The 72,089-nt window shown below is 46.2% G+C and overlaps 2 protein-coding genes across 3 annotated transcripts; both read left to right on the plus strand.

Annotated features, from left to right (window-relative positions):
* Positions 1 to 10,565: 10,565 nt before the first annotated feature.
* Positions 10,566 to 21,100, plus strand: LOC136477523 (calmodulin-binding protein 60 D-like). 2 transcript variants are annotated; one of them, XM_066475717.1, is made up of 9 exons: positions 10,566 to 10,825; positions 10,923 to 11,116; positions 17,576 to 17,651; positions 17,752 to 17,810; positions 17,944 to 18,437; positions 18,542 to 18,702; positions 18,790 to 18,993; positions 19,310 to 19,544; positions 20,339 to 21,100. In XM_066475717.1, exons 2-9 carry the CDS (start codon positions 11,001 to 11,003, stop codon positions 20,941 to 20,943), a joined length of 1,950 nt encoding a protein of 649 aa, XP_066331814.1. In that variant the 5' UTR covers positions 10,566 to 10,825; positions 10,923 to 11,000; the 3' UTR covers positions 20,944 to 21,100. The 2 variants fall into 2 exon arrangements, with proteins under 2 accessions (XP_066331814.1, XP_066331813.1); XM_066475716.1 differs by having other exon boundaries at positions 10,568 to 10,825; positions 20,336 to 21,100.
* A 40,030-nt stretch (positions 21,101 to 61,130) lies between these two features.
* On the plus strand, positions 61,131 to 61,694 carry LOC136470165 (uncharacterized). The gene has a single exon (XM_066468104.1). It carries the CDS (start codon positions 61,131 to 61,133, stop codon positions 61,692 to 61,694), a length of 564 nt encoding a protein of 187 aa, XP_066324201.1.
* The last annotated feature ends 10,395 nt before the right edge of the window (positions 61,695 to 72,089 follow it).

Raw genomic sequence — 72,089 nt, forward strand, 5'->3', positions numbered from 1 at the left:
ATGCGCCAACTCCAGCACCGCTTACATCAGCTTACGTCAGCAACGACCGGACTCATCGCCTGCGTGTTCAATCATGGTGCCACTCCTATGTCCATTCTCTAGAAAATATGATCGGACGCATAGGTCCTACCGAGGCCTATGTCCGGTCACCTCCAGTGACACCTTTTTGCCTCTATTTTTTCACCAAGTTGATCCACATCAACTCTAACTTCTCCTCTACAAATATGCCAACATGACCAAGTGTACACCACTATGTGTATGTGTGTTAGCTTTTCACAAACATTTTTCAAGGAGTTAGCCACTAAACTTGCCACACCACTTGATCCTAGCAACGATGCAACGTTAGATCACTCGAGTGGCACTAGATGACCGATATGCAAACAAGTTTGCCCCTCTTGATAGTACGGCTATCTATCCTAAACCCGGTCATAAACTTCTCTACACACCTATGACCGGTGAAATGAAATGCCCTAAGTTGTACCTTTTGCCTTGCGCATTCCATTCCATCTCCTTCAATGTCGATGCAACACATACACCAACATGATCAACAATGATATGATCCACTCCATATCATCATATGACCATATTGGTTCATTGATCTTAACTTCACTTGCTCTTCACCGTTGCTTTGGTCCATCGATGCCAAGTCATCACTCAACTTGCCCTTCACACTTGCAACCGGTCCATCGAGCCAAGTCATGTCTTGAACTTCTCCATCTTGATCACATGACTCAATGTCATGTCTCATGTGCAATGATCTCTTTCATCACATGTGTGAGCCTTGCAATAAATCCAAGCCATTTCACCCCTATGTCATATGTTGCTCACACATGATGTGCTTGTGAACTAGTCACCTATGTATCTCAGTCAAATACATATTAGTCCACCTAAGGTTGTCACTCAATTACCAAAACCAAACAAGGACCTTTCACACCTATACATGTGTAAAACTTCACTAGTGTGCTTCCAAATTAGAGGCCCATTAGGACTCTAATTTCTCATATATCAATATCATAGTTATCCCTTGTACAGATCCAATCTAAATTGTAGGTGATCCCTCTTGGATACATCATCAACATTTCTTCATGTGACTAGAAAAATGAGGAAGTCTCGGTCCATGCATCTCAAAAACTAGATGGCAATCATGCAATTTTTTATGCGTCTTCTTCCTATAGCAATTTATTTCCTCTAGTTGTTCTCTTCTCTCTAATCCAACCAAGTAGCAAGGCCCATCCTCATATCTATGTCCTCTACCAGATGACTTATCCCATGAGAACTCCTAACAATCCTATAACCTTTTGAATCTTGATCCTTAATTTCACTTCTGGTAGTTCCTCATTGGCAACTTCAATCAAGAATCAATAGAATTCTAGTGGTTTGAAGTTTATAAAGCGCACACCATATTATCAAGTTTTATGGAACCATTGGGTTGTTGCTACTAGCATAACTTCATTTGATCTCTAGACATTGTAATGATTTATGAGATTTAGGTATTGGCATTCAATTATGGTTTGGGAAACTACAACATTATGATATGTATTTCTTCTTTTGAAAATATTAACAACGATGATGCTAAAATGTTATTAAATTCTAGAACATGGCGTGGATATGCTTAAAGAGCTAAAAACTAATAAATGGTCCATAACTTTTTTATCTAACTTTTTAGCGACCATCCGTGATCATGAAATCTTCATCTAACGGCTCAGGTACTCTTTAACCTTGTATATACACTTGTAGCTCCCTCAAAACTCTAGTTTCTTATCTTCCCTTGAAATCTTCATCCAATGGTTCATCCTCTCTCTACTCATGTATATAAACCCATGACCACCTGTTTGTATTTATTAACTTGTCACTTGTTTTAATAGCCACCTATTAATTACCTACATCTCCTAACATTACTTTACTAGGTTGTGATCCCTAGTGATGGTTCCAGAAATGCTTGTTGGTGCTCCCTAGTGACGGTTCTTTATCATCTTATGTGACTAGAAAGAGTATATAGATATGAATAAAAAAGAATCTGCAAGTGCACAGATAATATACCATTGTAGCACTTCACCTGAGAGTATTCCATGTATCGTTATTTATATTTTTACCACAGGGAAGGTCTAGCATGGACAAGTATTGATAACTTATACTATTGATAGAGAAGTAAACCATAACCAATATTCTACTCATAACAGGTGTAAGTCATAGCATAAGATATATATATAATAAGTATTGATCAATGATAATGATAAATCACTCAGAGTACTCCTTTCTATGGCAATAGCATGGTTAGGCAGAATATTAGAGGAATAATTTCTAAGTCATTCTTAATTACAAATCAAAGCATACATTGATTAGTGCAATTACACCTAGTAATCATGGCTAAGATCATCTTCATATCTACACATAAGGGATATTACTAAGGGAGATTAAGAACATAGCTTGTCCCCCTTCGTAACTAGATCCTACATGCTACCTACATCGGGGAGTGGACTATAAAGGACTCAACAGGAGTGACACATCCGCGATCTACCACATGACCCAGAATATAGGGTGTATTCGTAGGTAAACAATGTATAAGCACCACGCTTACACAATGTCGACCACCCACCCACGGTACCTTAGAGTGAGCGCTATATGAACTTATGCATGAACATGATGATAATCCAACTATACTAAGCATATAATCAAAGTAGACGATGAACATTATAACAAAGAACATGAATAAGATGAATACTAATATTGTTATAACAATTGTAGCAAGCATATAAAAAATAAGCATAATAATTGTCTAGATCCAAAGTACCATTCCACCCAGTCTCCAATTATCCTTCATATATATTCCATGTGATAGTAATATAATAACAACAATAATATCTTTCCTATCTCTCACAAGTGATAGGTAATCACTCGACTTCTACCGGGTCCTATACATAGCAATCTACATGATCCTAACATACTAGTAGGACTCATAGGATAAGGATATATATATATATATATGCAAGTGGTTTTCATTTAACTCCTTAAAACTTAATGCACAAGCGTAAAATAAAGTGCAGAATAATAGGGGTTATACACTGGGGCTTGTATGGGTAAGATATAATCAAAAGTTAGCATTCTATCATAGTGACATGATCATCAAGGCATCATTTTTTCCACTAATTCAGTCGACTCTAGGATCCATCGTTGTTCCTATTATAATATACGTGGATGCAACGTAGAGACATAATTAATCAATGGTAACCGCAACTCTTAAATATACGATTACGCTCCGCAAGCTAATAAGCTAGATTTAATGACTAACGTATTGGTGTACGTATCCACATCATCAAGTAAGGCTTTGTCTCTAGAAAAATGTTTTAGTTCTAAAATCCCAAGGTGTTTCAATATTTTATTGATTAACATATATTTTTGAACTAGGGCTCATTTAGCTACCTTAGCAAACTAATTATTATGGAGCTACAAAAATTACAGTGAGCACCTAATAATGTGAGGAATTTACTGTGAAAGTTTCAAAGCCAACACTATCACCAATTTATCACAACAATTCCTACAAGTTTATATCTTATAATATTAAGCATCTTAAATTAATTAGATAACTCCTAGAAATATTATAAAACTATATGAACAAAATGTACTAACAAATAGATCCTGATTTTAGGAACATAACAAAATTGGTTTCACAATTTTCGGTTAACTACATAATTTTATATTGAATTTATAAGTTTACCTTAGAAACTAAATTAGAAAATGCTTTAGAAAACAAAAAGGGCCGGTGGCAAGCATTCGGCCCAGCAGACCCAACGGCCCAACACGGCACGGTTATCATGCGTGTTGTGGTGGCCCAGTACAGCCCAAGGTCGAGGGCGCCCACGCGTGTTGGCTATTTTGCAGAAAGGCCCCCAAGCTTTTAGAGATTAATACAACTACTATGCATACTATTCCTACCGTTAGTAATCTTGCAACTAAACCCTCAGATGTTTTCACCTTTACCACGGGGAGATCCCTGGAAACCTCATGCGTGTCGGCACGGCGGCCGATGGCATAAGGCGGTTATGCTAGGCAAACTAGGCTCGCTACGACGGAATTAAGGGGCCGACCACCATCTACAGCTAAATGCGCAAGGATGGGTGGCGGTTGGGGACTCAGAGGCGTACTATCATGGGCTACAGCAGCGAGCGGCTACCCACGGTGGTGGCGTGACTATTTTGATGACCTAAGGTTCTATCAGGGTGGTAGAGATAGCAGGTAAGCACTAGTAGCTCATCAGAATTTGTGTAGCGGTGACGGTTGTGGCAGGGGAGTGCCGAGGTGGCCTAGCCACGTGTGAGCCACCGGGGCGGCGGCGCTCTAGGATGGACACCCATGCGTTGCCACATCTCTAGGAAGCCCCTTGGCCAAATGGCATGAGCACCAGATAGAGGAGGTCAAGGCGAGCTCATGGATACAAACAATTGAACTAATTCAGACCTTACCTCAATTTCATTGGCACGGTGGCGCACCTGGCCGACGGTGAGAAAAACTAGAAATTGGCCTCTAGTAGTGCTCGGTGGCGCTAAGGTGAGGGTCAGGCTGCTAGATAACTTTCCTATATAACTACTGGAATGCCAAATTGAGGTATGGTGTCCTGAACCACACGTAATAGCTTGCGAAGCGGTGCGGCTCTGTTGGTGGCAAGGCAGACGGGGCAACGACTTCCAAGCTTGGACAACATCGACCAAAGCTATGTTAAATGAGTGGGAGCATTCGCACAGTGAGGCTCAGAGGGAGCATGCCATGGGGTGCTGAAATGGGACCGCTCGGTCTTGGCAGGGCATGGACGGCGGTAGAGGAATAGCGGTCCCGCATGGGGCCGTCTCGTAGGGCCGGTGCAACAAGACGACACGAGGGAGGGTAGTGACACCATGATACATGCATTAGTGCGATATGACTATAGAGGCAGACAGCGGCTCGGTGAGTAGGTGATTCAAGCAGAGGAATGAGTGCCATGTTGGCAAGACGAAGGCTGCAGCGACATTGGCTTGGCCCCGCGCATGGCCTATCCAGCAGTGCACACGTGGCAGAGATAGTGCCATCAGATAGGGCCAGTCAATGGCGTAGGACTACAGAGAGTGTGGATGTGATGGCGCCGGCAGCAGGGACAAGCCCACGTGTGTGATGGCGAGAAAGGCGGTAGCCGTACCACAGCGTGAGGCGGGAAGGGCGGCAGTGGGGCAGTAGCTAGATGGCCAGTAGCTGTAGGGCGATAATAGTGGGCCACTAGAGCTAGGCACAACCAACCCATGGCTAGACAAGACAACCGGGGTCGACACCACGACACGCGAAACTCGGCCGGCAACGCAACATCGAGCGGCCGCACGAGGTGACCGTGCACCCAAGCCAAGCATATGACATGCACGAATTTTAAAGCACGTCTAAAAACTATCCTAACACAGTTGAAGCTAATCTACCTTGACCATGCTAATGAGGGCACATCAGTCTACCATAAGGAGCAAAAACATGGCATTGACCTTTAGTTATATTTTCCAGAATTAATTCGCCAACATGGCATTGTCACACTGATTTCAAACTTAAATTTTTTTCCAAGTCTTGAGCTGAATTTGACTTCAAGTTCCATTTCTAAGCCATTAGAAATACTAGCTAGTCATATTATTTTTCTATAGCAAGAGTTGCATTGTCATCTATAAAGTTTGTACTTCAAACTTTATTTAAGTATCACACACATGTTCTATAGTATTTTTGCTTAATAAAAATTGATTTTCAACCCTACTTGATATACATGAGCTATTGAATCAACATTGATTTAACATTTTTATTGGTTGTTTTAGACTATAAGAAATTTATCATCACCTTCTATCACATGCATTATTACATAAACATGATGCTCATGACATGATTTAGTAGTTTGTTTAGGACGTTACAATAGGTGGGCCCATGGGGGGCCGGGTGGCCCTACATGTCATCCCCTTGCTCTCTGCTTTGGTGACGTGGCTTCTAGAGTGTTCTAGAGTCTTCCCACGTAGGTACCATGGCGGAACTTCATATTTTCCTTTGACGATTAGGTCATCCTCGATGGTTTTCTGATTAAACCCTACTGGAAATACAGATTCATCAAAACTTATGGAATTTATTAGTTTAAATCCCTAGACCTTTGTTGGTGATCTCAATTGTGCTCTTATATATGTTTTATAGATGGTTTATAATGGTTGTTAACAAACTCCCCTAAGCTTAACCTTTGCTAGTCCCTTAGCAAAGCTAAACTCAGTAAATGGATCAGGAGTTGCGTCAATGCTTTCACTCTACAAAAGTACACATGCGTTCAAACAAAATTTCTCCTCTGGATTAAAATAAACCAATTTGACTTTCAAACTTACCCATATTATCTTCAACTATGGGGTTCCTTAGCCTTCACTTGGGTCTTGAGTAATTGAAAGATAGAACAATCAAGTCAAGCACTATGTCTCAAGTTGTTCACTCAACCATTATTATGGAGTTTTTATAGGTTTTTAAAATAAAACTCAGAGCTTCTATTGTATGACACTCTTAAGTCTCTAAATATATGTGGTATTTGTGGATCCTCACCAAGGCAATAGTGATGCTATGCCTTTCTCTTCCTACAACTAAGGCTTATGTGGAGCTCATAGGAGTGGAAAAAGCATGAAAGAGCATACTTACAATACATATATTGTAAAGTCAAACCACGCATCCAAAGAGAGTTAAGTTATATAATCAAATCAAGATGTGCATATGTGTAGATGTATATGGTGGCTAACATAATTCTACTTTGCTCCTTGAAAACATCTATCTTTTGAAACTTGGAAACAACTTTGCAAGAAAACATGGGCTATCTTATTCATCTCTTCTTTCTTCTTTTTTAGGCAGGCATCAGAGTACCTATTATTTTTAATATCTCGGACACTGGTCCATTTTTTCAATACTCTTTCTTTTTTTTCTTTTCATGAATAACTTTTTGCATAGCCTCATGCTTCTTTTAACTGCAACAAAACTTTTGAGAGATAGCAACATGAATTTAGAGCATTTATTTGGTTGATATCCTATAGTGTATATTTTTGGTGTTCACTCCTAGTGTAAGAGTAAAACATTTTTGGGTGGATCTAGATGGAATAACATGGTTTTTACGCCTACCCCCAGTGTAGAAGTAGTGCATATGGGGGTGGTGTGTATGTGATCCTGATTTTAAGAGCACGACAAACCTCTCATAAGGGTCAACAAAGCTTGACTAAACTCATGCAAAACAAGCAGCATATATGTGGAAGTTTTCCTAATCTAAATATCCTATATGGCTCTAGTAGGAATTCAAGCTTTGTCATCCCTACATCTCCTAACATTACTTTACTAGGTTGTCATCCCTAGTGATGGTGCCAGAAATGCTTATTGGTGCTGCCTAGCATCACTACTAGAATGATACTAAGTAGTTCTTTATCATCTTATATGACTAGAAAGAGTATATAAATATGAATGAAAAAGGATCTACAAGCGCACATATAATATACCATTGTAGCACTTCACCTGAGAGTATTCTAGGTATCGTTATTTATATTTTTACCATAGGGAAGGTCTAGCATGGACAAGTATTGATAACTTATACTATTGATGGAGAAATAAACCATAACCAATATTCTACTCATAACAGGGGTAAGTCATAGGATTTCTATGGCAATAGCATGGTCAAGTAGAATATTAGAGGAATAATTCCTAAGTCATTCTTAATTACAAGTCAAATTATACATTGATTAGTGTAATTACACCTAGTAATCATGGCTAAGATCATCTTCATATCTACACATAAGGGAGATTAAGAACAGAGCTTGTCCCCCTTCATAACCAGATCCTATGTGCTACCTACATTGGGGAGTGGACTACAAAGGACTCAATGGGAGTGTCACATCCGTGATCTACCACATGACCTAGAATGTAGGGTGTATTCACAGGTAAACAATGTATAAGCACCACGCTTACACAATGTCGACCACCCACCCACGGTACCTTAGAGTGAGCGCTATACGAACTTATGCATGAACATGATGATAATCCAACTATACTAAGCATATACTCAAAGTAGACGATGAACATTATAACGAAGAACATGAATAAGATGAATACTAATATTGTCATAACAATTGTAGCAAGCATATAAAAAATGGAGATACAAAAGAGAGGGGGTACAAAGATTATACCGAACCACACTCTTGACACTATCGAGAATCCAAGCAAAGCCTGCTTGCCTCCCTGTAGACCTAGCCTAACTAGCTATGCCCTAGAATATAATGGAGCTCTAAGGATGATTAGGGTTACTGTCTTCTCAAATGACTTGATGACTAGGGTTATGTCTGGGGGAGAGGCAGGGGCTGGATTATATAGCCCTGAGGGTCCAACGTGAGCCCTTGGATCAAACCGACTTAAGCAACGGTCTAGATGCATCCTCAAAGACGATGGGAGACCGACATACGAAGCTGGCTGACAGGTGGGCCCATGGGGTGCCGAGAGGCCTGATAGTGGGGCTGGGCGGCCCCACATGTCATCCCCTTGCTCTAGGTTTTGGTGACGTGGCTTCTGGAGTGTTCTATAGTCTTTCCACGTAAGTACCGCGTTGGAACTCCATACTTTCTTTTGATGATTATGTCCTCCTTGGCGGTTTTCTAATTAAACCCTGCTGAAAACATATATTCACCAAAACTTATGGAATTTATTAGTTTAAACTCCTAGACCTTTGTTGGTGATCTCAATTGTGCCCTTGTATATGTTTTATTGACAGTTTTATAATAGTTGTTAACTACCGTCAACACCACCCATCCTCGATTTCTCATGCCTCACCCAACCGTTGCCCCTTCTTATTCATTGCCTCATTCCTCTCAGATCTGTTGCACACCTCATAGCCTTGTTGCCCGCATCCATGGTCAAATCCCTTCGATTATCTTCGCTAGAGGTGGCAGCGATACCACTCACCCTTGTCTACTGCTTCATCTCCCTTCAAGCATATATAATTTCACAACTTACTGATGCTAGATCTGCCATCTCCAGTGGGTGCGTTTTCTCCCTGTTTTTTCTCATGTTCTTCATAGTGTTTCCTGTGATTTTCTAGGAGCAGATCTAGTGATGGGATGGGTCTGGCTCAAGCTTGCTACTACCTCTGCAACCATAGAGCCCCCTCCTTAAGCTCCTCCTATTTTTTAAGGTTGGGAGGTGGGGCTTGGGAGATTGGAAGAAAGCGTAAGCCACTCTCTCTATTTTTCTCTAGATTTGTCCCTAGTTACTGTCAATCACTTTGTGACACAATGACACCACACTCATTTGCATTCATGATCATCTTGTTTTCTAAATCTCTCCTTTGCGTGCAGCAGAGAAGATGGCGAACGCTCACGCACAAATCAGGACACACATCGTAAGCCGTAACTTTTCTAATCAATTGTAACGGAGTTACCGTATCAGTGAAGTGATGTAGTCTCTCAGTCCTATAAAGAAAAATATTAAAACATTCAAATTTTATAAAAAAGACAATGTAGCATTATATGATATTGGATTGCCGCTGTTTAGCACTATTTATCATTGTCTACTAGTACTTTTGGGAGTATCTAAGTCACTTTTATTTACTAGTTACGTACTACAAGTCCTTTTTTAGAAGGAGTGTATAGATATCAATGGGGATAATTGACTGAATTTGATACAAAGCTGTCCTACCAAATGGAGTAGGAAAACTTTTTTGCCGGGTTCAATTTGTGTCCAAGCGAGTGTTTAGTTCTAACCCTAAATTTCTAAAAAGTGCTACAGTACCTATCACATCGAATCTTGCGATACGTGTATGGAGCATTAAATGTAGATGAAAAAAAACTAATTGAACAGTTTTGTTAGAAATTACAAAACGAACGTTTTAAGCCTAATTAATCCATAATTGAACACTAATTATCAAATAAAAACAAAAGTACTACAGTAGCCTAAATTTTCAAATTCCCCGAACTAAGCACGCGCCAAGCATACTAGTGCACCTCACTTTCCACTGTGCCGCTGACGGCTTATTGGCCAGAAATACCAGGCCGGCAGGCCCCCAGGCTCCCACACCTCCCAGTCCCAGTAGTAGTGGCCACAGAGTGACAGGATCGGGATCCCAAGGCCACATAAGATCCGTACATCTTTGACTAGGTACAGTGTTGGGAGCCCCCGCCCCACCTGTTTACGTGTTTTTTCACCAACCACGAACTGAAAACCCTCCCCACTGATTGGTGGGACGCCACTCCCGAGGGCCTACCTGTCATCGATGTCGCCTTATGCTGCCCGATCCTCACCGACGAATGGGCCCCAGAGCAACATGACCGACCAGTCAGTGAGTTTTCAGTAATGAGCGGCAGTCCGCAACGCCCCAATATGGCACGAAATATCCTATCATCTGGTCCGGCCATCTTTACCCGTAGCCGCCGCCGTCGTCATGCACCCCACCAGGTCACCACCTTGTCAACCCGCACTATTCCCCCAGCGCACTGACACAGGGACCCGCTGCTTCCAGGACCCGCTTATCATTGTCCGTCACGGCCGGACCTCCGATCTCGTGTGCCCGGAGAGTCAGCGAGCGAGAACCTTGCCGGAGTGGCTTTCGGCTGGGTAGGTGAAGCACGGCAAGTAAACAAACCCATTTGAGGCCGTAAACAAAGGCGGAGGCTCGCGGGAGGGAGCACAGCAAGCACAGCACCCACGCACAACAGCGCTCGCCCTCCCACCCGCTCCACCACACTTCTCCCCAGAGGTCCAGAGCGCAGATCTCTCGCCGCAGCTCGGCCTCGCGATTCCGCCGGAGACTGTTCTCCTCCTCGCCGGCGGCGCCGATTCGGTACCGCGCCGCTCCGCTTCGCTTCGGCTTGCGTCCCTGCACTCCTGGTGCTTATTTTGGGGATTTTTTTTTTCACCTGGGTTTGTAATGGGCGCAGATCTGACAGGCGCGCAGCGGAAGGCTGGAGGAGGGCACTGGGAGCCGAGGGGGAGGCTAGGGTTAGGGTTACGGCGCGATGCAGCGCCCGGGACGACTTCAGCGGTCGGGGTCCAAGCGCGGGCTGCACCCCACTGGTGGCGGCGATGACGACGACCATGCGCCCAAGCGCCCGCGCGTCCCTGCCCTCGCTAGGTGCGCGTGTGCTAATGCTTTGATTCTGCTACCTAGAGTTTTGTCATTGGTTAATGTTTAGGTTCCATGCCTTAGGTTGTTGCCGGTTTGAGACGGGAAGAAATTTGAAACCCTTGCTTTGGTTTGATTTGATTGATTGAGATGACTGGCGGAAGTACAGTGATTACTATGCTAGTGCTGCTGCTGTTGTTAAGCTTAGTATCAGTATTTCGGTACAAATGAGTGCTGGAACAGGAAGTTTGCCTACGAGTCTTTTTGTCGATTTGATTAACTGTCGGACTGAGAGCTCCACCTGGAGTTTGGTTTGGTGAGGATAACACATATGAAAACTACCTTTTGTTCTGAGATGAGGTACGAATTGCTAGAAAAATGAAGTGCCTTAAGCAGATAATTATGAACCTAAAATGCACTCTGGTCCATGCAAAAGGGATGTTTTTTTGGTAGTTCTGAGTGTTTGCTCTTTTGGCTGTTGGGTGCTCTCCAGCTCAGTCAGAGCACCAAATCCCTTAGAGCAAAGATGGTAAAGGTGTCATGCTGTAGAAAGTGGATGATAATACAGTGCTTATTTAGAACTGAAGTTCAATATTAGCATATTTTTTGCATTTGACCATGCGGACAGTTGATAACTTCAATTTTCCTGGCTAGCATGCTGGTTGTGCCATGCTGTTTATGATACAATTCTCCCGACTCAAAAATCAATAGTTTGTTTATTGAGTTATAGATTGTCAATTCGTGCCAAAACCATGACCTAGGTTATCACTCCACTCTTATTATTATTATTATTATTATTATTATTATTATTATTATTATTGTTATTATTGTTGTTGTTATCAATACTACTTTTTTACTCTTACTAATACCTCTTTTTCCTTCTTCGTCTTTTACCCTGTTATGTGTTTCTTTCTTTGTTTATTTTGGTGCCTGGTGTTTGTTGGAGGTACAGAGTGTTTTTACTCAGCTAGGATAACACACCCAGGCGACTGCTCTTTCATATATAGGAGATAAGTAGCACATTGATTACATTGATGGCTCATTTAGAGCATTAACTAAACAGCTAACTGCCTGGGTACTTGCACAGTCACTTGTGCTGCCCAAGGCCTTAATAGCAGAAACATAATTAAGCACAGATAACTAAGTGATAACTGGGAGCAGGACTTAACTTCTACAGTTCTCCCCCTAAGACCTGCTTCCCCCCATCCTTGATCTTCATGATCCCAATCTTGCTTCTCATGTCTTCAAACTTGGCCTTGCCTAAGGCCTTAGTCAGAATGTCTGCCAGTTGATCATTTGTGGCGACGAACTCAGTCTTGATGCTGCCTTCTTCAACACAATCTCTGATGAAGTGTTGTTTGATTCTTATATGCTTGCTTCTGTCATGAAAGACAGGGTTCTTTGCAAGTGCTATTGCTGATTTGTTATCCACTCGCAGCTCTACTACTTCCACTTTCTTTCCCAACAATTCAGCAAGTAACCTGGACAGCCACAGAGCTTGTGTTGCAGCAGTAGTCATGGCAACATACTCTGCTTCACAGCTAGATAAGGCAACCACTCTTTGTTTAATGGACTGCCAACTGACCAGATTGTTGCCTAGGAAGAATAGACAACCTGTAGTGCTCTTGCTTGAGTCAATATCTCCAGCCAAGTCTGAGTCACAGTAGCCAATGAATCTGGCTTCACTGGATGCCTTGGTGAAGTGCAGGCCATACTCCAGACTGCCTGCCACATACCGAAGGATACGCTTCACTGCCTGCTGATGCTCTATGGTGGGCCTTTCCAGAAATCTACTCACAAACCTGACTGCAAATGCCAAGTCAGGTCGAGTATGAACCAAATATCGCAGGCTTCCAACCAGCTGCCTGTACTGTGTTGGATCAACTTCCTTGGCTGTACTCTTCTTGCTCAATCTTAGCCTTTCCTCCATAGGAGTGGCTGCTGGGTTGCAGTCCACCATACCACCCAATTCCAGTATCCTTTTGGCATAGTGAGTCTGTCTAAGGGTGATGCCATCGGTGCTCTGCTGTACTTCAATGCCCAGATAGAAGCTTAAGAGCCCGAGGTCACTCATCTCAAATGTTGCTTTCATTTCAGCCTTGAAGCTTTCAACATCCTGCTCTTTGGCCCTTGTGATGATCAAATCATCCACATACACACCGACAAGCAACAGAGAGTTTCCAGAACCTCGCCTATAGATTGCAGCTTCATGGTTGCTTTGTCTGAAACCTTTCTTCTTCAATGTTGAATCAAGCTTTGCATTCCATGCTCTTGGTGCTTGCCGTAGGCCATACAGAGCTTTGCGCAAGCGATACACCTTGTCTTCTTGTCCAGCAACAACAAAGCCAGGCGGCTGATGCACATATACCTCCTCGTTGAGGTCTCCATTTAGAAATGCGGACTTGACGTCCATCTGATGAACAGACCAACCCTCCTGTGCCGCCAGAGCCAACAAGACTCGAACGGATTCCATGCGTGCGACAGGGGCGAAAGCATCATCATAATCCACGCCTTCTTGCTGGACAAAGCCACGAGCGACAAGTCTGGCTTTGTGTTTGATAACATTACCGTGTTCGTCCTTCTTCAATTTGAACACCCACTTCAGGGTGATTGGATGGTGACCAGCAGGAGGCTTCACAAGCTCCCAGGTCTTGTTTCTCTCTACTGATCGCAGCTCTTCTTTCATTGCTACGCACCACGCTGGATCTCTCTTGGCTTCAGTATGCGAAGTTGGTTCGCCAGAGTGCGTTAGATGCAGCTCTGCGAACAGGCGAGTTGCAAGTGGCGGTGTGGGCTGCTGGCCAATGATATTGCTGACAGTTCTGTAGCGAAGTGGTTCATCCTCGTGATAAGCATCCAGTCGATCATCATCATCCTCCAGAGGCGTGGCATGCTCAATCTGAGGACTTGGTGGCGGTGGTGACACTTCCAGTGCCGCTGGAGCAGAATTAGCTTGAGGATGAGTTGATGCGGAGCCCTCTGCTCCTTCAACTCCAATTGGGCTGTTTGGTGCGGGTGTTCTTGGTGAATCCGGGAGCAGAGGCGACGACGGCGGCGCTGGTTCGCTCACCTCCTCTGACCAGACATACTCAACTGTGAATTCACTGCTGTTCATAGCTGATGGCCCAGATTCCGGCGAGGACCAATCCCAGCCATGTTCTTCATCAAATACAACATCACGGCTGATCCTGACACGCCCGCTCACAGGCTCAAACACCCTATATGCCTTAGCTCCTTCTGCATAACCAATAAACACGCCGGCCTCGCCGCGGTCATCAAGTTTGCGCAGCTGACTGAGCTTCCTTGTGTATGCCACACACCCAAACACTTTCATGTGTCCCAGAGTTGGTGAACGTCCATGCCAGGCCTCATATGGGGTGATCCCCTTCAACGCACGTGTCGGTGATCGGTTCAGTATGTGGACTGCTGTCATCACAGCCTCCCCCCAAAACCGAGCTGGCAGGCCCCTCTGCTTAAGCAGTGCCCTTGCCATGGCCACTACTGACTGATTGCGCCGTTCAACTACCCCATTCTGCTGAGGTGAGTGGGGAGCACTGAAGTGCCTCTTAATGCCTTGTTCTGCGCAGTAGGTAGCGAAATCAGCAACTGTGAATTCTCCTCCATTATCGGTGCGAAGCACCCTGATTTTCTGACCACTCTCCGCCTCTGCGCTCAGTTTGATGCGCTTGATGGCTTCTGCTGCTGCATCCTTGCTTGGTATGAGCGCTGCCCACATGAAACGGCTAGCGTCATCGACGAGCAGCAGGAAATATCGATTCCCTCCAGGTGTTGCAGGTGTCACTGGTCCGCAAAGATCGCCGTGCACCAGCTCAAGGGGCTGTTTGGCACGGTACTGTGTTGCAGCTGGGAACGGGCGCCTTCTCATTTTGGTGGTGACACAGGTGTCACACACCTGCTCCACATGGTCAATAACCGGGACACCGCGCGCCATCTCCTCCTTCCCAAGTCTGCGGAGTGCATCAAAATTCAAATGCCCCATCCTCTCATGCCACTGCCACGCTACATCTCCTCTGCATGCTGCAAGACAAAGTGGCTGGGCTGCATGAAGTTGGAGTGTGTACAATCTGTTAGCCCCTCTTTTCACCTTGGCAATCAAACGGCCAGTGTGTTCCCAGATACGTAACACGTCGTGATATATCTCCACCTTGGAGCCAGTCTCGTCAAGCTGACCCAGACTGATAATGGAATTCTTCAGGGCTGGTATATAGTACACACCCTGCAGCACCCTATGCTCACCAGTTCTTCCTTCGAAAGCAATCGAACCGATGCCTTTGATGTCAACCTTGGACGCATCTCCAAATCGGACCGTGCCTCGCACGTCCGTGTTCAAGTCAGAAAAGAGCTCACGCCGTCCAGTCATATGGTGTGTAGCTCCTGAATCAAGGTACCACACATCTGCCTTTTCTTCATCGCCATTGGCACCAAGGAAGGCGCGGGCTTTTGGTTCTTCCAGATTCACCTCTTGAGCAGCATAGGTGTATGCCGGCGCGCACTTATCAAGATCAACGAGCCCATGCGCCAGAAACAGAGCCCCATCATCCTCGCATTCTGCATACTGCACACGGCCATTGTGGCCGCCGTCACCGCCGCCTGTGCCCCCTCGGCCACCAGCGTGCTGGCCTTGATTGCCACCGCGGCCGCCGCCACGACGGCCTCTGCCCCGTCCGCCGCCGCGGTCACCGCCACCATCACGGTCACCATCTCTGTCTCGGCGTGGATGAGGGCAGTCCCTTGCCCAGTGGCCCTCCTGGCCACAATTGTGGCAGGTATCGCCACAGCGTCCACCATCGCGGCCGCCGCCACGGCCCTTTCCTCGCCAGCCGCCGCGACCGCGGCCACCACCGCCGCCTTGGCCGCCGCCGCGCTGATTCTTTGAACTAGAGCCAGCAGAATCATCCCCGCCGCCCTTCTTCTCCTTCTTCCAGCGTGCGCGCCATTGCTCCTCAGTATACATGAGCTTGCCGCCGACGGTGATTGGCTCGGTAGGCGCTTGCTCTTCACGGTCATCAACAGCCTTGAGCCTCCCAGTGGCTTCCTCAAGCGTGAGCATGTCAAAGTCCAGAAACTGCTCAATAGCAACCACAATCTGCGCATACTTCGACGGTACTGTACGCAGATACTTCTCCACCACACGCCTCTCATCGATGTCCTGATCACCATGAAGGACAAGCTGTCGATGCAGAGTTGAGAGGCGGAAGGCAAAATCTTCGACGCTCTCTCCTGGCTTGACACTGATGTTCTCCCAGTCGCGGCGGATGCGTTGCAGCGTCGCGCGGCGGACCCTGTCCACGCCGATGCGCGCAGCAGCTATGGCGTCCCACGCCTCCTTCGCCGTCCGCTTGTCGATGAGCGGAATCCCCATCTCCTTGGGAACCGCTGCGACAATCGCCTCCATAGCCCGCCGGTCGTCGCGGAACGAGACCCGCTCTCCTTCAACTACGTCCCACAGATCGCGGGCCTGCATTCGCAGTTTCATCTCTTGGCTCCATTCGTGGTAGTTCGTCTTGGACAGCATCGGCCAGTTCGTGCCGCTGCCCGAGTCCCTGTATACGACCCTGTCGTACACAGGCGACTCCCGACGCCCGCCACCGCGGCCACGCCTGCGGACTGGCGGAGATGGAGACCTCCGGCGCGGGCTCTTGACCTCCTCCTCCTTCTTCATACTCCAGCTCCTCTTCTTCCTTCTCTGCTGCAATCTCCTCCCTCAGCACCCGCGCGGTCCTTGCCGCCTCCTCTGCAGCCGCCGCCGCCTGCCGCGCCGCCTGGACCGCCTGCGCAGCTGCCTCCTCTGCAGCTTTCAAGCGCGCGGCCCGGCCAGAGGAGTCCTCCGCATCGCTGACGCCCTTGGCAGCCTTCCTTCGGCGCTCAGAAGATGTCGAGGCCATGGATGAGAAAGCAGGGAAGGGGGCTCGAGTAGAAGATGAGAGAGAGGTGTCTAACCTGGGCTCTGATACCAATTGTTGGAGGTACAGAGTGTTTTTACTCAGCTAGGATAACACACCCAGGCGACTGCTCTTTCATATATAGGAGATAAGTAGCACATTGATTACATTGATGGCTCATTTAGAGCATTAACTAAACAGCTAACTGCCTGGGTACTTGCACAGTCACTTGTGCTGCCCAAGGCCTTAATAGCAGAAACATAATTAAGCACAGATAACTAAGTGATAACTGGGAGCAGGACTTAACTTCTACAGTGTTGGGTTTCATCTCTAGCATGCCCCAATTTTCTTGGGAATAAAGAGGTCCTAGTGCTGGAGCTCTGCCAAGCAGGCCTATATTAGTGTGGGAACTGAATCGGGTTCCACAGTTAGGGTTAGCCGGTTAGCTAATATATTAGTACATAAAAGTAATTTTGGTAGAGTGTACTGATAAGTTACAGTTTTTGATCTACCACCCTTCAAACTACAAATATGATTGTTGCTTAGCTAACAAAACATTTTTCAGTGTCATTGTGGAAGCTCTCAAGATGGACAGTTTGCAGAAGCTCTGTTCGTCGCTCGAGCCCATTCTCCGAAGAGTTGTGAGTCAAATTTCTGTTGGTCTTATTTTTAGTTTATATGTAAAAATTCTGTATACATATCCTTACTGACATATTTGATCCATTCTATTTCTGGTCCTAGGTAAGTGAAGAAGTAGAGCGTGCTTTAGCCAAACTGGGTCCTGCTAGAATTCAAGGAAGGTAAAAAAAAATCAACTTACTCTTCATGGTGATGCTTGGGAGATATTCTGTCTTGGAAATTGTTTATTATTGCTATTGTGATATCACCACATTAAAGGCTCTTGGGATATGAAACTAATATCAATGAAAACAGATCCTCCCCCAAAAGAATTGAAGGCCCCGACGGAAGAAATCTTCAACTCCAGTTCAGAAGTCAGTTGGCACTTCCAATCTTCACTGGTGGAAAAGTTGAAGGTGAGCAGGGAGCAGCTATACATGTCGTGCTGTTGGATGCAAACACTGGATGTGTTGTTACTTCAGGACCTGAGTCGTTTGCAAAACTGGATATCCTTGTGCTTGAGGGCGACTTTAATAAAGAGGAAGATGAGGATTGGACAGAAGAAGAGTTTGAAAGTAATATTGTCAAGGAGCGTGAAGGGAAGAGGCCTCTTTTGACAGGTGACCTGCAAGTGACTCTTAAAGAAGGTGTTGGAACCATAGGAGAGCTTACCTTCACTGACAACTCCAGCTGGATAAGAAGCAGGAAATTCAGACTTGGGCTGAGGATTGCTCCTGGCTTTTGTGAAGGTATTCGTGTCCAAGAAGCCAAGACAGAAGCTTTCCCTGTTAAGGACCACAGAGGAGAATGTATGTGTTACACATTGTTGATTTACTCACTAGATGATACAAAAAATAACTGTATTTTTAGAATTTTCATCAGTTGCCAAGCATGCTGATTTTGTATTTATTAGTGTACAAAAAGCACTACCCACCCGCGCTGAAGGATGATGTTTGGAGATTAGAAAAGATTGGCAAGGATGGTGCATTCCACAAGAAGTTAAATGCTAGTGGGATCTATACAGTTGAAGATTTCCTCCGGCTTCTTGTTAGGGATCAGCAGAGATTACGTAGCGTAAGTTCTATGATACCTGTTATTACTTACTATATTGTGATTTATGGTATTTCCTATATGATTTGACATCCCTTGTTCTTTTTGTAGATTCTGGGCAGTGGAATGTCAAATAAGATGTGGGACAGCCTTGTTGAGCATGCAAAGACGTGTGTCTTAAGTGGAAAGCATTATGTATACTATGCTAGAGACTCAAGAAACGTGGGTGCCATATTCAATAACATCTATGAGTTCACTGGTTTGATTGCCGATGATCAGTTCATTTCAGCTGAAAATCTCACAGACAATCAGAAGGTTAGTGCCCTTTGCGACTCGGCCAACTACAATGCCTTAAGTCAAAAACCTTTACAAATTTGTATAGTGTTGTCAGTTTTTGATATTCTGCTAATGTAACCAGTAGAGCATTTCAGTAAGCAAATAATCAACATTCTTTTTTGAAGAACAACTTTTGAAGTTGCGGTATGTTCAATATCATCACTGTGTTTGGATGAGAGGGGATTGCTTTGGAAGTTTCTAGGATCTATTAGCTAAATCCGAAGGGTTTGAACCCAAATCCTCTATCCAAGAGTGGTCTACTGACATTTGTATTTGTGCTCATCTTAAACTGCAGGTCTATGCTGATGCATTGGTAAAGAAAGCATATGAGGACTGGATGCAAGTTGTAGAATATGATGGCAAGGCACTCTTGAGCTTCAAGCAGAAAAAGAAATCTGTCACGACAAGAAGTGATGCTGCAGCTGCCTCAACAAGCAATCCTGCTTCATATGGTTCGGCCAATTCACAGAAACAATTGTCCCTTCCAGCAAAAGCTGGACAAACTTCCTCGTCGGGTACTATGAATGAAGGTGACATATCCTGATTTATCCTATTGAGTTTTGATGTCCACCTTTTTGTTTTAGCCATGCTCTAGTGGCCATGAGTTTTTAAGGAGAATTTGCATGGTACTATTGCAAAGAGCATAAATTCAAATAAAATAGTACAAGCTATTGCTGGTGGCCACCTGACACATTGGATGGGATTTTTCCAACTTGTTAGTCTTTGTGGTGGCACTATACAGTATTGCTCAGTGCCCTTTTATCATTTGTCATGACAAGCCCAATGATTTCAGTCTAAGCCCATTCGCTCATCCTTGCTGACCCAACAGTAGTGTGCAAAAATGACAACGAAATTTTCTGATGGTTTATATTCTGTGTACACAATCCAATTGATTTACTTGTCAATTTTTTGTCACTGCAGTCTGTTCTGATAGCATATGGTTATGCTTCTGCATATGCCAGGTTATACTAACAAGGATCAGTCAAGTAGGCTTGTTCAGTTGTCCTCAACACTGGAATTAGGGCATTAGTAACTCTGGCAGGAATTGCGCTAATGCTGCCTCGTACTGTTGCTGTTGCTTTATGACATTTTAAATACTTATTGTCAACAATTGTTGGTTGTGTATAGAAAATGATACTGCTTATGATTATGGATATGGATGTGCAGTTTGCATGATTCGCGAATTTAATTAATTCCATGCGTATAGAAAATGATACTGCTTATGATTATGGGATATGGATGTGCAGTTTGCATGAGTCGTGAATTTAATTAATTTACCATGCGTGTGCTGTACTGACATCACTGAATTACTTCTGTTCAGCAGATGGAACTAGAAATGCATACAATGGAAATGGAAACCAGCCAGCAAGATATGCAGCCAACACTCAGAACATTCCTGCAAACGTCACCATGCAATATGACAGGAGTGCAGTGTTGCCTGAAAGCCAGTTTAGTGGTTCATCCCTTCAGAGTCAAGCTTCAAGAGGGTCTAATATGCTAGCATTGGGCCCTCCGCAGCAACATCAAAGTTTTGAATTCCCAGCACTTGGCCAGTCCATGCAGCCAACAGGCCTGAATCCTTTTGAAGAATGGCCGCAGCAACAGGAGAACCGTGGTGGTGTTGATGACTACCTGATGGAGGAGATCAGGATGAGGAGCCATGAGATTCTGGAAAACGAAGAAATGCAACAAATGTTACGGCTTCTGAGCATGGGTGGTGCAGGAACCAACCTAACTGAAGATGGCTTCAATTTCCCTTCATACATGCCTGCACCTTCACCAAACTTGAGCTATGAGGATGACCGCACCCGCGCACCTGGGAAAGCTGTTGTCGGGTGGCTCAAGATCAAGGCTGCTATGCGGTGGGGCATCTTTGTCAGGAAGAAGGCAGCTGAGAGAAGAGCTCAGCTTATTGAGCTAGACGACTAGAAAGCAACAGCTGGAAGCATGTGCACTCGAGCTGTTCATCTACCAAAGTTTCATTGATGATGTTTGTGGATCCGGATGGGCTCAGATATGCCCCTTAGGAGGATAGTTCTGGTCCTGAGCTTAATTATGGACAAAACTCTTTTCCAGCCCCCCCCCCCCCCCCCCCCCCCCCCCCCCCACCCACCACCACCACCACCACCACCACGTTTGTATAGCTCTCTTACCATTTAAAATGCTTTGTTTGTTTAGTGTGATGCTAGCCCTGTTATGAACCTTAACCTGAAGTCTGTACATTCATTTGTTACAGAATTCAGAACAGGTAACATTGGCATTCTGCATCCTTTTCTCCGTCATTAAACAGCGGTCCACCTCAGACTAATCCAGTGGGAGGTATTTGCTGGCCTCTGCACTATGCTCCACGGATACTATTTGTTTCAAAGAACGTCTCGGTGTTTTCGCCCAGAAGGGTTTGTGGCTTGATGCGTGCAGAAATGTGGCCCTATGGTCTCTGGGACAAACTTGAGATGGAGCCAGTGCTTGATGTATATGTTTGGATGGGGCATAACTTGGAGGCGGAGTTCCACATAGGCCTTGTTTGGGTGCATTCGTAATTTTGTATCAATCTAAATCCATGTGTGTTTGGATTGGTGAGTCTATGTTTAGTTGCATTCGTAATTTCGTATCAATCTAAATCCACGTGTTGGAGTGGATTGGTGAGCATATGTTTAGCTGCATTTGTAATTTCGTATCAATCTAAATACACGTGTTGGAGTGGATTGGTGTGAGAATTAATTAATTATTCAAGTGCGTTGGAGTGGATTGGTATAAGAATTAGTTAATTTTTCATTCTAATCAACTGAAGTATATGTAAATTGAGGTGGACACACGTGCAGTGCAGCCAAACAGGATCCTAAAACAATTTAATTTGGGACAAAATAGAGGACGGTGAATGAAGTCGTGCATGAATTTACTAGTTTCCTTGTTTTGAGTGTGCTCAATTTCTTTCTTTAGTGTTACTCAAGAGGCATGAATTTATTAGTTTACTACTCACTCCGTCCCATAGAAAGAGTTGCTATGAGATTTGTGCTAGTGAAACTATCTTAAGTTTAATTAGATTTGTAAAAAATATTAGCAACATTTGAATCTCTAAAATAAGTTTATTATGAAAATATATTCAAAGATCTATCAATGATACTAATTATGTACCATAAATATTAATATTTTGCTATATATTTTTGGTCAAAGTTAAAGATAATTGACTTCTTAGAAAGCGAGAATACTCTTTTTATGGGACAGAGGAAGTACCCCCTCCGGTCCATTTTATCTGGCGCAAGTTAGAATGACACGGTCTCCTAGATTACACTTTGACCATTCATTTATTTTATATTATATTATTTATGCTTATAAACTTATAATCATTGGATAGTATATGTTGGTGCAGAAAGTGATCAACACGTAAATATTTGTAGTTTTGCCATATGTTATAATCGGATGTGGCCTAGCACTCAATGACACATGGTTTATATTGTTTCAGGCAACGTGCCCTACGTCCAGTCTGAGTCGGTCGGAGACTTTATTCCTGAGCTAAGGTGCTCAAAGTTTGCTGTGGGGTTATAAACGAGAGGGAGTAAGATGGAGGGTGCAAGAGGTCCAGTCGGACTCTGGACCGAAGAGTCGAAAGAGACGGGAGCTCCTACGTGCGCTAAGTATTTGAGCGTGTGCTCTGTTGGAATCGTTCGAATCGTAGGTTGTTCGATCCATTGATGGTTGAATCGTCAGTGAGTCGATTGAATTGTCAGAGAGTCCTCCTTATTGGGAGAGTGTGCATCCTCTTTTATAAATAAAGGGGACGGTCTTACAAGTGAGAGTTTATGTATGCTACTAAGTCTTGTTGACCACGCCGTCGGGTACAATGATGATTGTAAGCGCCCATAATACTGTTTATGTCAGACACATGTGGGAAGTTTTACCACATTCACCATGTATGGCAAATGACGACGTCCACAACACTGTTGATGCCCAGAGGCATGTGGGGGGTTTTACTATGTTCGCCTGGTATGGGAGCTGAGGGCGCCCACAACACTATAGGGCAAACGTTGGCGCCCACAACACTGCTTGGGCTCTGACATGCCTGGAAGGTGGCAGGGCACCCTTCTGACATGCCCTGTCGGTACTATGCTGCAGGTGTATAGGGTGCGGTCCTTAGTATTGCGGTTGACTTGAGCATCCTACCTTACTTGCTCCGCTCGTTTCCTGGGTCCTCACCGAGCGGGTGTACCCGATCGGTTGGTCCTAGTCGGCTCCGACTGCGCCAGTCGAAGAAGAGCTGTAAGCAAAGGTTCGGTGCATCTCCGGTCGGAGACGCGGGTTGGAGTCGGAAGCGGCGTTGGCCAAGCCTTCCGGTCGGAGAGGCGGGCCGGAGTCGGAAGCGGCATTGGCCAGGCCTTCCGGTCACAGAGGTGGGCCGTAGTTGGAAGCGAGCGTCGTTCCTCCTTGGCCAGGCCTTTCGGTCGGAGAGACAGGCCGGACTCAGAAGCAAGCGTTGTCCTTTCCTTGTCCAGGCCTTCTAGTAGGAGAATGGATTGCCCTTCTGGCCTGTTGTTAGGTTTTTGGGTCGGCCTAGGAGTTGCGCGTCGTTCACAACGTCGTCTGCTGGGCCGAGCTTTTGGTGGGAAGCAGGTCCATGAGGGACCCTGGGTTTATAAACCTGACAGGAGCCCCCGAGCCCCCGAGCCCTCGGACGATTCGAGTAGAATCGTCTAGGGGATTTTCTTGGTTTTGACGGCGGGTGCGCGTGAGCGCACCTGCAGGTGTAGCCCCCATGCCCCCGAGCCCCCAGGTGATTCGGGTAGAATCATCCGAGGCATTTTTCGTGTTGCCAGTGGGAGAATTTTTTGTTAGCCCCCGAGCCCCCGGACGATTCGGGTAGAATCGCCTGGGGGGTTTTGTCAGCGGGCGTGTGTGTGTGCACTTTGGTGGGCGTAGCCTCCTCTTTCTAGTTTCTGGCCCATCATTTCTAGGAGCGCGATCCCAGGCGTTTGGTCATGGCCGAGGGACTAGGCGAGATGGAGTCGTCAACCAGGGCATTGGGCGCGCCGAGGTTTCGGGCAAGTTAGAGTCGCAGATCCAGGGATCGGGCGAGTCAGAGTCGCTAACCAAGGCATTGGTCGCGCTAATGGATCAGACGAGACAGACTCATGGATCCAGGCATTGGGCGCAGCAGAGGGATCGGTCGAGATGGACTCACGGATCTAGGCGTCGGACGTGCCGGGGGATCGGTCGAGATGGACTCTTAGATCTAGGCGTCGGATGTGCCGAGGGATCAGGCGAGTTGGATTCGCGGATCCAGGCGTCGGACGCAGCCGAGGTATTGGGCATCTTGAGCCCCTGAGCCTCGTTGGGCTTGGTAGGGGCCAGTTGAGTTTTGTGCGTTACCCCGTTCACGGTTTTCAAAACCAGAGGGCCTGAGCTAATGTCACTTGCCTCGATGGCTCGAGTGACGCGCTCGGTGAGCTCGCTAACGGGTACGTTCGAGTGGAATCCGGGTCTATCATTCATGACGGGGTCAGCATAGCCCTTATGTGGCATTCCACTGCTCCTTAACTAGCGTCTCGGTAGATGTCCGGGTTATTTCGGAGACCGACCCAGGCTGTCCGCTGGCCTCCCCTCGATGGAGATTCTATGGGTATGGCTTGAGGTTAGGATCGAACGAGAAGGTTGAGATGACCCTATTTACTTCGAAGCAGACTAGGTGAGGGCCACTGGGACTCATCCGTGTTTTCTCCCCTGGCTCTGTTTAACATGAGGTGGCCTCGAGCCCTTCGGGGGCTGGCCTTCGAACCCTGGTCGGTCGTTGCTCATGTTGAATGAGGCAACTACCGTTTCATGACGCAACACAAAGTGTTATGATGCATTAGCTGCATATGCGATGCTTTGGATGTATGGGATGAATGAATGATTGTATGAATGAATGTGTGAATGCATGTATGAGAATGGATGAATGAATGTTTATGCATTCGGAAAATAAAATGAAGTGGGATTGGTAGAGTTACCTTGATGACTTGAGTGACAGGCTTTGGAGAGCTTTTATCGGAGATGTCCAAATGGGATCCACACTCGTTGTTCATGATGGAGTCAGTGTGGCCCGCATGGGGTGCCCCTCTGCTCCTTACCTGTCTCTCGGTGTTCGCCTAAGCCATCTGATCGACTCTGGAAGCCCATTGGTCTCTCTTGGGCGGAGATCCCATTGTTGGGCCCTTCCAAGTCTTTTCTAGGAAGGCAGGGGGCCGCCTGCACATAGTTGCGCCTTATTTCCCATGCCCGGCATGCGGTAGTGGTGGGCCATACCTAGGCCACGTCCCATCTGACTAGGCGCCATCTCATCAGGTAGGGTATGTCCCATTGGTCAGGGCACGTCCTGTCGTATCTGATCCTCATTGAATGGGGAAAGGGAGATGGTTTCTTGACCTAATCTTTTGCCTTTCCTCAACTGCTACGCCTCCTCTTTAAATAGGAGAAGGAAGAGGGCTTTTGTCCCATTCCTTCCCCTATTCCCCAACTGTCACCTTTCCTTCTTCTTCCTTCTTGCCAAGAGCATTCGTGTGCCATGGCGGTTCCTAGGAAAAAAGGGGGAGCAAGGGAGAGGAGAAACTCATAGATTCGTTCATGAATCTAGACCACAATGTTGAGCTGGAGGTCATATGTTCTGAGAGAGTCAGTGCTGGCTGCCTTCACCAAGAAGGGGGTGCTGCCACCGAAGGAGGTGGCACACTAGAGGGCTCCCATGGGGGAGGCTTTTCCATGACCTCAGGCCAGCGATGTCGTCTCCTTCCTCGCCTTTCACGAGCGTATGCTAGGATACCCCACGCACTAGTTCCTACGCAGGCTCCTCAATGAGTGGGGCTTGGAGCTACAGCACCTCAATCTGACTAGGGTGCTACAAATCACCGGCTTCATCACTGTTTGCGAGGCCTTCCTTAGGATGGAGCCACATGTGGACTTCTTCCGGTGGCTCTTCTTCATGCGAGCCTTGTCGGAGGGGGACCCACCTAGGATCACACCGGTGGGGGGCTTCATGCTGTAGAAGAAGATGAGTGCATCGGGCGCCTACCCCGTGTACTCCTCCTATGACTCCAATTGAGAGTGGCATGAGGAGTGGTTCTACATCAGGAACCTAGTGAAGACGCCATTCCCGTCGTTCATCGGTAGAAGACCAGAGAGGTGGGACAGTTGGTCGTGGGGCCCTTCTAGCCAACAAAGAAGCTAGAAGTCATTGGGGTAGAGCTCTAGAAGTTGGTGCAGCAGGAGTGTGGGTGTTCCACACCTTCCGCTGTCGGGTCGCCCCGCTGGCGGAAAGGACGCGGCCGATGTGGATGTACACCGGCCCGACGGACCCCAACCACGTGTCGCCAGAGGAGTTGGCGAAGGATGAAGTCTGGAGCCAACTCGACCGGGTGCTGCGATTGAAGCCCAAAGAGTCTCTTATCAGCAAGCCCAGGGCTCTTCACGCTTCCAAGCTGTCCAACCTGGTATGTTCTCCTCTCCTTATTTTGTGTCCCTTTTGATCCTGCTCTCCTGTAGTCTTGATGTTGAGTCGTCCATTTTCGTAGGGACTCGAATGTTACAAGTCCCGACCACATATTCCGATGGGCATGGCTCAGCAAGCTGTCCTGAAGGAGGCAACAATCGAGAAGAAGAAGAGAGTTGAGAAGGCTCGGAGGTAGAACCAGAAGGAGCAGGATATCACTCGGCACGTGCGGGCCAGGGAGAACAGGAGCGATGTTGGGGTAGAGCTTGAGTCGGAGGATCCCACGGATATAGGTGACGACGTGATCTCCTCTGAGGATGAGGGGGCTGGGAGGTAGCCACAGCCTCGGTGGAGTGTCACGAGCCTATGGCTACGTCTACTGTCGGTGGGTGGGAGGCAGAAAGGCGCGGTGATGTTCCCGTGCCAAGGAAGCATGCTGCGAGCTCAGACGCCATTGATGAGCGGGAGGCGAAGCGGACGTGGTTGCTATGCCCTTTGAAGGCATCGCTGACCTTGTGCCCACATGCTCTAGGCACGATGAAGCAGGCCAGGCGGTTGGAGGAGCGGGCTTGCACCCACGCATCTTTGGGGCCGGCACCGACGTGCGACCCACAATAGGGGGTGCCCCGTCAGCTGCTCCGGTCGGCGTGCCTCGAGCCTGCAGTCACGGTGACTCACGGGCCGATCGGGAGCCGGCCGGTTCGAGTCCCCCCTGGTCGAGGTGAGGGGGCGTATCTCACGGCCTATGAGCGGCCCTCGTCCGGCGGGCCCATTGCCGGCGGGTTGGGGCTTTAGAGCCTTGCCGCTTACATCCCGGTATGTTTTTTTTGTTTCTTTTCGATCTTGGAGTTGAGTTTTTTTGGAGTGCGACTAACCTATACTTTTTTGATAGTGGCCAGATGCTACCGGGGTTGAGCATCGCCCTGCCTCCTGTGCAGGAGGAGTGGAGATTCACCTTGCATCGCGTCACGATGAGCGGCGGGGAGAGCAGGGTGGCGGCGGTGCAACCTTCCCTTCCGAGGGCGGTGCCCCCTCGGGTCAGTTGTGAGTATGACAGCAGCGATGGCGATGGTGTTGGTGGTGATCCCGGTGGTGATGGTGGAGCCGCATCGGAGGTGACCCTTGTGACCTCTCCTACACCAACTGCAGCGGAAGAGGGGAGGGAGACCGGGCTCCCTGCCTCGCCCGGTGGAGGGCTGCATGGCTCGCCCTCCTAGTCGGAGCTAGAGGTGTTGGGGGGAGATGCGACCAGGCCAGAGGCGGAAGGTCCATCGGCTGGCCATGAAATCAAGATAGTGGAGGTCTCTGAAAGGATCAAGATGCCCAAGTGGGGGGGGTGAATTGGGCTAATTCTAAATTTCTTTCAATAATTAAATCCTATGGTTAGCCCAATTAACCCCTTGTGCTTAGAAAGTGTTTCTAATTGTTCTACCGCACAAAAGTCTTGCAACCTAAGTTCCAATCCTACTCTAGCATGACAATTCTATGAATGTAAAGACAAGAATTGAATTGCTCAAAGTAAATGCACAAAGTAAATGATCAAAGTAAATAGAGAAGGAGGAATGCGGTGATGTTTTGCCGAGGTATCGGAGAGTCACCACTCTCCACTAGTCCTCGTTGGAGCACCCACGCAAGGGTGTAGCTCCCCCTTGATCCACACAAGGATCAAGTGCTCTCTACGGGTTGATTCTTCGACACTCCATCACGGTGAATCATCCACAACCGCTCACAACTTGAGTTGGGTCATCCACAAGCTCTCCGGATGATCACTAAGCTCCCAGTCACCACCAAGCCATCTAGGTGATGGCGATCACCAAGAGTAACAAGCACAAACTCTCACTTGACCACGACAAGCCTAATGAGAAGGGTGGATGCACCCTTTGCTACTCTTGGTCTCACTAATGAGGGCTTTCTTTGGGATTCTAAAATCTCAATCACCTCACTAGGACCTTGCTCTTCTTGGCACTCTCAAACGTGTTTCTCAGCTATTGGAATGAGCAAAAGTACCCCCACACACAAGTGGAGGTTGTATTTTTAACATTGGCTAAAAAACAAACCATTATGTGCCTCTATGGGGTGACCGGACGCTCCGGTCATGTTGACTGGATGCTCCAGTCAGTACACCCCGAACTCCAGTGGTTAAGTGTTGACCAGACGCTGGCCAGCGTCCGGTCAGCACTAACAGGACGCGTCTGGTCATGTTTTCCCCTCACTGGAGCCTTTCTGATGTCGATCGAATGGTAGACCCCAGCGTCCGGTCACTTGCTGAGCAGCATTCGGTCAGTAGCTGGAACTTGATCAGCGTCCGGTCAGCATTGACTGGACACGTTCGATTAGGATTCTCCCTCTTTGGGACCTTACTGGAGTCGACCGGACGCTACCCCTCAGCGTCCGATCACTTGACCTTACAGCGTCCGGTCACTTCCAGACGCTTTCACCTTGGTCAAATGAACTGACCGGACCCTGAGCTAGCATCTAGTCACACCGGAGCCAGCGTCCGGTGAGTATTTGACCCTCCATTCACTTCCAACTCTCGATCATATGTGAATGAAGTTTGCTCCGTTGGATCAAAGGGCTGTTTTGGAGCTACCTAGTGCTAGTTTTAACAAGTGTGCACCACACCTAACTCACTAGACTCACCTAGGTTAAACTACCCATTCATACCCCCTTAATAGTACGGCCAAAGGAAAAACAAAGTCTTAAACTACTATAAGTGTCTCTCCAACTCCAATCGACACTTAGAACTAGTCCATCTTTAACCTTATCGTGCATCCTTCAAAAACCGAAATGATTTCCATCGTAGGGGCATGACAACCATAATTGCCAATCGATCTCCATTACCGTGACCTAACTTAATTGCCTCTACAAAACGCACGTTAGTCACAGTAATCACGTATTGTCATTAATCACCGAAATCCAACTAGGGTCCTAGATGCTTTCAGTCTCCCCCTTTTTGGTGATTGATGACAATACTACCTCGAGTATGTGAAAGAGATGAGGTTTTCAACATGCTTGGTTCATATAAGCTTTTGGCAATAAGAACAAAAGTGCTAGGCAAGCTTATATGACCCAAGCCAACATGATGTACTCAAAAGATATGAATTAAGCATGAGTACAAGTAATAAAGCTCATTTGCATTAGAGTAAAACACGAAAGCAAAGGCAAATGAGCATAGCACAAGTGATATGACATATAAATAATTCATAGTAGAGAGCACACATGTCATATACCACGATCACGTAGATATCACTATCACATAAATATAGTAGTAAACATGAATGCATAATGTATCACACACATAAAAGCTTCAAATGTAATAGATAAGCAAATATAATAACTAAGCTCCCCCTAGATATGTCGCTCCCCCTAAGGCTAACATACTCGAACCCTCTCCCCCTTTGGCGTCAAACACCAAAACCTAAGGGTCAGTCAGCGGGGCTGCAGCGGACGAGCCAGGCATTGAGGTACGAGGAGTGAGGTGGAATTGGGTGCCATCATCATCTAATCCTGAGCTCTGAGCTATCTAACCCTCTATAGCTGGAAGTGATGCTGAAGTAGTCTGGGTCAAATCAGGAACTGAAGCTGCTATAGGCTGTGCTGGTATGACTGAAGCAGCCGGCTCTGATGATGCCACTGAGGAGGGGAGCGTCTCTGTAGTCGCTATGATAGGTGCAGCTGTAGAAGGACCTAGAACATGTAGGTATGGAGGAGTGGGCTGCCCTGTCAACTCACTAAAGGAGGCACCAAGGCTCCTGGAGACTGAAGTGTCTGGCACTAGCAACGATGATGTCTGAGCCAGTGTGAAGCCTGTCTGAAGAGGTCTGAACTGCGGGGCTATTACTAGTGAAGTGAACCACTAGGACACCTACTCTGTAGGTGAAGCATACTATGCTGGTGGCTATCCCTGACTCTAAAGCCCACTAGGCTGTAACACTGGAGTCATCGAAGTGGTGGTAGGCTGACAATTGTGGGGCAAAGGCTATGGCGGTGGGGCCCCAATTGCTATCACTATATGCTACATGAATCCGAGAAGTTGCTACTGCATGAGGATCTGTTGCTGATGCATGGCCTACTGTTGCTGCTATAGAGCCTACATCTACTGCTGAATAGCAAGCTGCTGTCGCTGGAACTCGTCGTACCGAGTCTGGAACTAAGCAAATGTCGTAGCTGTCTCCTAAGCCTGTCGTGCCTGGTCCTACCTCATTCGCTCAAGTATAGCAAGAAGAGCGGAGTCTATCTGTGGGGCAGGTGGCACTAAACTGGAGCTACTAGCCTCAGCATCATGTCATCATGGAGGCATATGAGGAATGGGCTGGTAGTCATCATTAGAACTATCACTAGGCTCACTCATGACCATCCCCTCCTGCTGAGCAAGCTGCTCCTCCTCTATAGCTGCAATACCCCTAATAATATCATCCTGCTGGGCTACAGTCTCTAGCACCTCTGGGCAATGGTGTGGCTAGCTAGGTGCCTGTGGTATACTGTGGAGGATCATCTAAGTTAGGTTATAAGCAGGAAACTCTATAGTGGCACCACTATACTCAGCTAGCATCTCAGGCGGCCTCACTGTAACTACTCTATGAATAAGGAATGTGATCCAGTGAGCATAGGGTAGCTGCCTGTGACCTCTAAAGCCCTTAGCTATAGTGTCCTCTATCTCTAACAGAAGAAGATCCCAAATATCAAAAACTGTCTGCTGCATCAGAGTTGAGAAGCCATAGCTGTATACGAGTCAATCCCTCTCTAAATCCCATCCTCGGAAGTAATGTCCTCCTCATGATAGCCTCAATCACGTGAGCAGTAGGAGTAAGATCACTGGGGTTCCTGCATGACCGCTTGCCAAAGGGCTCTATGAAACAGTGATGAACCAAGTCCGTAGGGGGCACCATACCACCATGAGGGCGTCTGGGGGGTGCGGTCTGTCCATAGCAAACCTCATGAAGCTTGACTGGCTGCTCTTGAAGCCTGAGTATCTCTCTGACTCTAGTGCTCGTCAGCCGGTAGTCTCTGCCTCCGAATGCAAAGTGTATAAACCTATGCTGCTGGTCAATCTAGAGTGTAGCATAGAACTGTCGAACCCAAGATGGAACATACAGGCCTATCCGTCCAATCATATCTATCAGCCTTGGTAAATAGGATAGATACGGATGAATGTGCTCTCCAACTGCTGCTACTATAGACTCTATGTTGCACACCCTCTATGATATGAAAACTACTCCACTATTAAGATAGGCATTATAGAAATCATCCTACAAGGGTGTATAGAATCCCTCTGATGCACTCTCATCCCTCCTGGGTGGAAACTACACCTCAAAGTCCATGAACCTCAGCTGCTGTACCTGCTTGGCCGTGGTGGCCCTTAGGTCAAGATGGGTCACAGGAGGTGGACCCTGTGGTCTAGGCAGTGGATGAGAACCCCTCCGTTGAGTATCTGCCCTAGGCATAACTGGAGCATGGGTATGACCAGAGTGGCGTAACTATGGTTGAGGTGCCGGCTCTATCTCCTCGGCCTGCTCACCTTCCTGAGTCTGCTATGCTGGCTGTGCCTCCTAAGTCTGTTGTGCTGCCTGTGGCTACTGCTATGACTCCCCCTAAGGCTAACCTTCATCAATGGCAACATGCCGTCCTCCAATCATGAGAGTCCTAGCTGGACCACCATGAAGGCGCTCAACTCGCTCAAGTGAAGCCCTCGCTTCTAGTGAAAGCTGATCTACAATCCAGACTCTGCTGCGAGGACCTCCTCTCTCGGCATGCTCTGTGGCCTCTACATCTACGGCGGCTCTCACTGTCTCTGCATCTGGATACTTGCGCTTTCTTACTGCCAACTTCTTTGTCGCCTTACCTTTTGGATCTGCAGACTGGCGAGGCGGGGGCCTCGAATCCTCATCACCGGGACCACCTCCAACGTTCTTCGTACGAGTCATCTGATGGATTTGAGAAGAATCAACTGCCACTGACAAAGATCAACTATCACTTTCGAGGCTTGGCCTCATTCCGTACTTGCGAGCTTGGCCCTGAGTTGACTGACAACTACCACTGACACCTAAATGGCACCGATTCGCTACATGATGGAATAGATATGATATACAAATAATTTTAATTATTCATCTAGAGATATGAAACCCTAATAGAGCAAGCAATTAGGTACAAAATTGAGACACGGGCTTGCTACCTGACGAACTAATGATCCGAGGAGAAGAGAAACGATGCACGGGGAACCACCGAATCGTGAGGCTAGGGTTAGGGTTTCGGCTCGACAAAGATCGGCGATTGAGCAAAGCAATGAGAGCACTTGAACTTGGCTGCAGCGAGGGTGGAGCTAGGGCACTGCAGGGGCATTGTAGAAGCGAGCACTGGGGCATGGAGGAGGAGCTGCTGTTCAGGCAGCGCTGAGGCACTAGAGCACGCGGCGAGAGGTGGTGGACAGCAGCACTGTAGTGGTGCGGTGAACTATGGTGGGGAGGGCGCATGGGAGCACAGGGAGGCGCTACGGCAGCATGGGAAGGCGGTGGCTAGGGCATGAGTTCACAACGGTGCGGTGAGGTCGGCGGCTAGGGTACGGCTGCATGGACAGGTGGTGAAGATGGCGTAGGGACAAGTTAGGTTAGGCGGCGCGTGGAGAAATTAGATTATATGGTGGCCCCTGGCATGTCAGAATAGGAAATGGGAAAAGAGATCTAAAACCGCATGATTCCTTTTGACCGGACGCTCCGGTGGCAGCGACCGGACGCTGCCACCCAGCGTCTAGTCAATTCCAAAGAGGTCCAATTCCTCTAGAATGACAACCGGACATGTCCGGTGGACACCGACCGGACGTAGACAGAGTTTGGTCAATACAGCCTTCGTCTTCTCCACACGATCGGACGCTGAAAGCCTTCTGACCGGATGCTGAAAGGCAGAGTCCGGTCACTCCTTCGCAACAAGTCCACCTCCTATGAACTGACCGAATGCTAGACATCAGAGTCCGATGTAGTGTCCGGTCACTCTTTCTTCAGCAAATCTTCAAAGTCCTTCGTGCTGCCTGTTCGCAATCAAGTCCCATATTGAATAAGATCCAAATAAACACTAATTGGGACTGATGTGAGTGACCTCTCTCAAATTCTCAAGTTTTTTTTAAAATATTTTGCCTTAGGCTAGAATTCTTTTTAAGAAAATAGGCAATAAGAGGGAAATTTGAAGACAAACGACAAAACAACATTCATGCATATGCAATGCAATACTTGTAAGTAAATCTAGTTGCTTGTCAAGTTTGATCCAAGGTTAAGCTTCTTCACACGCTTTTCGGCGGTTATCTTAACCATGTTAGACAAGCCCTATATGCATTACAAAACATTGAACATGTTGTATATTACAATGCAATGCAAGGGACAACACAAGCTCATTTTTTAGTAAAGTTACTAAAATCGAGCACATTGAGCTCATTCCACAATCTACAAAATGTTGCCTCATCTAGCGGTTTAGTGAAGATATCCGCCAATTGATCCTCGGTCCTTAGACCTTCTAGTGATATATCATTTATAGCAACATGATCTCTAAGAAAGTGATGGCGGATATCTATGTGCTTGGTGCAAGAGTGTTGAACCAGATTATTTGCAAGTTTTACCGCACTTTCATTATCGCACAAAAGAGGTACCTTTTCTAGAACTACTCCATAGTCTAGCAAGGTTTGTTTCATGTAAAGTATTTGTGCACAACAAGCACCCACGGCAATGTATTCCGCTTCAGCGGTGGACAAAGCCACACTATTTTGTTTCTTGGAGGACCAAGACACAAGTGATCTACCAAGCAAATGGTACCCTCCGGATGTGCTCTTTTTATCAACTTTGCAACCGGCATAATCCGAATCAGAATAGCCAACTAATTCAAATATAGCTCCTTTGGGATACCAAAGGCTAATGCTTAGTGTGTTCTTAAGATACCTAAGGATTCTTTTCACAGCAATTAAATGAGTTTCTTTAGGATTAGCTTGAAATCTAGCACACATACACACACTAAACATGATGTCGGGCCTAGATGCGGTCAAATATAAGAAGCTACCAATCATAGAGCGGTAGAGAGTTTGATCAACTGGGTTACCTCCCTCATCTAGGTTGAGATGTCCATTAGTTGGCATTGGTGTCTTGATTGGCTTACATTCATCCATCTTGAATCTCTTGAGAAGATCATTTGTATATTTCTCTTGAGAGATGAAAATCCCTTCTCTCATTTGCTTGACTTGAAAACCAAGAAAGAATGTAAGCTCTCCAATCATTGATATATCAAGCTCCTTCAACATCAATTCACCAAACTCTTTGTATGAATCTTCATTTGATGATCCAAAGATGATATCATCAACATATACTTGACAAATGAATATATGCCCATCAAGCTTCTTGGTGAATAGTGTGGTGTCGACCGGGGTTGAGCATCGCCCTGCCTCCTATGCAGGAGAAGTGGAGATTCACCTTGCATCGTGTCATGATGAGTGGCAGGGAGAGCAAGGTGGCGGCGGTGCAACCTTCCCTTCCGAGGGTGGCACCCCCTTAGGTTGGTCGTGAGTATGGCAGTAGCAATGGCGATGGTGTTGGTGGTGATCCCGGTGGCGATGGCGGAGCCGTGTCGGAGGTGACCCTTGCGACCCCTCCTACACCGGCTGTGGCAGAAGAGGGGAGGGAGATCAGGCTCCCTGCCTCGCCCGGCGAAGGGCTGCATGGCTCACCCTCCCGATCGGAGCTAGAGGTGTCGGGGGAGACGTGACCAGGCTGGAGGTAGAAGGTCCGTTGGCTGGCCATGAAATCAAGATAGTGGAGGTCTCTGAAAGGATCAAGATGCCCAAGAGGGGGGGGGTGAATTGGGCTAATTCTAAATTTCTTTCAATAATTAAATCCTATGGTTAGCCCAATTAACCCTTTGTGCTTAGAAAGTGTTTCTAATTGTTCTACCGCACAAAAGACTTGCAACCTAAGTTCCAATCCTACTCTAGCATGGCAATTCTATGAATGTAAAGATAAGAATTGAATTGCTCAAAGTAAATTGTGGCAGAACCTCCTAAATTATAGGCCCCACATGCACTCGTCACTGTCCAACGACCTTTGACAACAATGCATATGTTCCTGGTAACTTAAGAAGTCTGTCGGGTGTCCTCGGGGAACCCCGAATCATCCATGATTTCTGAGCAGGATCACATTACAAAGTTATTGCAGTATTACAACATTTATTCAAATATCTACACCAGAGCAAAAACAACGGAAGTCTTATGATAACATAGTTTACGAACCAGTTGTTTCAAACCTTACAAACTAAGTTCGATACTTATTACAAACCATAGTAATAGTGGAGTGGCATAATTAACATATACATTACACACAAAATAAACATCCTGCCCAGGGATCACACATTTACTTCTCATCGTCAGAACGAACAATAGTCATGCAGCACGATCCAAAACAGATCTGCTCATGAGGCTCACCTGCAACAAGGGTCAACGAACCCTGAGTACAAAAGTACTCAACAAGACTTAACCGAAATATTAACTGATAAACTTAGAAATGCAAGCTCAGGGGTTCAAGGTATAGCATTAACAATGAATCAAAGTTCTTTTGCGTAAAAGCACTTTTAACAAAATTCTTTATATGGGAAACTTCATAAAAATATATACAAAGTTGACACGATCCGTGTTGAGATCATGAAACTTTATATCAAACACCTTCACAAGCCTTATTCGAGTTCTAGTTATTAATACTACGATGATGAACAGTGAGTTGAGTCTCCATAACCGAGGAGCAATGACGATTCGAACCGATTAAAAACCCAGCTAGGAATTCCAGACCACACGACATATGCAGGTCCCCGACCTACATATACCAACCTACTCTCAGATCCTCTAAAGCAAGAACGGGTCCACGCCACCTGAGAATACAGTACTTCACCAATCCAGCCCATTGCCACGTGGGTACATGCTATTCCTGCCATCTCTCCACTCCCAGTGCGTGAGTAGCCATTCTCATAATAGAATCGCCAAGTTCAGGCTTACTGGAGTATGTGGTTAGCACTACAAATTCTCACCTCATGCAATTCAACAACGGACGTGCCTTAATCAACACAGGCGGAAAGAACCCACTCACAAGACCTCCATGTCTTGTGGCTCACACACACCGAGTCCACCCGGTCTAGATTTATTACTCCACATTCCCATATCACATGATAACATAATTAACCGATGTTCCATTTGTTACTTGTAGGTGGCAGGTAGTCACCCGACTTTCATCGTTCTACGCATAGTTAAGCAAAACTAGGCATATACGAGTTTAAAACTGGTAATATGGTAAATATGGAATAACAAGGGTGGTAATGCACTAATTAGGCTCTTACTTAACTCCTAATCACTCAATGCAGTAATGGAAAACAAAAGCAAAATTAATTTATAAAACACAAGGTAGGGCTGTATGCATCCGGGGCTTGCCTTCGTTGACGGAAAAGTCTGGTTCCTGCGACGTTTTACAAGTATTCGATCCGACCTCAACAGACAGATTAACCTCCTCAAGAACTTGATTAACTACCATGTGTTCACCTTCGTTCACTACACGTAATAACAATGCCATGTTTAACATAATGCGGGATATGAAACATGATGCTCGATGATGGATGCAAAATTTAACAATTTGAATACAACTTTCCTTTGCGGTACAGTTGCAAGTCAAACAAACTAAATCTTTTTCGTAACACATACATCAATGGCCAAGGATCATTATCAACTAATGACCCAAGGTCATCACTCAATCCAAAATTTCAAACAAAACCTAAGTCATTAAAGGTTACTATTTGCTTTTATGAATTAATTATTTAATTCAAAATTATGAAATAAAGCAACTTATTCTAATTGAGCTCAAAATTTTAGTATATGTTTATTACATGATAAGTAAGTGGCAAAACAAATTTCATAATTTTTGGACAATTAAATAAGCCTAGAAAAATCATGGAAATCCATTTATTAATAAATTGAGCAATTTTTATCACATTCAAAAAGTGCTTAAAAACAATATTTCAACTTTTTATTAAATAATATACATCACAGAGAAGTCACACCAAAATTTTCATAATTTTTGGAGCTCTAAATAAATCTACACAAAAATAACAAATTGCATCACTATTCATTCAAATATGAAAATAGAAAAATCCATTTGAACGCTGAGTCACTGACAACGGGTCCCACCTGTCATCCCTAACCTCGCGCGTTTGACCACGACGGCGACAGCGCTGACCAGCGTAAACTCGTCGACGGTGAGTCCAACGGCGACGGCCAAAGTACCAAAATGATCACCAAGACTAGGCGCATCGATTGACGTCCCTATCAGCACTAATTACGGCCCTATACTAGCTCGTCGTCGGCCATGGCGGACGCGGTGGCATGGCAGCGCTACGCCGGTGGTGTACAACCGATAGAGCTTAAACAAAGGATCCAGGAAGCACCAGTGGCTCACCCCGAACGCGTTGAAGCAAGGAGCGAGGTCGGAGAAACAACGGAGAGGCGTGACGGTGATCACGGCGGAGCAAAGATTGTCGGTGAGGAAGAACCGGTGACTGCAGTGATCAAAACGAGCAAGCAACATAGGATTAAGCACCACAGCATCGAGACGAAGCTGTAGGTGCACCGATCAAGGCTAATGGCTCACCGGAGTAGGCTGGCCGCGGTGAAACGGAGTCTCAGGTGAGGTTGTCGGCCGCGAGGAAGAAAGCGACGAACGGCGAACTCACGACGAAACCAATCGACCAGAGCTAGCTAGCTGGGTGCGCAAGGAAACTGTGAAGCTATCTAGCACTATGCTGCGACGACGTAGACGCAGGTTCGACGGCGAGGGCTCAACGGAGCTGTGGCGGCGGTGACTGGAAAACAGAGGAGAAGAGAAAACGAAGAATGGCGACGGTGGCTGGCTTATAACGCGACCAAGGAAGCACAAAGAAGCCACGCGGAAGCCTTCGCCGTGCCAACGTGACGCCCAGACGGCCACGCGCGTGACTGGAAGCTAACCGAAGCTCACCGGCGGTGTAGCGCAAGCGGTGAACACTGTTCATCGAAATTACAGAATTGCCATTCGCCAAATTTCACAAATTACTCCCAAATTTTCATAACAACTCAAAAATCTCCAAAAACAAAAGTTGTTCAAAATCAAAAGTTCTACAACTTTGCTTTTATAACCATCTCCTAATTCGGTCTAGATTTTGAAATGAACTTTTGAATTTGAATAGGGAAATTTAACGAATTACGCCTTTTTAAATTACTCGAAATTTTTCTAAACAACTTGAAAAACTCCAAAAACAAACTTTGTATAACTTGCCAAGCTCTACAATTTTGATTTTGGGCTCAACCCCAAAATATGCTTAGATTTTGAAATGGATTTTCAGGGTAGGATTTAAATGCTGAAAAGCGGGGTTTTCTCGAAAAATTCAAAATCCAAACAAACTTTGAACTTGAGTCAAATAATACAATGCAACACATACCACATAAATATAAACTTGTATTAGTGTATGCATGTCAAAGTTTTCACCACATGCCAAATGCTTTGCAATGCATATGATGACATGTCAAATTTTAATATTTAAACACCCGAGGTGTTACATAAATGCTCAAAGTAAATGCTCAAAGTAAATAGAGAAGGAGGAACATGGCGATGTTTTGCCGAGGTATCGGAGAGTCACCACTGCTCACTAGTCCTCATTGGAGCACCCGTGCAAGGGTGTAGCTCCCCCTTTATCCATGCAAGGATCAAGTGCTCTCTATGGGTTGATTCTTCGACACTCCATCGTGGTGAATCACCCACACTCGCTCACAACTTGAGTTAGGTCATCCACAAGCTCTCCGAATGATCACCAAGCTCCCAATCACCACCAAGCCGTCTAGGTGATGGCAATCACCAAGAGTAACAAGCATGAACTCTCACTTGACCACGACAAGCCTAATGAGAAGGGTGTGAAAGGATCAAGATGCCCAAGAGGGGGGTGAATTGGGCTAATTTTAAATTTTCTTGCAATAATCAAATCCTACGGATAGCCCAATTAACCCCTTGTGCCTAGAAAAGTGTTTCTATCAAACTAACGCACAACGGACTTGCAACCCATGTTCCAAACTTACTCTAGCATGGCAATTCTATGAATGTAAAGACAAGTATTGAATTGCTCAAAGTAAATACTCAAAGTAAATGCTCAAAGTAAATAGAGAGAGAGGAACGTGGTGATGTTTTGCCGAGGTATCGGAGAGTTGCCACTCCCCACTAGTCCTCGTTGGAGCACCCGCGCAAGGGTGTAGCTCCCCCTTGATCCACGCAAGGATCAAGTGCTCTCTATGGGTTGATTCTTTGACACTCCGCCACGGCGAATCACCCAAAGCCGCTCACAACTTGAGTTGGGTCACCCACAAGCTCCACCGGGTGATCACCAAGCTCCCAATCACCACCAAGCCGTCTAGGTGATGGCAATCACCAAGAGTAACAAGCACGAACTCTCACTTGACCACTCGAAGCCTAATGAGAAGATGGATGCACACTTTGCTACTCTTGATTCACTAATGAGGCTACTCTCTTAGATTCTCAAATCTCAATCACCTCACTAGGACCTTGCTCTTCTTGGCACTCACAAACGTGTTTCTTAGCTGTTGGAATGAGCAAAAGTGACTCCACACATGAGTGGTGCTTCTATTTATAAGGCAGCCTAAAAAATGAACCGTTATGAGCTTCTGCGGGGTGACTGGACGCTCCGGTCATGTTGACCGGATGCTCCGATCATGTTGACTGGACGCTCCGGTCAGTTCAACCCACAAACCAGTGAAAATGAGTTGACCGAACGCTGTCAGGGTCTGGTCACCACTGACCAAACGCGTCCGGTCACATTAAACCCTTACTGGAACCTTACTGTACTCGACCGAACGCTGAACCCCCAGGGTCCGGTCAGTACTGACCAGACGTGTCCGGTCACAGATTCCCTTCTCTGGAACCTTACTGGAGTTGACCGAACGCTGCCTCTCAGTGTCCGGTCACATGACCTCTCCAGCATCCGAACGCAGACTACTTGATCAAATGAACTGACCGGACCGTACGGCCAGCATCCGGTCGCACCGGAGCCAGCGTCCAGTCAGCATTTGACCCTCCATTCACTTTCAACTCTTAATCATATGTGAATGAAGTTTGCTCCAAAGGATCTTAGGCATTCATAGGAGCTACCTAGAGCTAGTTTTAACAAGTGTGCACCACACCTAACTCACTAGACTCAACTAGGTCAAGCTACCCGTCCATACCCCCCTTAATAGTATGGCCAAAGGAAAAAGAAAGTCCTAAACTACTCTAAGTGTCACTCCAACTCTAATCGACACTTAGAACTAGTCATCCTTAACCTTGTCGTCCATCCTTTGAAAACCGAAATGATTTCCATCGTAGGGGCATGACAACTTAGATTGCCATCGATCTCCATTACCATGACCTAACTTAATTGCATCTGCAAAACACATGTTAGTCATAGTAATCTTGTATTGTCATTAATCACCGAAATCCAACTAGGGGCCTAGATGCTTTCAATCTCCCCCTTTTTGGTGATTGATGACAATACCACCTCGAGTATGTGAAAGAGTGAGGTTTTTGACGGGCTTGGTTCATATAAGCTTTTGTCAATAAGAACAAAAGTGTTAGTCAAGCTTATATGACCCAAGCCAACACAATGTACTCAAAGGATATGAATTAAGCATGAGTACGAGTAACAAAGCTCATTTGCATCGGAGTATAAACGTGGAAGCAAAGGCAAATGAGCATAACACAAGTGATATGACATAGATTCACAATCACGTAGATATCACTATCACATAGATATAATAATATGCATGAAAGTAACACACAAATGCATAATAGTAATAGTGTATCACACAAATAGAACTCCAAATGTATATAATAAGCTAATACTAGATAACTAGCTCCCCCTAAAAGTCGCTCCCCCTGAGTCTACATACTCGAACCCTCTCCCCCTTTGGCATCAAACACCAAAACCTAAGGGTCGGTCGACGGGACTGCAGTGGATGAGCTGGGCGTTGAGGTACGAGGAGCAAGCTAGAACTGGGCGCCATCATCATCTGACCCTAAGCTCTGTACTGACTGACCCTCTGTAGCAGGAAGTGTCGCTGAAGCGGTCTAGGTTTGAGCTGGGGCAGGTGCTACCTGTGAAGCTGCTGGTACGTCTATTGTAGGATCTGAAGAAGCGACAGACGAGGGGAGCCTCTGAGTAGTCACGACAATAGGGGCTGCTGTAGAAGGACCAGCGGTATGCATATGAGGTGGTGTAGGCATGCCGGTCAACTCACTGAAGGATGCTCCAAGACTCCTAGAGACTGACGTGTCAGGCACAAAAAGCGAGGGTGACTGCTCCGGTGAGAAGCCCATGTGATATGGAGTGAACTGCGGTGCTACCACTAGTGAGGACAACCACTAGGACACCTAAACTATAGGTGAAGCAAACTGAGCTGGAGGCTGTCCCTGACTCTAAAGCCCACTGGGCTATACAACTAGAGTCGTGGTGGTGGTGGCAGGCTGAGCAAGTTGGGGCGAAAGCTATGGCTGTGGGGCCCCAAGTGCTATAACTACATGCTGCATAAATCCCATGAGCTGCTACTGCATAAGTATCTACTGCTGATGCATATGCTGCTGCTGTTGCTGAAGGAGCTGCTGCTACCACTGAAACTCATCCTGACAAGCCTAAAACTGTGCGAAGTTGGCAGCGGTCTCCTGAGCCTATCATGCCTGATCCTGCTACATCCACTCAAGAATAGCAATCAAGGCAGGGTCCGTCTATGGTGCAGGTGGAGCTAAGCTAGAACTACCGGCCTCTGCATCATGTCTGCATAGAGGCATCTGAGGAATCAGCAGATAGTCGTCATCCGAGCTATCATTGGACTCGGTCATCTCCTACTGTGCCTCAAGCTACTCCTCCTTAGTAGCGGCTATGCCTCTGATGATCTCGTCCTGCTGAGCTACTGACTCTGGAACATCTAGATGATGGCTGGGCTGAGTGGGTGCCTGTGGTATGCTGTGCCTGATCCTCTGTGCCATGTTATATATTGGAAACTCAGTGGTGGCACCCTTATACTCTGTAACCATCTCAGGGGTCCTGACCTGCACAGACTTGAGCATCAAGAATGTGATCCAATGTCCATAAGGAAGCTGCCTGCGACCCTTGAAGCCCTCAGCAATAGTATCCTCCATCTCTAATAGAAGGAGGTCTCAAATGTCGAACACGGTCTGCTGCATCAGGGCATTAAGGAGCCAGAGCTATAGGTGAGTCAGGCCCTCTCTGTATCCCAACCTAGGAAGTAGTGTCCTGCTGATAATGGCATTTAGCACATGAGCTATAGGAGTCAGGTCACTGGGGTTCCTCCTCAACCCCTCACCAAAGGGCTCCTTGAAGCAATGTCTCACAAGATCAGTAGGGGGCACTAAACCTCCATGAGGACGCCTAGGAGGCTCTTGCTGTCCATAACATACCTCATGCAACTTGATAGGCTGATCCTATAGCCTCAGTATCTCTTGGGCCCTGAAACTCATCACCCTATAGTCTCTGTCGTTGAATGCAAAGTGTATGAAGTTATGCTACGGATCAATGTAGAGTGAAGCATAAAACTGCCAAACCCAAGATGGCACATACAGTCCAGTCCGACCAATCAAATTTGACAACCCTGGCAAATATGACAAGTAGGGGTGGATATGCTCTCCGGCTACTACCATAATAGACTCTATATTGCATACCCGCTGAGATCTGAACACTGCCCCACTGTTGAGATAAGCATTATAGAAATCCTCTTGGAGTGGTGTATAGAAACCCTCTACTGCTCTCTCATCCCTCCTCAGAGGAAACCACACATCAAACTCAACAAACCTCAACTGCCGAACCTGTCTAGCTGTGGCGGCCCTCAAGTCAAGGTGTACCACTAGAGGCGGACCCTGTGGTCTGGGCGGTGGGCGTGAACCCCTGCGCTGTGTAGCTAGCCTCGGTGGAACTATAGCACTGGTACGACTAGAGCGGCGTAGCTAGGGTGCCAGCTCGGTCTCCTCGGCCTGCTGGCCCTCCTGAGTCTCCTGAGCTAGCTAAGGCTCTACTGGTGGGGGCTACTACTATGGCTCCTACTGGGACTCCCCCTAACGTTGAGGCTCCTCAATAGCTAGATGACGTCCTGCCATCATGACAGTCCCAGGTAGACTACCATGAAGTCGCTCAATCTCCCTTAGTCTGCCCTACGTGTCTGGTGCCAGCTGATCTGCTATGACAACTCCACTGTGGGCACCTCCTCTCTTGGCATGCTCTATGGCCTCAGCGACTGCTACTGCTCTCACTGTCTCTACGTCGGGGTACTTGCACTTCTTGGATGTCACCTGCTTCATTGCCTTGCCTTTCAATCCTGCAGGCTGGTGAGGCGAGGGCCTCTAATTGTCATCTCCTAGACCACCACCAACGTTCTTGGTGCGAGCCATCTGAACTAACAAGAAGATGAACTGCCGCTGACGAAGATCAACTATCAAACTGACACTCCCGAGGCTTGGCCTCGATCCATACTTGCGAGCTTGGCTCCGAGTGTTCTAACAACTGCCACAAGAACCTCAACGGCACCGACTCGCTACACGATGGAATAGATGGATATACAAATAAATACAATATTTCTAATAGATATGAAAACCCTAGGAAGCAAGCAATGTAGGTACGAAATTGAGACGACGGGCTTTCTACCTGATGAACCGGCAATCCGAGAGAAGAAGAGACGTGTCACGCGGGGGAAACCTCGAAACCGGCTGGGGCTAGGGTTGCGAAGAACTACAATGAACCGGTGGCCCTAGATTATATGAAATCAGTGATTTGCAATGGATTTAGGTTACAAGCAAGGCAAATTGAAACCAAGGATTAGGTCTTACCAACCAACAAGAAGGCAAGGGCTAGGGCGCAAGAACTGCTGCTACGATGGCGCTTGGAGGCTGGCTTGAGCACTGCGGCCCATTGGCGCGGTGGAGGCGGCACACTGGCTGGTGGCGTCGGGCGCATAGGCTTGGCTGTGGCGGTGCAGAGGTCATAGGAGGCGCTCGGCCATGGAGCAGGGGCGAGCGCGGGCAGACTCCGGCGACAAGGAAGCTCGGCGGCGTGGAGACGACGGCGTGGGCAGGGACGAGTGCGGCGAGTTCGGGATTAGCGGCGGCTAGGGTTAAGTCAAACGGATTAAAACCGGTTATATGAGGGTCCCCCAACGTGACAAGAAAGGACACGGAAAAGAGTTCTGAAGCCGCGCGAAATCCACTGACTGGACGCTCTGGTGGTAGCGACCGGACGCTACCACCCAGCGTCCGGTCGATTCTAGAGAGGTCCAATCCCTCTAGAATCATGATCGGACACGTCCAGTGGTCCATGACCGGATGCAGGTAGGGTCCGGTTAGTTCAGCCTGTTTCCTCTTCAAACGACCAGACGCTAGATCCCTTCTTGACCGGACACACAAATGCAGCATCCGGTCACTCCTTCAGCAGTAGTTCACCTCCTGTGAACTGACCGAACGCTAGACAGCATCGTCCGGTGCAGCGTCCGGTGGTCCTTTTCCAGCAAATCTTCAAAGTTCCTTCACGCTGCCTGTTCCCAATCAAGTCCCAACTTGAATAAGATCCAAATAAATACCAATTGGGACAGATGTGAGTGACCTCTCTCAAACCCTCATATTTTTCAAAGTATTTTGCCTTAGGCTATAATTCTTTCTAAGAAAATAGGCAATAAGAGGGCAAATGGAACAAAACGACAAAACAACATCCATGCACATGCAATACTTTGTAAGTAAATCTAGTTGCTTGTCAAGTTTGATCCAAGGTTAAGCTTCTTCACACACTTTTTGGCGGTTATCTTAACCATGTTAGACAAGCCCTATATGCATTGCCAAAAATTAAACATGTTGTATATTACAATGAATGCAAGGGACAACACAAGCTCAATTTTTAGTGAAGTTGCTAAAGTCAAGTACATTGAGCTCATTCCGCAATCTACAAAATGTAGCCTCATCTAGTGGTTTAGTGAAGATATCCGCTAATTGATCTTCGGTTCTTACACCTTCTAGTGATATATCATTTTTAGCAACATGATCTCTTAGAAAGTGATGGCGGATATCTATGTGCTTGGTGCAAGAGTGTTGAACTAGATTATTTGCAAGTTTTACCACACTTTTATTATCGCACAAAAGAGGTACCTTTTCTAGAACTACACCATAGTCTAGCAAAGTTTGTTTCATGTATAAAATTTGTGCACAACAAGCACCCGCGGCAATGTATTCCGCTTCGGCGGTGGACAAAGCCACACTATTTTGTTTCTTGGAGGACCAAGACACAAGTGATCTACCAAGCAAATGGCACCCTCCGGATGTGCTCTTTCTATCCACTTTGCATCTGGCATAATCTGAATCGGAATAGCCAACTAATTCAAATATAGCTCCTTTGGGATACCAAAGACCAATGCTTGGTGTGTGCTTAAGATACCTAAGGATTCTTTTTACATCAATTAAATGTGTTTCCTTAGGACTAGCTTGAAATCTAGCACACATACACACACTAAACATGATGTCGGGCCTAGATGCGGTTAAATATAACAAGCTACCAATCATAGAACGGTAGAGAGTTTGATCAACCGGGTTACCTCCCTCATCTAGGTCGAGATGTCCATTGGTAGGCATTGGTGTTTTGATTGGCTTACATTCATCTATCTTGAATCTCTTGAGAAGATCTTTTGTGTATACATTCATCCATCTTGAATCTCTTGAGAAGATCTTTTGTGTATTTCTCTTGAGAGATGAAGATGCCTTCTTTCATTTGCTTGACTTGAAAACCAAGAAAGAATGTAAGCTCACCAATCATGGACATCTCGAACTCCTTTGACATCAATTCACCAAATTCTTTGCATGAGTCTTCATTTGATGATCCAAAGATGATATCATCAACATATACTTGACAAATGAAGATATGCCCATCAAGCTTCTTGGTGAATAGTGTGGTGTCGACCTTCCCAATGGTGAAGCCCTTCTTAATGAGGAAGTCCCAAAGGCGCTCATACCAAGCTCTTGGGGCTTGCTTAAGCCTATATAGTGCCTTGGACAACCTATAAACATGATTAGGATATCTAGGGTCTTCAAACCCGAGAGGTTGATCAACATAGACTAATTTATTAATAAAGCCATTTAAAAATGCACTTTTCACATCCATTTGATATAGTTTCATTTCATGATGTGATGCATATGCAAGAAGGATACGGATGGCTTCTAATCTTGCAACCGGTGCGAAGGTCTCTCCAAAATCCAAACCTTCAACTTGAGAGAACCCCTTTGCAACTAGTCTTGCCTTGTTCCTCACAACAACACCTTGATCATCGTGCTTGTTATGGAACACCCACTTTGTTCCAATGACTCTTGCACCTTTTGGTCGCTCTTCAAGAGTCCAAACTTCATTACGAGTGAAGTTGTTCAACTCTTCATGCATGGCATTGATCCAATCCGGATCTTTGAGAGCTTCTTCTACCTTGGTAGGCTCATAGAAAGAGACAAAAGAGTAATAAGCAATAAATGAAGCAAGTTTTTGAGATCTAGTCATTACACCCGTTGATGGACTCCCTATGATGAGATCTTGTGGATGATCTTGTAGGAGAGGTGTATTTCTTCTATTGACCACTTGAGGAGGAGGTTGTGGAGCATCAACATCTTGTGCTTATACCACCATTTGCTCATGGGAGATATGAGTATCTTCATTTTCCACTCTCCCATCTTTTACACTATCTTGTGGCACACTTGATGAAGAAGGTTGATCAATGACTTATACATCATCTTCATCATCTTTTGGCTTGATGTCTCCCATCGGAATATTCTTTATAGCCTCCCTCAATGGTTCATCACCTACATCATCAAGATTCTCATGTGCTCCTTAGGAGCCGTTAGATTCATCAAATTCCACATCATATGTTTCTTCAACAAAGCCGGTGGCATGATTAAATACTCTATATGCTTGAGTAACCAACAAGAAAACTAATATCACAACGTCTTTGAAACTTCCCTAGGTGTTGCTGGTTCTTGTAGATGTAGCATTTGCAACCAAACACTTTAAAGAAGGAGACGTCCGGCTTCTTCCCATTGAGCAACTCATAAGGTGTCTTGCCAAGGAACTTTTGAAGGAATAGGTGTTTGGATGCATAACATGCGATGTTGATTGCTTCCACCCATAGAGCTTCGGGGGTTTATACTCATCTAGCATTGTCCTTGCAAGAGTGATCAAAGTCCGGTTCTTCCTCTCAACTACACCATTTTGTTGAGGAGTATAAGTTGCGGAGACTTCATGCTTGATCCCAACTTCATCACAATAGGCTTCAATGTTTGTGTTGTCAAATTCTTTGCCATTGTCACTTCTTATCTTCTTGAGCTTCACTTCAAATTCATTTTGAGCTCTCTTGGCAAACTTCTTGAAGAAAGATGCAACTTCGGATTTGTCATGAAGGAAGAATACCCATGTATACCTTGAATAGTCATCAACAATCAGAAGACAATAGAGATTCCCTCCCAAACTCTTGTATGTTGTTGGTCTAAATAAATCCATGTGTAGGAGTTCTAGCACTCTTGTGGTTGACATGAAAGCTTTGGTTGGATGAGTATTTGCAACTTGCTTGCCGACTTGACATGCACTACAAAGCTTGTCCTTCTCAAACTTCACATCCTTCAACCCTCTCACCAAATCATTCTTCATAAGCTTCTTGAGGGAGCTCATCCCAACATGAGCAAGTCTTCTATGCCATAGCCACCCAAGTGTTGTTTTGGTGAATAGGCAAGTCTTCAAATTTGCATCTTTAGAGGTGAAGTCCACTAGATATAAGTTGTTGTATCTAAATCCATTGAATATCACTTGATTGTCATCTACCTTGGATACAACAACCTCCTTCTCGGTGAATAAGCATTGGAAACCAAGATCACACAATTGCCCAACGGATAGCAAGTTGAAGCTCAATGAGGCAACATAGAGCACATTGGAGATGGAATGATCATTTGATATTGCCACTTTGTCCAATCCTTTAACCTTGCCCTTTGAGTTATCTCCAAATGTTATCTTCTCTTGTCCATCTACCTCTTCATCTAGTGAGGTGAACATACGAGGATCACCGGTCATATGTTGAGTGCAACCACTATCAATAACCCAATGACTTCCACTGGTCTTGTAGTTCACCTACACACAAGAGATTCAAGCTTTAGGAATCCAAACTTGTTGAGGGCCCTTCACCTTCTCAACAAGTGACTTAGCCACCCAAATCTTCTTAGGCCTATTCTTGTTAGGGGGACCTAAGAACATGACTTTCATCTTCCCACTAGAGTCCTTTCTAAGCATGTAGTGAGTATTGAAGGCAAAGGGTCAAGCATGCTTGGGCAAGGGTTGTGGCCATGGAGTTTGGCACTCCTAAGCAAAGTGGCCTTCTTGTCCACACTCAAAACATCTCTTTGTCTTTGGCTTTGGCTTTGATTGTTGTCGTTGAGCTTGAGCCTTCTTCTTCTCTACACTTGCCACATATCTAATGCCACTTCTATCCATCTTCATGACGGTGTTCATAAGTAGCTCACTTTGGAGGTGCTTTCCTCTAGCAAACTTGCTCAACCCAATCTTGAGATGCTCTTTCTCCAACTTAAGCTTCTTGTTTTCTTCCTTTAGAGCATCATCTTTCTTCTCTTCCTTGAGCTTCTTGTTTTCTTCTTTGAGATTCTCATTCTCAAGAACCAACTCTTTGTCATGATCAAGAGTTTCTAGCATAATGGTGTTGTGGCTTTTCATTTCTTCAAGATCTTTCATAAGCTTTTCATTTGTGTTCTTGAGCTTGACATATTCATCATAGTCATTGCACTCAACCACTTGCTTGCCTTTGCCACTAGATCCTTGCTCAATGCTCTCATCAATCAAATCATTACATGATGTAGCTATATCAATCATGCGTTCACCCTTGGCCATAAGGCATAGGTGTGTAGAGGATGATGGCGATGGTGGCGGTGAAGATGCAAGATCAATAGCAATGGTAGCCACCTTCTCATTGTCACTATCATCATTAGATGATCCACTTGATGAATCAATGTCCGTGAGCCAATCACCGACAATGTAGGCCTTTCCACTCTTCTTCTTGTAGAAGTCTCTCTTTTTGCCATCTCTCTTCTTGTATGGCTTGTTCTTTTTCTTCTCATCTTCATCTTCATTGCTTGAGTCATCTTTCTTGCCCTTGTTCTTGTTCTTGAACTTGTCTTTCTTGGGCTTTGTGCATTGATGAGCTAGATGGCCAAGTTCACCACCAATTGTAGCAATCCATCTCGGAGATTGGCTTTCTTCTTGAGCTAGTGAAGAACTTCTTCTTCTTGCCGTCAAACTTAATGCCACTCTTATTTAGCTTCTTTAGCATCTTGGCGGTCTTCTTCACCATGAGAGCAAGACTTTCTTCATCATCTTCTTCATCACTTGAGCTCTCATACTCAAGTCTTGGTTTGCCCTTATCTTGGCTAGCTTTGAATGCTAAGTCCTTCTCTTTCTTCTTTGTAGAGGATGAGCCATCTTGTGGCGTGATGTGCATGTACATCTCATGTGCATTGATCTTTCCCAAGATTTATGTTGGTGTAGCAGCAGAAAGATCACCTTGATGTAGCACGGTCACAATGTGCCCATATTTGTCAATGGGGAGGACACTCAAGATCTTCCTCACAACGTCGGATGGTGACATTTGAGTAAGTCCAAGCCCATTGACTTCCTCTACAAGAACATTTAAACGAGAATACATCTCATTAGCACTTTCTTTGGGAAGCATCTCAAAAGAATTTAGCTTTTTAATCATAAGATGATAGCATTCCTCACGCTCACTCTTGGTTCCCTCATGGAGCGCACCAACGTCCGACCATAGTGCATGGGCGTCTTTGTGGTTCCTTACATGGTTGAACACATCTTTGCAAAGGCCTCTAAAGATGGTATTGTGAGCCTTTGCATTCCATTTTCATAATTAACCTCATCGCCTTGTAGGTTAGTAGCATCCTGAGGTTTTGGGAAGCCTTGAGAGGTGGCTCTAAGAATACCAACGTCTAGAGCTTCTAAGTACGCCTCCATGCGGATTTTCCAATATGGAAAGTCATCTCCCTCAAAGATAGGAGGAGGTCCATCCCTGTGAGACATCTTGCTCAAAGCGATTAAGCTTAAAACGTGAGCATGAGGCTTTGATACCAATTGAAAGGATCAAGATGCCCAAGAGGGGGGGGGGTGAATTGGGCTAATTCTAAATTTTCTTGCAATAATCAAATCCTATGGATAGCCCAATTAACCCCTTGTGCCTAGAAAAGTGTTTCTATCAAACTAACGCACAACAAACTTGCAACCTATGTTCCAAACTTACTCTAGCATGGCAATTCTATGAATGTAAAGACAAGTATTGAATTGCTCAAAGTAAATACTCAAAGTAAATGCTCAAAGTAAATAGAGAGAGAGGAACGCGGCGATGTTTTGTCGAGGTATCGGAGAGTCGCCACTCCCCACTAGTCCTTGTTGGAGCACCCGCGCAAGGGTGTAGCTCCCCCTTGATCCATGCAAGGATCAAGTGCTCTCTATGGGTTGATTCTTCAACACTCCATCGCGGCAAATTACCTAAAGCCGCTCACAACTTGAGTTGGGTCACCCACAAGCTCCGCCAGGTGATCACCAAGCTCCCAATCACCACCAAGCCATCTAGGTGATGGCGATCACCAAGAGTAACAAGCACGAACTCTCACTTGACCACTTGAAGCCTAATGAGAAGATGGATGGACACTTTGCTACTCTTGATTCACTAATGAGGCTACTATCTTGGATTCTCAAATCTCAATCACCTCACTAGGACCTTGCTCTTCTTGGCACTCACAAACGTGTTTCTCAGCTATTGGAATGAGCAAAAGTGACTCCACATACGAGTTGAGCTTCTATTTATAAGGCAGCCTAAAAAACGAACCATTATGAGCTTCTGCGGGGTGACCGGATGCTCCGGTCATGTTGACCAGACGCTCTAGTCAGTTCAACCCACGAACCAGTGAAAATGAGTTGACCGGACGCTGTTAGGGTCCGGTCACCACTAACCGGACGTGTTCGGTCGCATTAAACCTTTACTGGAACCTTACTGTACTCGACCGGACGCTGAACCCCCAGGGTCCAGTCAGTACTGACCAGACGCGTTCGGTCACAGTTTCCCTTCTCTAGAACCTTACTGGAGTCGAGAAGACGCTGCCTCTCAGCGTCTGGTCACATGACCTCTCCAGTGTCTGGTCACACCGAACGCAGACTGCTTGATCAAATGAACTGACCAGACCCTGTGGCCAGTGTCCAATCGCATCGAAGCCAGCGTCTGGTCAGCATTTGACCCTCCATTCACTTCCAACTCTCGATCATATGTGAATGAAGTTTGCTCCAAAGGATCTTAGGCATTCATAGGAGCTACCTAGAGCTAGTTTTAACAAGTGTGCACCACACCTAACTCACTAGACTCAACTAGGTCAAGCTACCCATCCATACCCCCCTTAATAGTACAGCCAAAGGAAAAACAAAGTCCTAAACTACTCTAAGTGTCACTCCAACTCCAATCAACACTTAGAACTAGTCATCCTTAACCTTGTCGTCCATCCTTTGAAAACCGAAATGATTTCCATCATAGGGGCATGACAACTTAGATTGCCCAATTGATCTCCATTACCATGACCTAACTTAATTGCATCTACAAAACACACGTTAGTCATAGTAATCTTGTTTTGTCATTAATCACCGAAATCATAGTACTCTTGATCTCACTAATGAGGGCTCTCTTTGGGATTCTCAAATCTCAATCACCTTACTAGGACCTTCCTCTTCTTGGCACTCTCAAACATGTTTCTCAGCTGTTGGAATGAGCAAAAGTACCCCCACACACGAGCGGAGGTTGTATTTATAACACCGGCTGTAAAACGAATCGTTATGTGCCTCTGTGGGGTGACCGGATGCTCCGGTCATGTTGACCAGATGCTCCGGTTAGTACACCCCAAACTCTAGTGGTTAAGTGTTGACCGGACGCTGGCCAGCGTCTGGTCAGCACTGACCGGACGTGTCCGGTCATGTTTTCCCCTCACTAGAACCATACTAATGTCGACCAGACGCTAGACCCCTAGCGTCCAGTCACTTGCTAAGCAGCGTCCGGTCAGTAGCCGAAACCTGATCAGCATTCGGTCAGCATTGACCGGATGTGTCCGATCAGGATTCTCCCTCTCTAGGACCTTACTGGAGTCGACCGGACGCTGGCCCTCAGCATCCGGTCACTTGACCTCACAGCGTACGGTCACTTCCAGATGCTTTCACCTTGGTCAAATGAACTGACCGGACCCTAAGCCAGCGTTCGGTCACACTAGAGCTAGCGTCCGGTCAGTATTTGACCCTCCCTTCACTTTCAACTCTCGATCATATGTGAATGAAGTTTGCTCCATTGGATCAAAGGGCTGTTTTGGAGCTACCTAGTGCTAGTTTTAACAAGTGTGCACCACACCTAACTCACTAGACTCACCTAGGTCAAGCTACCTGTTCATACCCCCTTAATAGTATGGCCAAAGGAAAAATAAAGTCCTAAACTACTCTAAGTGTTTCTCCAACTCCAATTGACACTTAGAACTAGTCCATCCTTAACCTTGTCATCCATCTTTTGAAAACCAAAACGATTTCCATCGTAGGGGCATGACAACTGTCGGGGACCTAACACTGGGGTACCCTAGGAGGTGGAACCAATAACCATCAAACGTTAAAAACTCCTAGACAGACAAGGGCGCCGCTGCATTTCTTACCCCGAATGATGGGAGTTTGGTTTCACCTCGCCCTACGCCCTTGGGCCAGCTCCACCTCGCCTAAGGGCTAAGGGCTAGTCTCCGCTTTGCTCGAGGGCTAAGGGCTAGACTCCACCTCGCCCGACCCTCGAGGGCTGACCTTGCCTCACCTGATGTCCAAAGACTGGTTTCGTCTCGCCTGACAACCTCTCCCCAATGGGAAAAGTACTGCTAGGGAATGACGGGATGGGTGCTTTAGACCCTTCCAGGCGTAGTAGAGCCTAAATAGTGTTGCGGGCATGTGCTCTTCACCCTAAAGAGTTGTAGGCGCCGCCTTCAGCCCTCGGACACAGAACCCGATGTAAACATATGACAACCACTATGGTCTAGGAAAGGACTCATGTCCTCCACAAATGATGGATGTGCTGTCACCATGTTATGGTCCCAAGGGAGCAGCACCCGCTTCATAGCCCCTTGGGTCCACCAGATCGGAGCACTCACTTTGGCCTCTGGACGCCCTCTCCAATCGGAAGGCCTTGCCCACAACGCTACTTCGGACCCCAACCCCACGTCCCTCCGATGGGGACTCATAGGAACTAGAAGGCATGCGGAGCAAGGCTGGGCAAGGCTCATAAGTCAAAACCACTATACCAGAGTCCATACCCTACACGAAGCAGTACTTTTGTGGCAGAACCTCCTAAATTATAGGACCCACATGCACCTGTCACTGTCCAACGACCTCTAACGACTATGCATATGTTCCTAGTAACTTAAGAAGACTGTCGGGTGTCCCCGTGGAACCCCGAATCATCCATGATTTCTGAGCAGGATCACATTACAGAGTCATTGCAGTATTATAACATTTATTCAAATATATACGTCAGAGTAAAAACAGTGGAAGTCTTACAATAACTTAATTTACAAAACAGTAGTTTCAAACCTTATAAACTAAGTTCAACTAATATTCCAAACCATAGTAGTGGAGTGGCTTTATAACATAATACAAAACACGCAATTAAACTACCCTGCCCAAGGGCCACACATTTACTTATCATCATCGGGTCGAACAACCGTCATGCAACACGGCCCAAAATAGACCTGCTCATGAGGTTCACCTGCAACAAGGGTCAACGAACCCTGAGTACAAAAGTACTCAACAAGACTTAACCAAAATAAAAATTGATAGAACTCAGGAATGTAGGCTCAGGGATTCAAGGTATGGCTTTAACAATAATCAAAGTTCTTTTGCGTAAAAGCTCTTTAATGAAATTCTTTATGTCAACATTTAAAACTTCATAAGATCATATACAAAGCTGACATGATCCGTATTGAGATCATGAAACTTCATATCCAACACCTTCTCAAATTTCAGTTATTAAACTACGATGATGAACAGAGAAGTGAGTCTCCATAACCGAGGAGCAACGACGATTCGAACCGATTATAACCCAGCTGGGAATTCTAGACCACACGACATATGCAGGTCCCTGACCTACATATACCAACCTACCCTCAGATCCTCTAAAACAAGAATGGGTCCACGCCACCCGAGAATACAGTACTCCACCAATCCAGCCCATTGCCATGTGGGTACACGCTATTCCCGCCATCTCTCCACTCCCAGTGCACGAGTAGCCATTCTCGTAATAGAATCGCCAAGTTAAGGTTTACTGGAGTATGTGGTTAGTAGTACAAAGTCTCACCGCACACAGTTCAACAACAGTACGGACCTTAACCGACTCAGGCGGAAAGAACCCGCTCACAAGACATTACCAGGTCTTGTGGCTCACACACACCGAGTCCGCCCGGTCTAGATTTATCACTCCACATTCCCATATCACATGACAACATAAGTAACCAAAGTTCCATTTAAAACTCGCAGGTGACAGGTAATCACCCGACCTTTATTTATCTAAGCATGACTAAGCATAACTAGCCATATACGAATTAAAACTGGTAACAAGGTAGATATGGAAAAACAAGGTTGGTAATGCATCAATTAGGTTTTCACTTAACTCCTAATCACTTAATGCAGTATATGAAAGCAAAAGCGAAATCAATTTGTAAAACACAAGGTAGGGTTTAAATGCATCCGGGGCTTGCCTAGGATCCTACACAAGTCAGTTCAGTTAGCTTGCACCGTCTTGGTGACATCTCCGGTCCTAGCACTTGCTTAGTCCTTCCATCTTCGGGATAGATCCACCAAACCCAGTCTTCGAGTTCAGCTCCACATCACATCCTTCACGTGGTTCATCTAGCGTATCTAAATGATATGCAAGATGCATGTGTATGAATGTGATGAATGGTAACATATAATGCATCACATAAGCACTCAAGACAAACACAAGATTATGCAAGACATAGACACCAATAGCTATTTAACTAACATCACACAACTAACTATAGAGAGCAAGCACATCAAGCATGACACAAGTTTAATAAGGTCATAAGTATCATAACTTGACCATCAACAAGGGCATAATCCACACTTAGCAACACATGGAGTAAACAACCACAACTAGCATATGTTTATTTCTGGACTGGAAACAACAGCTTCATGTTTGGAGCATAACTAGAGTTATACAAATCCAATAGCCATGCAACAAGACATTCTGGAAAGCTTATGAAATTTTCTACAACTCATCTTTAATCATTTTAGCATGATTCTCAAGTTAACTAAGTCAATTACACCCATTTACAGAAACTGGTCCCCAAATGACAGAGAGCAGCCATTTCTGAAACCCAACTTTAAACAGGCATAACTCATAAACCACAAGGCCAAATACCACCAAATTTTAACAGCAGCTAGATACAAGAATTATCTACAACTTTGTTATTAACAAGTTTCACAACAAAGCACATTATCATGAAGAACTTTGCTAAGTTCCTAGATCTGTCCATAAACCACATCGGCAAGAAAATAATTATTAACTTATGTTGCAAACACATAATTGGGCAAAACCAACTTTACCAACATTTCACACATGACTAAAGAACACCAGAAAGCATGGTGCTCACCTCTAAATAAATTTTCTTAAAGCATTTCTTAATTTATTTAGACATCAAGGTGTATTTATGAACATATACCAAAAATGCACAATAACTTCTACAAAAATTACAGTAGCTCACATATCCTCTCAATAGTCTATTGTACAAATTTCATACCATTTGCATAAGTATAGCTGCCTCTATGAAAAAGACAATTTGCTATTGCAAGAAATCATGTGAGAGCGAGATAAACCAAAAACTCACTCATACTTCATCCAATACTCATGAAATTTTTACGACACATCAACTATCATATGAGTAGCATGCCACAAAAATTTCACTTCATTTGGAGCCCTAGATTTGTAGTTATGGAAAATAACAAATTCAACTAGCATTACAACCTTACTGCACAAATCTATTTTTGCAGCTAAAACTTTAAACTAAAACATGCCATATTATAGGTCTACTGCATAGACAATTTCACAAGGATTCCAAAAAGTCCTCATTTTCTATTTTACAAATTTCCTATGAATTTTCAAAGTTCCAGCCGATTTCAAAGCAAACAGGTCCAAAAGGCACTATTCATATGAGTCTGCGGTTCACAGAAAAGCCCCTCACAAATCTCGAATTTGAAGACGAAGTCCCTGGTCGTGATTTTAAAGAACAGAGGATGCCGGAGAAGCTCGATTTCCGGTCGGATGATGCTCACAGGCGGCGAAGGAGAGGTGCTGGAGCAAGCAAGGACCTGTGCACACCCGTGTGTGGATGAATTGTTGCCGGAGATGGCCGGTGAAGGGCTGCCCATGTGCACCGGTGATCTACAACGGCGGACATGGTGGCAGGCTGCGTTTCGACGTGTCCTGTGGACAAGATGAGCAACCGGTTTGCTTGTGAGCATCACGGCACAGAGGTAAGCACAAAACAAGAGAGAGAAATGAGTGAGAGCAGCCGGAGTAGGCCAGCCACGGCAGAAGCGAGCTCGGCGGCCACGACGGATGGCCACGGCGTGAACGGCGGCGATGTCGTTCCCGCGTGCTCAGTGCGGTAGAGGTAAAACGAATAAGTTAACGAGCTACACAGCATCACGGAGAGCTCAGAACCATACTCGGAAGGAGGAGATAGGCACCAGAGTGCTCTGGCCACGGAGAGGTGGAGCTCGGCGGCCATGGCGGCGGAAAAAACAGAGGAGTTGAAAGGAGGAGAACGGCGACAATGACTGGCTTTATAACGTGGCCAAGGACACGAAGACAACGCGCAAAAGCTTCTCCAAGCCAGTACAGAGCCGAAGGCAGCCACGACGACGACTGGAAGACAATCGAAGCTCGCCGTCGGTGAGTTGGCTTCCACGGTTACTGTTCACCGAAATTACAGAATTGCCACTCGCTTAATTTGCCAATTTACTCCAAATTTTATATGGTAACTCAAAAATCTCCAAAAATAAAAGTTGTTCAAAAACAAAAGTTCTACAACTTTGCTTTTATAACCACCCCCTAATTCGGTCTACATTTTGAAATGCATGTTTGAATTCAAAAAGGGGACATTTAAAGAATCACGCCTTTTCAAATTACTTCAAATTTCATAAAACAACTTTGAAAACTCCAAAAACCAACTTTGTACAACTCGACAAGCTCTACACTTTTGCTTTTAGGCTCAACCCCAAAATGTGCTTAGATTTTGAAATGAGTTTTCCAGGGTAAACTTTAAATGCTGGAAATTCGGGTTTTCAGAAATCCAATTAAACACAAATGTTCTGAAATTGATTCATCCATACAAGTCAACACATATTATTATAAAACATTATTCACACCAAGCATTGCAAAAAAAATTATTAAACTTTTATTAAGGAAGAATTTGAATTGTTTAATAGATTCCCACATTAAAATTCACAAAGTTTCTTAATCACTATTATTTCATGTAACATATAACACACTTCATAACAACATTTACATGCTATAAATTAAACATGAAATGCATTCCTGAGTTGATACATGATGATTATACATAATGATGACATGATCACCTTTTAAGTACTTTATAACATCAGGGATGTTACAACTTTGTAGCCATCCTGACATTCTACAGTGGCATCGACAGTATTGTAGGCGCTTACCATTCTCTCGCACCCGCCAGAATGGACAACAAGGCTTGGTAGACGTGGACAACAAGGCTGGGTAGCGTACGCACCCTTGCCCTCTCACTTGTAAAGCCGTCCCCTTCATCTATAAAAGGGGATGTGCTTCCTCCAACAAAGGGACAGACTTTGGACAACACAACACACATAACACACAGTCAAGCTGCTTCCAAGCTCTTGGCATCCTTTCGACCCTTCCATCAGAGACTTGGGACCAGTCCCTCTCTCGACCATTTGTACCCCCTACTATGAACCATTTTTGGTGCTAATAACATGAGCAGCAATAGACTGGACATAGGGACATTTAGCCCGAACCAGTATAAATCTTGTGTCCTTTAGCACACCATCTGGGCCTAACGCACATCACTATAAATTTACTTGCCGGTGCTTGTTTGAAACACCGACAGTTGGCACGCCAGGTAGGGGCCTTTGCGCATTACAAATCAGGCCTCGGATGGCCAACCACGCAATTAGCTTGGTCCCGGGTGCACACGTGTGTTTCGGTGACCTAGATTTCATCGTCACACTGGGAGGAGAGCTAGTGTTGGCCCACACGACCGTCTAGTCTCTCCCTTCCATCAGCTTCAGCCACTAGAGGCTTGAGGGCTAGCCTAGTGACTCCCTTGGACCCCTATCATCTAGGGACGCCCCACACTACACCACCCTCTCTTCGGAACACCACATGCAGAGCGCCCTGACAGCGTTTCTGTTCAGTCTCCACAACACCACGGCGACCGCTGGCCACTTTCTAGCACTACGCATGGTTTAGCCACCGATGGACAACGAGTTCGTGGGGACAATTGAACATGATATGGAGACTCTCCACAGACTCCTCATGGAGGAGCCAGGATCATCCTCCAGCTCTGACTCCAGCAGGGGGAGCCATCACCCTTCCTGGGAATGCTTCATGGCGCAAACCCTCAAGGGGCACATCAAAAGCGTCTTCGGGGAAGAGGCTACCCCAACAAGCAACCCTGATGGTAGGTCTGGGGGGGGGGGAGGCAGTGGCACCATCTCACTTGAGGATGGAGCAGCTGAGAGCCCGCAAGCTAGAGATTGATGAGGCCAGACAAGGGCTCATCCGAGAGTATGCGGACATCAATCGCGAGATCAAACACCACGAAAACAGTGGGCGCATGCGTGCCACAACCCGCACTGTACACCAGAGGATCCTCACCGATGACGGGACCCTCCCTCACTTCACTCGAGCGAGCCAAAACATCACCGCTATGACAGCCTTGCTGCATGGCCTTCAAGAGGCCGCGACGTCCTAGGATCACCGAGCCCGCCGAGAAATTCGCACGTTGCTCGAGCATGCGGTGGCGCAGCAGGCGGAAAGCTTGTTGTCTCGATGATGCGAGCCCAACGCCAGCCAGTGCACACCCTCGGTGCATCCCACCAAGGATGCATCCATTCACTAGACACCGCCAGGCGGTAGGTAGCACACTGTTGTCCCGGTACATCAACGTCTCAGCCACGACCGCGACGTGCGTAGCACCATCGACGCCCATAGGTGCACCCACGGTGACGCAGGGGAAGGAGCCCATCGCGGCTACCATCCTTGATGCGGCGGATGCTATGACAGTGGCGCGGACCAGAGCTCGAGCCCCGACCTGCCAGGCTCTCAGGCCTTCGGCTGACACATCCTCAATGCTACCTTTCCACCAAGGTACCAACTGCCTACCAATATCCCTAAATATTCTAGGGAAACAAACCCCGGGCTTTGGCTCGAATACTATCGGCTTGCATGTCAAGCCGGTGGTGCGAGTGATGACGATTTCATTATTCGCAATCTCCCACTATTCTTGGCCGATTTGGCATGAGCGTGGTTGGAGCACCTACCATCCAACACTATTCAAAGTTGGGCGGATCTGATAGAGATCTTCGTGGGGAACTTCCAGGGCATGTAGAAACACCCCAAAAACCCATGGTACCTCAAGAACTGCCATCAAAAGGCCAATGAAACCCTCTACGGGTACATCCAGCACTTCTCCTGGTAGTGCAACGAGCTCCCTAACATCGCCGATGCCGACATGATAGGAGCCTTCCTATCTAGGACAACCTGCGAGTCTTTGGTTCACAAGCTAGGGCGCAGGGGCCCATGGACCACCAAGGAGCTCCTAGACATTGCCACCAGCCATGCCTCAGGAGAGGAGGCAGTTGGAGCCATCTTTGACCATTCCAACGGCAAGGCGAGGCAGGACGAGGACACCAGCAAAGGCGCCTCCAACCATACCACCAAAAGAAGGGTTTCCTAGCCACTACCAATCGCAAGGGTGGCCAAAAGCCCATGAAGGGCGCTCCGAACCACTTTGAGAAAATGCTCAAGGGGCCATGCCCAAACCATGCTTTCCTGGCCAAACATCTGTACAAGGATTGTGGTCTCATGCGCAAATACTTGTCCAGAGGCCTCAACAAAGGGGAGCAGGGGAAGGAACCTGCCCCCATAGATCATGTCGAGGAGAAGGATGATGCCTTCCCAACGTTGAACGGTGCCCTCATGATCTTCGAAGGATCAACGACCTATGACTCCAAATGCCGCTAGAAGGTCATGCGCCATGAGGTCTATACGACCGAACCGGCCACACCTGCCTTCCTCCGGTGGTTAGAATTCACCATAACCTTCAACTAGACCAACCATCCAGATACCATCCCACACCCGGGAAGGTACCCACTTGTTGTCAATCCGATCATCGGCCCAAAGCGACTCATGAAAGTACTGATGGACGGAGGCAGCGACCTCAACATCATGTACGCCAAGACACTCGAAAAGATGGGCGTTGACCAAACAAAGCTCTGCCCCATCCGAGCACCTTTCCATGGCGTCATGCCCGGTAGACAGGCCGTACCGCTGGGGCAGATTGATCTGCCCATCACTTTCGGGGATCAGTCCAATTACAAGACTAAGACCCTCACCTTCGACGTGGTAGGGTTCCCCAAAACCTTCCACGCCATCCTCGAATGTCCATGCTACACAAAGTTCATGGCCATCCCCAACTATACATACCTCAAGCTAAAGATGCCGAGCCCCCATGGGGTCATCACCGTCGGCACCTCCTTCCGTCATGCTTACGAGTGCGCAGTCGAATGCTGCGGCCATGCCACAGTAGTCATCGCCTTTGAAGAACTCACCACCCTCAGGGAGGAGGTCATTGAAGAAGCACTAGACACAAAGAGGTCATCTGGATCCTTCGAATCAGTGGAAGGGTCCAAGGAGGTCTTCGTGGACCCTAGCAGCTCCGAGGGCAAAAAAGTCCACATCAGAACTGCGCTCTCCTCCAAATAGGAAAGCGCGCCCGTCGACTTCCTCCACGATGACAAAGACATCTTTGCATGGAAACCCTCAGATATGCTAGGCATCCCAAGGGAGGTCACCGAGCATACCTTGAAAATCCACCCAGGCTCCAAGCCGGTGAAGCAACGCCTGCGCCACTTCAACGAGGAAAAACACAGGGCCATCGGTGAAGAGATAGCAAAACTGTTGGTTGCTGGGTTCATCAGGGAAGTACACCACCCAGAGTGGCTAGCAAATCCCGTTCTTATGCGAAAGAAGGGCGAGAAATGGAGGATGTGTGTCGATTACATAGGCCTCAATAAGGCATGCCCGAAGGACCCATTTCCTTTGCCACGCATAGACCAAATAGTCTATTCCACCTTAGGGTGCGAAACCCTCTGCTTCCTTAACGCATACTCCGGCTACCACCAGATCATGATGAAAGAGTCCGACCAGCTCACGACGTCTTTTATCACCCCCTTTGGATCATTCTACTACATTACAATGCCGTTCGGTCTGAAGAACGTAGGGGCAACTTACCAGTGCTGTATGCTCAACTGCTTTAGGGACCTCATTAGGTGGACCATTGAGGCCTACGTCGATGACATCATAGTTAAGTCCAAATGGGCCTACCACCTTGTCGCCAACCTTGAACAAACCTTTGCAAAACTCTGGGCAAATGGACTGCTCAGCTTCATTGTCTCTGAGCGCGGCATCAAAGCCAACCCAGAGAAAATCTTAGCCATCATAAGGATGGGCCCGATCCAGAACATAAAAGGGGTTCAGTGGATCACAGGGTGCCTCGCCACCCTCAGCCGATTCATTTCATGCCTCGGTGAATAAGGACTCTCCCTTTATCGACTCTTGAAGAAATCCGATCGCTTCGAGTGGAAAGCCAAGGCCCAGGAGGCGCTTGACATGGTCAAGCTATTTCTGACCAAACCCCCAGTCCTGGTTCCTCCAAGCAACAGAGAATCCCTCCTACTGTACATAGCGGCCACCACACAAGTGGTCAGCGCCGCCTTAGTAGTAGAGCAGGAAGAAGAGGGGCACGCCTTCAAGGTGTAGTGCCCTATATATTTCATCAGCAAGGTATTATCCGACTCCAAAACCCGCTACTTCCAAATCCAGAAACTCCTCTACATCATCCTCATCACCAAAAGGAAGCTATGTCACTACTTTGAGTCACACCATGTGACAGTCGTGATGTCGTTCCCCCTCGGTGAGGTTGTTCATAGCCAGGACGCTACGAGAAGAACCGCAAAGTGGGCGCTTGAGCTGATGGATCAGGGCATTACTTATGCCTCCCGAACGGCGATCAAATCCCAGGTGCTGGCTGACTTCATCGTGGAGTGGACTGAAGTCCAGATGCCACCAGTAGTCGTCGATCAAGAATACTGGACGATGTACTTTAATGGATCGCTGATGAAAAAGGGCGTCGACGTGGGACTAGTCTTCGTGTCACCCCTCGGGGTCCACATTTACATGGTTTGGCTCCATTTCCCCTCATCAAACAATATCACAGAATACGAAGCGCTCATCAATGGCCTATGAATCGCCATCGAGCTGGGCATCCAACGCCTCGACATCAGGGGCGACTCCCAGCTGGTCATCGACCAGGTCATGAAGGAGTCAAGATGCCACAACACCAAGATGGTGGCATACTGCCAAGAAGTCCAATGACTAGAAGACAGATTCGATGGCCTTGAGCTCAATCACATCCCAAGGTGCCTCAACGAAGCAGTCGATGCACTCGCGAAAGCAGCATCTGGCCGAGAGCCAGTGTGATGGGTGTCTTCGCCAACGATCAACACAAGCCCTCGGTGCGCTACGAGGGGTCAGAATATGTAACACCCTAGGTGTTAGCCTTGCATAACTTGATTTGCATAGCATGAGCATGATCATCAAGCATTCATATATAAGCATTTACACTTCAAACATTTGATTGAAACATATGCAACATTTCTTATTATTTCATGTTTCCGTGTTTATATGCATATGATCATGAGTGTAAACATGTAATTGATTAATATGGGTCACAAAAACATATTAGCAACACTTAATTTAGCAAAGGGAACATGGTTCATGAATGTCACCTTTCATGGTCAAGCACTTAAGTAATGTTACATGTGTTGACCTGGATAGCCCTATGTGTGACCAATGCATGAAATGATTGGGTGACCTTGCAATTAGCTTAAACATGTTTAGAGTATCATTATGAACAACTTTGATATTCATGGTTAGGGTCAAATAGGTCATTAAGCCCTAGTTTGAAGGTATACCATCATTTGAATGTAACATGTTTGACCAAGTTTGAACTATGTGCTAGAGACCTTGCATGGAGGTGGTCACTAAAGCAAAGTTGTAGTATTTGATATGGGGAACAACTTTTATTTTTGGGTCATGAGATGATAAGGTGCATAGCTTAGTCTTTTGGAGCTCACAAAAATTAGCAAAACAACAATTTCAACACTCAGCATTTTTTTCTAAGTCATTTGGAACTGACAGGCTGACAAGCCGACTTTGGGGATGATGTAACTCAGTTTTGGTTGCAAATTAGCACATGATTCTTTAATAAGAATTGGAGCTGGTACATTAGGCTTCAACTTTGGTGTAGGAAATTTTTGCTGAAAGTCCACGGTCTTGGAGTTTTCTTCATTGCAAATTACGTCGTCAGGCTTAGCATTGGTTCACTGAATGAACTGAATCCAATTCGAAACGCTGGTTTCAGTGGCTGACATCAGCAGGGCTCGCACGCTGCGTGGTGGCCAGCAATGGCCGCGCATCACCGGTGCCCTACCCAGTGCGGCCAAGGCGGGCCAACGCGCACTACATCACCCCCAGCACCCGCCCGCACTGAGCGCACTTGCCATTTCCATTTCCTCGGCTTCCATCTTTGCCCGCAGGAGCAACTGCCTCAGCACCGAGCACCGCCGTCGCCATTGCTGATGCCAGCTCGCCCCCTTCGCTTCTCCACCACTGCAGCTGCTCCACCAGCACCCCTGTGACTCGCCACATCCACCCGTGCTCGTTGACCATGCTCGGTAAGCCCTAGCACCGCGCACGAGCTCGCCGGAGCATCACCGCCGCGCCCGTCACCATGGCTGGAGCACCTCCCTCCACCATTGGCCGTGCAATCTTGTGCACTAGGTTCACCTGAGTCCATAGAAGCTCGGCCGTGCTTTAGATTGCTTCGCCGTGGCCTCCACCGGCGTAGCGCCATCGTCCAGCTCCGCCGTGCCACCATGAAGGCCGCCGCCGTGCCTAGCTCCGACGGTAGGCTCGGCCAAGTAGGTCAATAGGTCTGGGAGGTCGTGGGGGTCATGACGTGTAGATGGCACCACCGGTGAACTCACCAGCGACGAGCTCTGGCTACGCCAGCATCGTATAGCGCTGCCGCTCTATTTTGTTTCACTGACAAGTGGGTCACTAGTTCGTGGGTCCTACCGGTCAGCGACAGTAGGGAGTAGGATAGTTCATTTGATTCAAGATTTCATGCTGTTTTGTAATATTTATATCTCTAGTTATGTAGATTCAAAATTGTGGAATAAATTTTGTAGTATCCTTGAGGAAGTGTAGTATTTAGGAAAAATATAATCTTGACACTAGTAGTAGAATTTTTGGAGGATTTAAATTGAAACTTGGAATGTGTTTTTGAATGTATGTAAACTTGTTTAATCAATATCTAGAGTTCCTGTGCTCCAAAAATTATGAAAGTTTTGTGGTACGCTATTCTTGACATGTATGAGCTCTGGTAAAAATTTGACAATCAGTGCATGTATAGATTTGTAGTTATAGATTTTTCTTTTATAAATAGGAAATCCTTGTATGAATTTTTATAAATTATTTATGAATCCAATATTCATGAAATTTGTTGGAGGTTATCCTAGTACCATATGGATGCTAAGAAAAATATAACATCTATTGCTTGACACTTTTCACTAGGGTTTTCTAATTATGCTATTTTAAGCCTTTCTGTCTTGTCATTTTTATATAGAATGTTCTACTTAGTAAAATGGCATGAAACTATTACAGTAGTCTTTTGATAGCATTAGTAAGGCACTGTAAAGTTTTGAGAATTTATGGTACACATTTAGTATAGGTTTATTATTTAACCTAAGTATTTGAATAAAATGATAAAGGAAATTAAATAAATATTTTGGGCTTTACCATTATGTTCTCTTGAGTGTATTTGGTATGCTTGCACTGTTGGTAGACTTTGTGTTGTAAAAATTTGAATACTTATATGAAGTAGAAGTATTGTTGCTTTATAATTTGAATTGAGTGGGTTTTCGGATAGATTTGGTAGTTGGTATGTTGCATGGTGAAAATGGGGTTTGCTGTAAAAATGGTTAGTAACAAAGTTGTAGAAAACTTCTTCATGTATCTTGTGTTAAAATTTCAGGACCATAGACCAAAGGGTTTAGGAGTTATGGCTGTTCAAAGTTAGTGTTTCCGAATTGCTTGCTCTCTGGAATTTCTGGACAGCATTGGGTTGCTTGTCTGTTTTGGTTAAGATAAGTTGTGAATTAGCTTTTGGTGATTAAATAAGAGTTATAGGCAATTTTATAAGCTTTCTAGAAAGTCTAAGATCACTGCATTTGGATAAGCAGAACTGCAGTTATGAGTAAAATAATTAGCTGCTGTTTTGTAGTGTGGTACATGAATTGTTAAAGTAGTTAATTAAATAATCAAGAAGAGATATGCACCTACTCAGTAAAACACAATACAATTGTTATTACTTCAGTACCATGATGTTAAGATTTCTTACAAGAATGCATTCATCATGTATCATCATATTATACTTGTCAACATATATGCATTCGCAATACCTTATGCCATATTCATGCATCTAGGATTGGAGGAAGAAATGACGTTGCTGGAGTTCGACGAAGTAGAGGAAGGGGACCAGCCAGAGAATCCTCAAGACGCAGCTCCCGAAGGAGAGGAACAGATTCCTGAAGAGCTTCTAGAGTGTGCTGATCACCGCCCCACGTCCTTTCTGAAAGGCAAGTCCCGGAGCATTCTAAGTCTCCCAATATTTTACAAATGATTTCTTAAATTCTTATGATTGTTGCATTAGGTTATAAGAGTTGAATGGAACCACTTGATGCATATAAATTTCTTATCTAGATATATACACCGTTAACCCTGTGTAGGTCCAGGATCGAATATATGCTTAGCCATGCTTAGACCGGTAGAAGTCGGGTGATTTCCTGTCACCTGCGAGATATAGGTTGGTACCGGAGCACGGTTGGCTATATTTGCTATCATGGAACAGAACCATGGAGTGATGGAAATCAAGGCTAGGCAGAGTCTATGTGTAGGCTTACTCATGTGATTCCATCTGTGCAGATTAAGGACCGTACCGTTGTTGGCGCTTCTGACAAGATTGAACGCATGCCTATCACTTAGCTGGCCGGATAACTCGTTCCGACCGTGAAGCCGAGTAGCTCAACTCAGGCCAAGCCCCGTTTTGTTGTGCACTCCTTGTAGGGAGCCAAACTGAGCCCAAGGGCAGGGTAGTCCTGCACATCCTGGCATTTGGTGTCCCCGACTGTGCGACGCGGTATGAACCCGCAAAATGTGTACCTAAGTTGTACCAAAGGTGACCTAAGGCGACTAATGATCTAGTCTGTCTGGGTTTGTGTTCGGAATAAATTCCCAGCTGGTTGAAATCGATTCGAATCGCCGTCTCTCCCGGATAGTGAGAAACTTGGCTAGTCCCAGCATCGTAGTAACTATGTTATGGAACATGATGGTTCGAATGATTATGGAATTACAATACCTGCTATGGTCCTATTGTATGCTTTTAAAATGAGATACCACATGTTAGAGATGGATAGTTATAATTAACTTGATAACGGAATCATAATTGTATAACTGAGTTAATCACTTTTATACAAAATGTTGTCAAGCTATCTCCACTTATACAGCCTTGCATGATCCTTGGAGTCATTTTAGTTCTAGTTATGATGGGTAAGTCTAGCTGAGTACCTTCTCATACTCAGGGTTTTATTTTCCATTGTTGTAGATGGCACTGTGTATCATGGTTATTGCTAGAGTTGCTTCTATCTCGCTGTGGATGAGGAGTAAGCCTTGGGCAGGCTTCTTTATTAATCCCTCTACTTGCTTTTGTGGACTATGATCCTATTTCGACACTGTATTAAACTATGTTGGAAACTTTACCTTCAAAACTTAATTTGCTTCTGCTTTTATCTATCAAACTCGGTTTGTAATAACTCTGTTTCATTCTCTGATGATGGAAATGTATCTATGAACTTTATGTAATATGTGACATGTATATTGAATCATGTACGATCTTGGTTGTTGTAAATCATTTATCGAGACCCGTTGTGGTACTCGATGGACTACCGGGTTTATATGGCTTCAAGTATAACAGTGCGACCGCTTGTGGGCTGCCATTGTACTTGTACTCTTATAAATTGGTCGGTTCTATGACAGAACAGGCCGACAATGGCCCATCTAATCCGACCCCGGAGGCCGACCCGCCGACTACTCCGCCCGACCCCGAGGTCATGGAGCTTGAAGAGGATCTAGCAGCAGAGCCCGACCCTCACAACGACTAGAGAATGCCTTACCTCGACTACCTCCTCCATGACACACTACCAGCGGACAAGACGGAAGCCCGACGGCTCGCACGCTGTGCCAAGTCCTTTGTTCTTGTAGAAGATGAACTCTATAAATGGAGCCACATCGGATCCTACAGCTCTGCATCCCCAACGAATAGGGAAGACTTCTGCTGAGCGACATCCACGGTGGGGTCTGCGATCACCATGCCATGCCAAGGACCTTGGTCGGAAACATGTTCCGACAGGGCTTCTACTGGCCCACCGCAGTAGCCGACGTCGAGCAAATTGTATGCACCTGCGAAGGGTGTCAATACTATGCTCAGCAGACTCACCTCTCGGCCCAGGCGCTCTAGATGATCCCCATCACGTGGCCCTTCATGGTCTAGGGGCTCGACCTGGTTGGGCCACTCAAAAAGGCACCCGAGGGCTTCACCCATCTACTTGTCACCATAGACAAGTTTATGAAGTGGATCGAAGCTTGACCGAATTCCATGATCAAATCCGAGCAAGCTATGCTGTTCTTCTTCGACATCATCCATCACTTTGGAGTACCAAACTCCATCATCATAGATAATGACACGCAGTTCACCGATAGGAAATTCATTCAATTATGTGATGAACAACACATCCGGATCGATTAGGCAGCCGTCGCGTACCCCTGGACGAATGGGCAGGTCGAGCGCGCAAATAGCATGCTCCTGTAAGGCCTTAAGCCCAGGATCTTCAACCGGTTGAACAAGTTCGGCATGCGCTGGCTTGCTGAGCTCCCGGCGGTGCTCTAGAGCCTAAGGACAACTCCTAGCCGGGCCATCGGCTACACACCCTTCTTCATGGTCTATGGTTCTGAGGCCGTTCTCCCAACGGACCTTGACTATGGAGCACCAAGAATCAGAGCATATGATGAACAGGGGGCCGAGGCATCCCACCAAGATGCCATGGACTAGCTAGACGAAGCCCGCGACATCGCCCTCCTCCATTCCACTAGGTACCAGCAAGCATTGCGATGGTACCATAGCCGATGGGTGTGGGACTAAGCCTTCAACATCAGGGACCTCATCCTCTGCCTCGTGCAGAGCAACAAGGACCACCACAAGCTCTCCTAGCCTTGGGAGGGGCTGTACGTCGTCGCAGAAGTACTCTGCCTAGGCGCCTACAAGTTGAAAACCATCAACGGCGAGGTCTTCACCAACGCCTGGAACATCGAGCAGCTACATTGTTTTTACCCTTAAATAAACACATGTTTTTTCTTATTAGTTTTTGTCCTTACAAATCCCTGATCTTTAGTGACATCTGACCCCTGCAAACCATGAGGGGCCGGACCTCACTCGGGGGCTGATACAAATAATACAAGCATATTTTGCAAACACTTCCTGCGTTATCTTTGCAAACTTTATCTAAGTTTTTCGGTTCTCCTCATAACAAGTCCTAAAAACTAAGATTTCAGGAACAAATTCTGAGTACAACTGGTAGGACTACGGGAGACCCACGCCCCAACGGCTACAACCTCTTTGCTCACCAGCATAATCAGAACTAATTCACCCGCATTCCTAGTTTTTTGCAACTTGGGCCATGGGAAGGCATCAAAACCTCTTCACAAAAAGAGGAAGCTGAAAAACTATTTATCGTAACAAAAGATGGAAAATTTGTTCATTTTTGCACAAATTCACCACTTATAAAGTGATTTTATCACGCAAAGGACTAATGTAATCCTAAAATTCAAAGGACTATTCACTCGGGGGCTCCCCCAAACTTATTCGATTATAGTCTTTGCTTAGCTTTACTACAAGTACTACTACGATCGCTGCGCCAAGCTCTCCATCAGCAACGTTCGGGCATGTACACGGCCCAGTTCGTCTACTACGGCTGCCACGCCAAGCTCTCCATCGACAATGTCCGGGCACGTACATGGCCCAATTCATCTACTACGGCCGCCACGCCAAGCTCTCCATCGGCAACGACTAGGCACGTACACGGCCCAGTTCATCTACTATGGCCATCGCATACTGCTCCCCATCAGCGACGTCCTATCGCTTCATGGGATCCTCAAAGGTGCCGTCATCTGCAATGACAAGCACCACGCTGGCAACTATGGTGTCCCTCTGCTGAGGCGCCCAGGGACTATGCCATCGTCATCAGCCATGACCCCGACAGCGGCGCCTCCACCGGGATGCCTAGGGACTACACCATCATCATTGGCCGCAACCCTAACAACGGCGGCAAAATCGATGATGCTCAGCACCTTCTAGCACCTTTTCTCCTTCGGCAGCGGCGACCCCTCCTCAACATAGGCAAACCACACCATCTCATCTATGTTGGATGACCTCCAGCTCGACATCGTGCTCCAGATTCACAGGTGGATCTATGAGTTCTTCTCTTCCTGACATTACCCTCTCTTACTTAGGAGCCGATGCATTCGGTGAGAAGGAAGGAGAAGAGGTGGCGGCTCAGAGGCTGGCGGGGAGGTGGGGTGAGAACTCTTTCCCCCCCTATTTAAAGAGGGGGCTTAGCAGCTAAGGAAAAGTGAAAGGTTCGGACGAAAAACTTTCTGCCTTCCCCTATTCAATACAAATGCGAAATCAATGCTGACAGAAATCTGAGGGGACGCGCCGAAAACGATAGGACATGCTCTGGTCGATGGGACGCTGCCTGGTAAGCCAGAATGTCACCTAGGCATAGCCCGCCACTAATGTGCCCTGGACACGAGAATCGGGGCATGCTCACCTGCAGGCGATTCTCCACTTCCCTAAGTAGGACCATGGAATGACCCAACGATAGAACCTCTGTGGCAGAACCTCCTAAGGAATCAGGCCCACATGCACCTATCATTGTCTTAATAGACCTCGGATAGCGTACATGAGTTCCCAACAACTCAACAGGTCTGTCGGGTGTCCTTGGGAAACCCAAATCATCCATGATTCTCTTTTCAAATAGGATCCCAATCACAGTCATTGTAGATTACAATAGTTTATTCAACTATATACATCAGAGTAAAAGATAGTGGAAGTCTTAAAGTAACATAGGTTATAAACTAGTTGTTTTCAAACTTACAATACCATAAGTGTCTTTCAACCATAGTAGCGGGGTAATATTACATTAACTTTATTTATCATACAAACTAGTGCCTTGTCCAAAGACCATTCATTACTCCTCATCATTATTGACTTCAAACACCGACATGCAGTAGGGACCAAAACAAGCCTGTGCATGCGACTCACCTGCAACAAGGGTTAACAAACCCTGAGTACAAAAGTACTCAACAAGACTAACCCGACATAACGGGGTGTAAGACTTTAGAGATGCAGGGGTTTGGGGCAAGGTAAGGATGTAGCAAGATTCAAAAGTTCTTTGCCAAAAGCTTACTATTCTTCATTCTATTTTCAAATTTTACCACTAAGTACCTTTTGTTCATTATCTCAAACTAAATGTACATTTCTCGTATTCCATTCCTTCTCATTCCATTGTTTTCTCATATTTTAGTAATTGACCAGTCCTGCATTGCTTCTGTAATGAATCGAGTCTCCATATCCGCGAAGCACCGGTAATTCGAATTGATTCAAGTCCTAGCTGGGGATTCCTTATCACACGACATATGTAGAACTTAATCTTGCATGTATCAACCTCACTACCGGATCCTCCTATACTAAGCCGTCTCCACGCCACCCGAGAGCACAGTACACCTCAAATCCAGCCACATTCTAGCCATGAGGGTACACGCTACTCCCGCCATCTCTCCACTCCCAGTGCATGGGCATTCGTCTTAGTATTGGATTAGCCAAAGTAGGCTTACCGGAGTATGTGACCAGTACTACAAAGT

The sequence above is a fragment of the Miscanthus floridulus genome, chromosome 8 (assembly GCF_019320115.1).
Source record: "Miscanthus floridulus cultivar M001 chromosome 8, ASM1932011v1, whole genome shotgun sequence".
Classification (NCBI taxonomy): domain Eukaryota; kingdom Viridiplantae; phylum Streptophyta; class Magnoliopsida; order Poales; family Poaceae; genus Miscanthus; species Miscanthus floridulus.

Excerpts from the sequence above, each read along its gene's own strand:
- LOC136477523 (XM_066475716.1), top strand. The coding sequence starts at position 11,001 with ATGCAGCGCCCGGGACGACTTCAGCGGTCGGGGTCCAAGCGCGGGCTG. Across the intron at positions 18,438-18,541 it reads TAAGGACCACAGAGGAGAAT|TGTACAAAAAGCACTACCCA; the intron begins GTATGTGTTACA and ends TGTATTTATTAG. Across the intron at positions 18,994-19,309 it reads ATCTCACAGACAATCAGAAG|GTCTATGCTGATGCATTGGT; the intron begins GTTAGTGCCCTT and ends CTTAAACTGCAG.
- LOC136470165 (XM_066468104.1), top strand. The coding sequence starts at position 61,131 with ATGGACGGAGGCAGCGACCTCAACATCATGTACGCCAAGACACTCGAA.